The sequence below is a fragment of the Acipenser ruthenus genome, chromosome 55 (genome assembly GCF_902713425.1).
Source record: "Acipenser ruthenus chromosome 55, fAciRut3.2 maternal haplotype, whole genome shotgun sequence".
NCBI classification, from domain to species: domain Eukaryota; kingdom Metazoa; phylum Chordata; class Actinopteri; order Acipenseriformes; family Acipenseridae; genus Acipenser; species Acipenser ruthenus.
The window spans coordinates 2,480,969-2,535,418 of record NC_081243.1 but is presented as its reverse complement, the minus strand read 5'-3'; the positions used below and the strand labels follow the sequence as shown (position 1 = coordinate 2,535,418).

General features: G+C 38.9%; 1 protein-coding gene and 1 long non-coding RNA gene across 7 annotated transcripts; one reads left to right on the top strand and one right to left on the bottom strand.

Annotated features, from left to right (window-relative positions):
* The first annotated feature begins 6,171 nt into the window (after positions 1-6,171).
* LOC117401669 (UDP-glucuronosyltransferase 2A1-like) lies at positions 6,172-35,963 on the top strand. Of its 5 annotated transcripts, XM_059017221.1 has the most exons (7): positions 6,172-6,370; positions 11,799-13,278; positions 14,817-14,889; positions 15,173-15,435; positions 24,572-24,609; positions 25,201-25,297; positions 32,468-35,963. In XM_059017221.1, exons 1-4 carry the CDS (start codon positions 6,358-6,360, stop codon positions 15,227-15,229), a joined length of 1,623 nt encoding a protein of 540 aa, XP_058873204.1. In that variant the 5' UTR covers positions 6,172-6,357; the 3' UTR covers positions 15,230-15,435; positions 24,572-24,609; positions 25,201-25,297; positions 32,468-35,963. The 5 variants fall into 5 exon arrangements, with proteins under 5 accessions (XP_058873204.1, XP_033858354.1, XP_033858347.3 ...); XM_034002456.3 differs by lacking the exons at positions 6,172-6,370; positions 11,799-13,278; positions 14,817-14,889 and having other exon boundaries at positions 15,242-15,435; XM_034002455.3 differs by lacking the exons at positions 6,172-6,370; positions 11,799-13,278; positions 14,817-14,889; positions 15,173-15,435 and adding an exon at positions 21,190-21,269.
* Positions 19,952-26,092, bottom strand: LOC131723422 (uncharacterized). 2 transcript variants are annotated; one of them, XR_009320275.1, is made up of 3 exons: positions 25,606-26,092; positions 21,761-21,799; positions 19,952-20,190 (listed from the first exon to the last, which is right to left on the bottom strand). It is a non-coding gene; the product is annotated as an uncharacterized LOC131723422 (long non-coding RNA). The 2 variants fall into 2 exon arrangements; XR_009320274.1 differs by lacking the exon at positions 19,952-20,190 and adding an exon at positions 21,165-21,248 and having other exon boundaries at positions 25,606-26,035.
* Positions 35,964-54,450: the final 18,487 nt, after the last annotated feature.

Below are 54,450 nucleotides of genomic sequence, written 5' to 3'. Positions count from 1 at the left end.
ATAACCTCCCCCTCCCATTCACGAGTCCACTCTGATTTATTTTTCTCATCAGTGTGTGTCTCTTGGAGCACGGCCACACTAACATTTTTGTTTGAACTATTCAAAAAGAGCTGCTCTCTTCTCTACGTCTCTGCCCCCATTTATATTTAAAGATCCTATATTTAGATTCTGCATGTAGAATTATAAAAGGAGACAGAGACTCTTTTGTACAGATAATGGTGAAAACATACACAGAAAAGAAAAAAGCTTTTGTAAAATTAACCATTATAAGAACATAGGAACATAAGAAAGTTTACAAACGAGAGGAGGCCATTCAGCTCATCTTGCTCATTTGGTTGTTAGTAGCTTCTTGATCCCAGAATCTCATTAAGCAGCTTCTTGAAGGATCCCAGGGTGCCAGCTTCAACAACATTACTGGGGAGTTGGTTCCAGACTCCCACTATTCTCTGTGTAAAAAAGTGCCTCCTATTTTCTGTTCTGAATGTCCCTTTATCTAATCTCCATTTGTGACCCCTGGTCTTTGTTTCTTTTTTCAGGTCAAAAAAGTCCCCTGGGTAGACATTGTCTACACCTTTTAGAATTTTGAATGCTTGAATCAGATCACCGCATAGTCTTCATAGACTGAATAGATTCAATTCTTTTAACCTGTCTGCATACAACATGCCTTTTAAACCCGGGAAAATTCTGGTTGCTCTTCTTTGCACTCTTTCTAGAGCAGCAATATCCTTTTTGTAACAAGGTGACCTGAACTGAACACAATATTCTAGGTGAGGTTTTACTAATGCATTGTAAAGTTTTAACATTACTGTCCTTGATTTAAATTCATCACAATATATCCGAGCATCTTGTTGGCCTTTTTTATAGCTTCCCCACATTGTCTAGATGAAGACATTTCTGAGTCAACATTAACTCCTAGGTCTTTTTCATAGTTCCCTTCTTCAATTTCAGTATCTCCCATATGATATTTATAATGCACATTTTTATTGCCTGCGTGCAATACTTTGCACTTTTCTCTATTAAATGTCATTTGCCATGTGTCTGCCCAGTTCTGAATGCTGTCTAGATCATTTTGAATGACCTTTGCTGCTGCAACAGTGTTTGCCACTCCTCCTATTTTTGTGTCATCTTCAAATTTAACAAGTTTGCTTACTATACCAGAATCTAAATCATTAATGTAGATTAGGAATAGCAGAGGACCTAATACTGATCCCTGTGGTACACCACTGGTTACCTCGCTCCATTTTGAGGTTTCTCCTCTAATCAGTAATTTCTGTTTTCTACATGTTAACCACTCCCTAATCCATGTGCATGCATGTTTTTAAGAGTGACCCGCACTTTGTTTATTACATTTAATTGATCTCTTTCTTGTTTTTCCATCCCCAGTGCTACTGCATTACATCTCACTTGAATTTAGGAACAATTTTAAATCGGGAAAATGGTCAATCACTCTTATCCCTTTTTTTCCTTTTAACTACTTGTAGAAACGCTCGATTTATTTCAGCACTGTACCCCCCTCTCGCTTGCTGACTAGCTGACAAATCAGAGCTGGCTGAAGAGTCACTATCATTATCCTCATCTTCACTAAAATTACCAATAGCACTATCTGAACGCAGTCAGTTCTCACAGACAACTCGCTGTCTGATTCATCAGTACCTTGGACCTCAGCTTCAGAAACTAAGCTCTGCTTTGCTGTATTAGTGTTGCTGGTTCCTGCCTTTCTTTTCCCCTTGAGCATTTTAAACTGAGAAAATGCCAATTCTTTCTCCTCACCCGCTTCCATCTCTTTCTCTAACGCTGAGACAGTGGCTCTGACTCCTACCAGCCCCCCTGCAGATGTCTCTCCAGCTCCGTTCAAATTTGCTGCTTCTCTCGCCGCTGTATCTATTTCAGACAGTCTCTGTACCTCACTTTCCTTATCTACCGCAACATTGGACTCAACCAACCCCGACTGAATTTCTCCAGTCTCTCTCAACCCTACTTTGTCTGCCACACTGCTAGTGGAGGGATTCCTTCCCCTTCGCTTTCATTATCTGCTACAGTCTGCTCACTATATGCCCCTGATGCCCACATTTAAAACATTTCATGAGTTCAGATGAAGCAAAGACTACTTCCGTCGACAAGAACCCTAAAAGCTACATTTAACTCTCCGTTTGGATCATTAAGAAACATATATAACTGCCTCCTGAACAAATTGACATGTTTTAAATCGAGGAATTTACCTGCCCAGAGGAATCATTGTGATTCTTGACATTATCTGTCCATGACAACTCTTGAGCTCATTTTTTGACGGTTCTTGAACCACAGCTTCCTCGTTATCCACACCAGCAGACTCTGCAGGTTCGGACACAATCTGGTCAGTCTCTTTAATCACTGGCCCATCAGCAGAGCTGTGAGTCGAAGGGCCAGCTTCTTGACTCACCGGCTCAACAGCGCTGCCGCTGGGTTCTGGGATTTCTTCCCCCTTGCTATCTTTATCCTCTGCAGCCCACTTGCAGTTATTAGGTTTGTGTCCTTCACGCCCGCATTTAAAACATTTCAGTACATCAGTTGAAGCAAAAACGATATAATCAATCCGAAACTTGAAAGCTATATTAAGTTCTGCATTTGGATTGTTGAGAAGCATATATAACTGTCTCCTGAAGGAGACTTACACCCCACGAGAATCATAGAAATATCAGACATAATTTGTCCATGACAACTCAGCTCTTTTACTAAAAGTTCATTTTTTATAAAAGGGGGTACATTAGAAATGATTAATTTTAGCGGGTACATCAAGAGGGGCAATTTTATAAACTATTTATCCACTACTGAGAAAAACAACAACAGCTTTATATTCATATGTGAAGCTGACTAATATATTTCAAATCCAACTATTTTTCCCAGTTCAACAACACATTTTTCAACTGGAACTATAATGTCAACTAAGATTTTTATTCCATGTTTACGCGTCCGATTTTCAAAAGTGAAGCGGGATCCCCTAGGGACTTCTCCAGTCTTGGCCATACTGGCTGCACCGGCTGACAAAGTCAGCACTCAGCTAACAAAAAACACCTCTTCGTTAACGCCACGTCGTCAACTTTCCGGGATCCGGTAAGGTCTCTCTCAAACAGTGATACCTGGGGGAGTGATAATAGCATGCTCAACAAGGTTAGTTCTGCCTGGCACATCAGAAAAAAAACATCCCTGAACTCTCCAATTAACTCGCACAATCTTTTTTACCTGAACTGTTCCCCAAGTGGAATTCTCTGAGCACTAGGGGCCTCTATACAGTGTCCAAAATCATCCTCTATTTCAGCTGGGGCTATAAATAAGGCCTCTATTGCCTGCCAGGGCTTCAATAAATTGACATGGTAAATTTCACGCACATTGGAGCGATCGGGCTGCCGAGTTTCATAATTTACCTTCCCTTTAGCCCGAATCATCTCATACAGCCCCTGCCATTTAATACACAGTTTCAATTCTGATAGGGGAATTAGCAGCAGTTCCTCCTTGTCTCCTTGTCTCCTGGTCTCCTGGTCGTAAGGTCAGAATGTGTGCATTTTGATTGTACTGCTGCTGTTGCCAGTGTAGTGAATTAGGTCTATCTCAATGCGCCCTGTTTAAGAACGTTCAAATGTTAATAACTGAGACACACCATAATAGTTCAGTGGGATCATGTAGAACTCGGATTACCTTAGACAATAACCGACATTCACACAATGTATCAGAAATATAAAACAATAGTTTATTTAAGAATAAAAAGGGTGCACAACTAATCTAATATTACAGAAAGGAAAGGCTATTGGTTAGAGATATGCATCAAGTGTACATTTCATTGATTCCATAGTCAAACGATTACAACGACCATAACATCATTAGCATACATGGTTAATATACTAATATTAAGTATGGCTTATCACACAAAGTGTCTACTTTGCATTAGTATTTCCAGTACCCGTTTCTCAGTTGATTATATATTCAAATTAACTCCGAAATGGGGCAATGATCAAATTCTCTGCATTTACGAGGCAACTCCTATGAGTTGCACATTTCAACAAACAAAATACATTTCTTACACACTCTAAACAGGAAGTTATATTCTATTCCTAGACAGAGACCAGAATTATCCCGGGTTTAAAAGGCATGTCCTATGCAGACAGACTAAAAGAAATTAATCTATTCAGTCTTGAACAAGAAGACTACGCGGCGATCTGATTCAAGCATTCAAAATTCTAAAAGGGATTGATAATGTCAACCCAAGGGACTTTTTCGACCTGAAGAAAGAAACAAGGACCAGGGGTCACAAATGGAGATAGATAAAGGAGAATTCAGAACAGAAAATAGGAGGCACTTTTTTACACAGAGAATCGTGGGAGTCTGGAACCAACTCTCCAGTAATGTTGTTGAAGCTGACACCCTGGGATCCTTCAAGAAGCTGCTTGATGAGATTCTGGGATCAATAAGTTACTAACAACCAAACAAGCAAGATGGACCAAATGGCCTCCTCTCATTTGTAAACTTTCTTATGGTCTTCTTATGTTCTTATATTAACCCTTTCAGGACCATGCATTTTTCAGTAGGATGCTCCCCCAGGACCAGGCGCTTTTTGGCTGTAGTTGACTCTCCTATAACAACTCACAATTTATTTATTTTTACAGTAGAATCTTGCAAATGGTGTCCTTAATTTCAGAACACTCTGGGGAACATTATAAAGTATTTCAGAAAACATACAAACTTTTCGCTTTATTTTCGGCACAATATTATTATTATTTATTATTTTTTTATGTTAAGTCATGTATTCTGCTTAGCGATACATGTATAACAACACATTATTCTATGACCTGAGGGACATTACAATACTTCCTGAAAGTTTTGTTGAAAAATATTGATGCTTGGGCAAATTACAAGACATTATTTCCCTTTAGTGATTGCAGTGACATAATACACATTTATTCTCAGGGTCTTTATAAGCAATAATGGACACTACTCTCGATTTATTTACTCAAAATACATATTTATAAATAAAATAATAGTTACTCATTTAATTATTATCAGTAATAAGGAAAAAAAACTTACATTCTTATATCCACTCGTTTCTTGATATTTATAAATGTTGTAAAAACATATATATTAAAACACATGAGACAGAATAAATGTTCTGATATAATTATAAGTCGAATACATCAGATTTACAGGGTTTCCCCTTTTTCATTCGCTCTGAACAAGTTCCTGTGATTTTTTGTTTCTGCTTTTGTCTTTTCCTGGCTGTTGTAAACTGTCTCCGCCCTTTAGACACCAAATGCCCCTCTCGGTGACATCACACGAAACAAAAACTATCAGGAAGTGAACGCCAGTCCCTCCCCTAGCCATTGATGCGTGTTTCAAGCCTGTAATAAAAAGTATGGTGGCCCTGTAAGTCTAAAAACAAAGTGCTTTTTTTATTGTGTTTACACGATCGCAATCCTAGAAGCCCACTTCAGTATGATCGTGTTAACACTTTCCCGGTCCTTAAAGGGTTAAAACACATGAGACAAAATACATGTTCTAATATAACTACCAGTCAAATACCTCAGATTTTCCTGTTTTTGTCTTAGCTGTAAACAAGTTACTGTGTCGTGGTTTTGTTTCTTGCTGAAAATGTCTCCACTCTTTAAAAATTAAATGGCTGTGTCAGTGATGTCACATGAAAAAAAAAAAAAACAGGCAGTGAAATTCAATCCCTACCCTATCCAATGATATGTGTTAACAAGCTGTACTGTAAAGTATGGTGGCCCAGTCAGTCAAAGAATCAAAGTGTGTTTTTTATCATGTTTACCTGATCACAGGCCCAGAATGACACGTCCTTGGTCCTCAAAGTAAATAAATCAATGCTTCTTTAGTGTATTTTGTGAAAAAACTAAGTGTGGGCTCCCATGGGAACATAAAAGTGGCAACATTTTTTTTTAAATGTATCGCACCTCATAATGCTAAACATGCAGAACACTGACATTGTTTAATAAGAATGCGGCAATAGACAAAATAATTTCTGCAAATGACCCTGTGGTTGTTCTACAAAAGGGTGAAACAACTTTCATTGTAAATGTTGCATTTTTGGCTGTTTTGTAGTGAAAATCCCAATCTTACAGAGCCGTATGCTTTGCTCCTGTGAGAACCACAGTATTTATACCATAATCAGATTGGGTCACTTGACAGAGAATTGCTCAATGTTGCACATGGAGACGATGTGACAAGAAATCCTGCTTATAATCATTAAATCCAAACCCCTCTTTGCTCTCCTGAAACCCAACACAGTTACATCACATTTTCACAAACTGTGTACTTTGTACTTTGACACTGACAAAGAGCGGCTGTGTAGAGTTTACCTACAGAGAGCAAACAATGCATATTCAAGGTAAGGTTTCTACTTTGCATGTTGATGTACCCAACTAAACAAACCATTCAGCACATGAATTTAGCAGAGGAACATTACATGCTTTTTTTAACACCGCGTGGAAGTTTAGAACCTAGTAATCGGGGAATCAGTATTCAGAAAAGGGGATCTAGGATTTTTTAAAAACAGATTAATAGATTTTCAGTATCAGGAAATTATGATTATACTGTATGAGTCGGGATTATAAATGTACATGAGTTCTTTACCAATTTGTTTTCTTTTTCCCCTTAGACAGATAAGCAGAGTGCGTTCAACTGAACCGTAATGAGTGTAATAGCAGTGCATTTCAAATCTTTTCTGTGAAGAAGGCATTGCTCACAATGCTGCATATCCCATTCTTTTACACTGTTACAACACTTTTTTCCTGAACACACATGGTAGCAGCATGGTTCTAATGCTATGCGCTTCATTCATGACAAGTAAGCAACTGATTAACTTGTAAGATGTTCAGTATCAGAAGTTCCTGGAATTTGTTAGCGACAGCCCGTTAATGAACAACCCATACATGTTTTGTGAGACTGCACGTCTGTGACTATTGATTGTACTTCTGAAATATACTTGTGTGTATTATAATTAGTGCTGAATCTTTTTCACAGTAAAAAATGATTATTTCACCACATTTCATGGTCTAAAAATAAGTATTTCAAGATATTTCACAGAAAAAATAGCGTTGTCACATTCAAAATTGATAATTCTCTAGAGTTATTATACAGACAATTTCTTAAATATTTAAATGCTTACCTAAAAAACATTAAATACTAAATTGTAGAATATTTAAGTTTTGTTTATGTCCAGCATAAATTATATTTACTGTCATCAAATATTTCAACTTTCCTCTTCTCTCATAATCTCAGAAGTTTCTTCTGCTTCTGTCATACATTTTTTTTTTACATAAAGCGAAAAACAAGGAAACAAATAATAGACAAATGCATCTGCTAAACAATTACATTTATAATATTGCAAGAAGGGATGCAAGGGTGTTTATTCTCAGCCCTCATGGTACTTGTTTCACTGTCCAGTATTTTGATAGAGTAATTCCATGCCACTTTAGGCAAATCTCTTTTTTATTTATGTAGTTAGTTTTCGATTTCAGGTTTTCCATCGTTTCATTCCGAGTAGTGATCTGAGCATCTTCAAAAAGAGATAATCTTGTTATCAGTTATTGAAAGGCACTGAGCCTGCAATTCTGCATTTACTCCAGATATTTGAAGTCCTTCCATTATCCAATGGGACAGGTACAAATGTGCAACAGAAAATGTTAGGAATTCCTTACAATAATCATCTGTGCACTACAATGGTTAACCCCAATGAGGTGCCAACCATGTAAGGCAATTATATATTAAAACAAAAGAAAGTTTGTTTGGGCTTACGCTCCCTTCTTAAATTGATCCACAAGCCTTGATTTATAGATTGAAGTCCAGAAGACCAATTGGTCGCACACTCAAAATCAGGACAAGATTTACTGTAGTCTTTTAAAAAAGATTTTCTTCATTTTATTAGTTAAAACATGTTTTTTACTAAACCAAGCAAACAAACAAAAGGGTAGTGGTACTATGCGTTTCAACACAACAGGTTTTCGTCAGGTTCACAATAATTTCAATTACAGCTGTAGTCACTTATATACACACACACATACTAATTCAATTAGATAATTCAATTATAATCATGTCATTTAGTAATTTACAGACATGTCTACATTGTGCAATTTCTGTTAGTTCTTAACAATTGAGACTTTCAGCTGTAATCACTTATACATACATGATCAATAACATTTTTTAACTGTAAAATGATTTGGCACTTTACATAATTATCCACATTGTATAATTGACATACTAAAAACAACATTATGGTTAATCTACTTCTAATTAAGAATGCAAAACTATAATACAAATTTCTACTTCAGTAAATAGAGGGTACAACTTATTCAGAGATATTGGCTCAAATCCAATGTTTCATTTATTCCATAAGGTTCCATAGTTTTTAGTGTAAAAATCCAAAATTATTCTCTTCCTAATAACAATTGTTTAATTACATTACCACCTCTAATATGAGCTGAAACTTTTTCAATTGCTACAAACTTTAAACTTGAAGCAGAGCCATGATTCATGGTTTTGTAATGTCTCGCTATGGAATAATATATACTTTCTTTTTTTCATTTTTATGTTATGATCCCTAGCCAAAATACGACCCCATTGGGATCGGGTCAGCCCCATCGCCTTGAGGAACGGTGTGGCAAAGTGGTTTGCAATGCGCAGGTGTAGAGGTGATATGATTACGAAACAGAAGACAGACAACAAAGTTCACTGTCCAAACAAATGTTTATTTTTATAATTCCGGTCTGGCGAATGCAAAGAATAATCCCAGGCAATACACAGCAATGTTCAAACACAGTATAATACACACAAAGACACACACACACGATCACAAGTCCAGAGTGAGTGCTAACGTGCAAGTGGTGAAATACAATTTATTTGTGTACAGTTGTGAGGTGTTGTCCGGGTTGGTGCTGGCCTTAAGCGACAGCTCCCAGTACGTGTTACCCGTCTAATAAACAAACAAGTATATAATTAGACACGACAAAACAAACAAACACTCACGGTACAATTGTAGTTCTCCTTTCAGTGGTTCTCTCTTAACCATAACAAAAGGAACAGATCACTTAGCCATGTCCCCTTTTGTACCGTCAGTGACGCCACCTTGGTTAGTGAGTGCCGCCGTTTATCCTCCAATCCGCGGTTGCCACATCGCTTCCCTTCTGGGGCGATGACTTGGTGTACCATAGCTCCGCCCCCTTTCTAGATGGCCGACTTCCACCTTTTCCTTGAATGAACTGTCAGACCATCCAGTCAGGGACACTCTGTTCCCTTTACACAGCGCCATCACAAGTTGGGAGGGAGATTATTAACCAAGATTCTTTCTCTGTCACAACCGGTTATTGACATTTTTAGAAAGCTGAAATCTTATTCGTCTTGCGCAGACAATTTACTTTACCCACGCCGACCTGAAGAAGAACAAATAGCAGAGCAAGATCTGAACACCCCTTCGTGTCAAAGTGAGGCTATTTTGAATTATTTTCCAGGGTAGCCCCAAATGTTTCAAACTATACTTTGGAAATACAAATTTAAAAGGTAATATATAAATAAATAAACACATTGCAGACATATGCTTTTAAATAAAATCATCAAACCATCCGATTTATTTATATATTTCAGTATTTAACAAACCATTCTGTTGTAAAGCCACCTGTCCAAGTTTACTACTTTATTCTACACTGTACAGAAAGCATGTTTTCCTTGTTGAAGTTTTAATTTCTACTTTTCAATGGTAAGCCCAACATATACTGTATATCTGAAGTGCAGAGCAATGTTTACACTGTATCATTGTTGAACATCAATCTCTGCCCCTAAATAACATTTTAGTTCCATAGTATATTTATAAACCTTATAGTCTCCTCCAGAATGGTTTGTTAAATTGACTTGTCTGTGTGAGTATGCTATATTACAGGGGGAAATTACGAAACTTAAAAAATGGATTATTAGACAAGATAACAAAGGAAAGCAAATTCCATGTTAGACAGGGAAGCATACATATGGATAAGTAGCTGGCTGAGTAAGAAGCCAACTTCAGCTTTTTCCAAAGTAGCTTATAGATTGACACATTTTGGGCTACACTGGAGAATAAAGCCTGGGACACACATGAGAGGCGCGGCACCGCTAGCTGGGAGCTGTGAGGGGCGATGCTGCAAAATTGGTGGACACACAACAGCGTATGCGGTGGCAGTTTCCAAAATAAATCATGCCCCTACCAATACAGCCAAATGCCACAAATTATGGACTGGCATTCAAGTGATGATGAGACAGAAGAAGATGAATTTTAAACTAATTTATATGCCATGTAACAGTATAATTTCAGTATGCAGGTCATTTATTAAAGAAAATCTTGTTATTTACGGACCAGGAAAGAAACCACTCCTCCTATTTTTGTGTCGTCTGCAAATTTAACAAGTTTGCTTATTCTATCAGAATCTAAATCATTAATGTAGATTAGGAATAGCAGAGAACCTAATACTGATCCCTGTGGTACACCACTGGTTACCTCGCTCCATTTTGAGGTTTCTCCTCTAATCAATACTTTCTGTTTTCTATATGTTAACCACGCCCTAATCCATGTGCATGCATTTCCTTGAATCCCTACTGCGTTCACTTTGAGAATGAATCTTTTCTGCGGGACTTTGTCAAAAGCTTTCTGGAAATCTAAATAAACCATGTCGTATGCTGTCGATGTTGCATGCTTAGAAAAATCAAGCAGGTTAGTTAGACACAATCTCCCTTTCCTAAAACCATGCTGACTGTCTCCCAGGATACTGTTACCATATAGGTAATTTTCCATTTTGGATCTTATTATAGTTTCCATAAGTTTACATATAATAGAAGTCAGGCTTATTGGTCTGTAGTTGCCTGCTTCGGTTTTGTCTCCTTTTTTGTGGATCGGTATTACGTTTGCAATTGTCCAGTCTGTCGGTACAAACCCTGTGTCAAGAGACTGTTGCGTGGTCTTGGTTAGCGGTTTGTAAATAACTTCTTTCATTTCTTTGAGTACTATTGGGAGGATCTCATCTGGCCCAGGGGATTTGCCATTTGTATCTCTTAGACATTTAACCTCCTCTTTGAATGTTCTCTTGCTGTTATAGAATTGGAAAAACATTTTGGAATTTGTTTAATTGGTTTTCTCTCCCTCTTGGCCTTTTTAACTTCCTTTTTGACTTGCGTTTGCAGTTCCAAGTATTCTTTCTGTGTACTTTGTTTTTGGTCCCTTTTTAAACGCTCATGTATTAAAATCGCCAAAAAAAGACGTGACTACCTGAGTACACAAACAGCAACATGACTGACTGCTGAGAAAAAATGAACCAAAACATTACTGCCTCATCTCGAATCATCCATGACATACAGGCAGCCATTTTGAAAGAAGGGTCATTAACTTCATTAACTTCCAGCTTTTCTAACAAACAGAACCAGCTTGGACACGCTGATCAGACCCACGTATTTTTCAACATGCCAAGCAATACCACAGTTTACAAATTGGGAGTAAAACAGGTGTGAGTAATTATGACTGGAAATGAGAAGCAGCACATAACTGTTTTGCTGTGTGTGACAGCAGACGTTTCCTTATATGAGTAAATGCATCTTTATTTGATTTTTGATTTTTTCCTCAAGATGAGGGTGGGAAATTTGGGCTGCGTCTTAAATTCAAAGGAATCCGGTATTTATATTCACTTCAAATGTTATTTACAGTACTTGTTTCCTAAATGTGATCATTGTTAGCCAACTATATAATGATTTTAGCAGTATTAAGTAACGTTTTAACTAACCACATGTTTAATTTATTTCAGAAACTATGGTGGGACGATTTCCATGGAAAATCTGCTCAGCTCTGATCTTAGCTCTTCTCACAATTAACATGCCCTGTTGCAATAGCGGCAAGATCCTGGTATTCCCAATAGATGGCAGCCATTGGGTGAATATGAACTTCATAGTTCGGGAGCTGCATGCAAAGGGGCACAACATCACGGTGGTGCGTTCGATGAGCAGTTGGTACATCAAGGAAAAGGCAGCTCACTACACCTCGATCTCCATCCCTCTTCCTGAAGGGATTAACATAGAGAGTGAAGAGTTCATGGCCTCATTCCTGAGGAGGATGCTGGAAATCAGAAGAGGGGAGGGCTCCCCATTAGCTTTCATCATCCTGCACAGGGAGCTCTTTTCCATGCTTTCGGAAGCTCACAGGGCTGTGTGCCAGATGGTGGTCACCATGTTTGAAGACCAACAGCTAATGAAGAACCTCCAGGATACCCACTTTGATTTGGTCCTCACAGATCCTGGTTTTGCAGGTGGAGTTTTGGTGGCTCGCTACCTCCAACTCCCTATGGTCTTCAATGTCCGTTGGATCATTACTGGGGAAGGTCATTTTGCCATTGCCCCCTCCCCAATTTCATACATCCCAACATTGGGATCCAGAGTGCCGGATAAGATGGATCTTGTTCAAAAGGCCAAGAACATGCTCCATTATGGTCTTGGCCTCTATATAGACAGATTTGTTTCAAGCCCACATTATAATGCCTTGTGTGCTCGCTACTTTGGCCCAGACGTTGACATCTACAGTCTTATCCAGTCTGCAGATCTCTGGCTCATGAGGGTAGACTTTGTTTTTGAATTTCCGCGCCCCACCATGCCCAACATTGTCTATATGGGAGGCTTCCAATGCCAGCCTGCCACGTCCCTGCCCCCCGAGCTGGAGGAGTTTGTGGAGAGCTCTGGGGAGCATGGCATCATCATTATGTCCTTGGGTACTCTGGTCAATGGTCTTCCCACTGAATTAACTGATAAAATTGCTACTGCTTTTGCCCAGCTCCCTCAGAAGGTCATCTGGAGGCACATAGGGAACAGGCCTTCAAACCTTGGCAACAACACCCTCCTAGTTAAATGGATGCCCCAAAATGATCTCCTGGGACACCCCAAGACCAGAGCCTTTGTGGCTCATGGGGGCACCAACGGGGTGTATGAGGCCATTTACCACGGTGTGCCGATAGTGGGCCTACCGCTAATCTTTGACCAGTTTGACAATCTTATCCGGCTGCAGGTGCGAGGCGCAGCCAAAGTTTTGGAAGTCACCACCCTTGACAGTGGGGATCTCCTCCATGCCCTGCAGGAGGTTCTCAGGGATCCGTTCTACAGGAGGAACATGCAGAGGCTCTCAAGACTGCACCGGGACCAACCCATCAAGCCGATGGACAATGCCCTTTTCTGGATTGAGTATGTCATGAGAAACAAGGGTGCAGCTCACCTACGCACAGAGTCCTACAAGATGCCCTGGTATGTCTACCACTGTTTGGACGTTATAGCAGTCTTGCTGGCTGCTGTGGTAGCCTGTCTGCTTGCTATCATAGCAGTGTGCAGACTGGTGTGTTGCACGCTTTGTATTAAAAGGAAAACCAAGTGTCAATAAGCACACATGTCAACATTAGTAACTAGTAGCATTTCTTGACCAAGGAGAAAACACTACTTGAACAGTATCTAAAAGTAGTTGTTTCCCATGTAAACGTATCTGAAATAACAAGCATATGTTTATTATGGCTGATATACAGTACACTTATTATTCATTGTACTGAGGTGATCAAGAGGACATTGAAATGTATCACATTAAGTGGGAAAAACCAGAGACTCTTGTTTCAGAATTACTAGGCTTCATGATGTAACCAAGTATACTGTAAATTATACAATTATTGTGGAAATAAAAATACATCTTCAAATATAATTGCCTCTTTGTAAACAGAAGCTCCTTTCTTGGCTCCACAGACAGCAATTGTATTTCTTAAGTGCATGCACACCTTGGTAAGGAACCCCTGTTTCTGCATTATGAATATATTATTTATTTCTTAGCAGACACCTTTATCCAGGGCGACTTACAATTGTTACAAGATATCACATTATACAGATCACATTATTTTTACATACAATTACCCATTTATACAGTTGTTTTTTTACTGGAGCAATCTAGGTAAAGTACCTTGCTCAAGGGTACAGCAGCAGTGTCCCCCACCTGGGATTGAACCCACAACCCTCCGGTCAAGAGTCCTGAGCCCTAACCACTACTCCACACTGCTGCCCTATAATAGCTTTCAACCTTATAATAATAATAATACTAATAGCCGTATATAATAATAGCCTTCAACCTTATAATAGTACTACTAAATAAAATGCTTTCCTGCTAGATGCTTTGCTGTAACAGTGCCACCCATCATCCATTTGAATGGCATCAACAAGGAATTTTGTCCCTGGCATTCCGTGGGGCCCAACTGGCTGATTTTTTATTTATTTATTTACAGATGAGAGGAAAGATTAGCACTGGAGTGTTCTAATAATTGTGCACACTACTGTATAAAACAATTACAACTGAATCATTTCGATAGTTATTTTAAGTTTCAGAGGGGTTTTAAATTAATAATTGAATTACATAGTGGTACCACAGCAAGAAAGTTATTGTTATGATTATGAGAAAGCTTGCAGGGTTTCAGGCAGGAAACCTATAGTACAAATGTCTGGTACATTCATTGGTTAATCTACAAGCTTATTACCAGCAAGTTCCAATTAACCTAGAAGTGTGTGTTTTTGTGTGTGTGTGTACATACATACATACATCACAAACTCTTGCTGTGCTTTCGAATTTAACGTTTGCCATTTGTTTGGTTGCGTACCTCCCACCGGTCATATCAACGTTGTCCATTACCTTCGCATTATAGATTCAACTCTCCAAGCGTAAACCGGACCAGAATTCAGGAGGAAACGTCCTTACAGGAATTGTCCACAAAACCACACCCATATTACAAATGCTGCATTGTTTCATTTTACAGCAATCGCTTCATTCCAGTCACTCCACGCCGAACATTTCTCGTTCCAGTAATCCTCATCTCAAAAATTCACAAGGTAGGAACGTATAACATAGTAATGTTATTTAATAAATATGCAAAAGCTGGTTTCTTGCTAAATGTTAACCAAATGTCGACTGAAAATGTAATTGCATATCATGTCCATTTATATTATGTTTTGTTACCCTTAAAAACATATAATAATCTACCATTGCTTACATGTTTTTAATTGAAAATACAGTTAAGGGAAATATATAGGACAATATAGGATGACACTACGGGCAATGAAAATGAAGGAAAGGGAATGCTGAATGTAGTGTGAATTTTTAAATCAATTCCAGGATGACCAGCACATTTGCAGTGAGCGGGGAGCGATGCTGAGAAGAGTTGTTCCTTGAACCTGCAGAATCAAGAAATGCAGCGGGTGGCTCACATGAATATCAGGTCTCAAAAGGGAGGAATCTGAGTTGGCAGGAGGTTGGCTTTGGGAGCCAATGCTCTGAATCTCTCCATTTGGAAACGAGAAAGAGAACTGGCGATTACATTCAGGTGGCCGAGAATGTGTTGATCTCTGAGAATAAACTGATGAGTAACAGATAACCAGGTAATCCTTCTGAATATTAAGAACATAAGAAATTTTACAAATGAGAGGAGGACATTCGGCCCATCTTGCTCATTTGATGGTTAGTAGCTTATTGATCCCAGAATCTCATCAAGCAGCTTCTTGAAGGATGCCAGGGTGTCAGCTTCAACAACATTACTGGGGAGTTGGTTCCAGACCCTCCACAATTCACTGTGTAAAAAAGTGCCTCCTGTTTTCTGTTCTGAATGCCCCTTTATCTAATCTCTATTTGTGACCCCTGGTCCTTGTTTCTTTTTTCAGATCGAAAGTCTCCTGGGTCGACATTGTCAATATCTTTTAGAATTTTGAATTCTTTTATCGGATCACCGCATAGTCTTCTTTGTTCAAGACTGAATAGATTCAATTCTTTTAGCCTATCTGCATACGACATGCCTTTTAAACCCGGGATAATTCTGGTTGCTCTTCTTTGCACTCTTTCTAGAGCAGCAATATCCTTTTTGTAACGAGGTGACCAGAACTGAACACAGTATTCTAGGTGAGGTCTTACTAATGCATTGTAAAGTTTTAAAATGACTTACCTTGATTTAAATTCAACACTTTTCACAATATATCCGAGCATCTTGTTGGCCTTTTTTATAGCTTCCCCACATTGTCTAGATGAAGACATTTCTCAGTCAACATAAACTCCTAGGTCTTTTTCATGGATTCCTTCTTCAATTTCAGTATCTCCCATATGATATTTATAATGCACATTTTTATTGCCTGCGTGCAGTACCTTACACTTTTCTCTATTAAATGTCATTTGCCATGTGTCTGACCAGTTCTGAATGCTGTCCAGATCATTTTGAATGACCTTTGCTGCTGCAACAGTGTTTGCCACTCCTCCTATTTTTGTGTCATCTGCAAATTGAACAAGTTTGCTTACTATACCAGAATCTAAATCATTAATGTAGATTAGGAATAGCAGAGGACCTAATACTGATCCCTATGGTACACCACTGGTTACCTCGCTCCATTTTGAGGTTTCTCCTCTAACCAGTACTTTCTGTTTTCTACATGTTAACCACTCCCTGATCCATGTACATGCATTTCCTTGAATCCCAACTGCGTTCAGTTTGAGAATTCATCTTTTATGAGGGACTTTGTCAAAAGCTTTCTGGAAATCTAAATAAACCTGTGCACGATGAGAAACATGATTCTCCATTACAGCCATTATCCAGTAAAAATGACACTGGCAAATTGTATTAACCTGGCCATATCAAAGATACAGACCACACACCTTTCCACTGGTGTCCCAGTCTGCCTCCTGGTTACTTGATTTAAAACCCTGGTTCTTTCATAATACTCCCCTTACCATCTTTGAAACATCACAGAAATCCTGCCAATCTTATCCATTAGGGGTGTGCTGGCACTGATACTGGTATTAACTTTCACAAGTATTCATTGACAGGTATTAAATAAATCCATTCATTAATGTGTTGATTTCAAAACAAGAAATGCTGTCCGTCCCTCACCTTTACAACAGTGTACCAATCCACTGCAATTACCTTCTGCGCGTGTTCTAAAAGCTGACTCCTCTCATCCGGGGCGCTTACATTTTTACTGATGTACCGCCATGCAAAGGCCGGAAACTGATCATTCATTTAATGGAAGATTTATTTAATACCTGCTGATGAATACTTAAAGGCAATTATGACTATCAGCACACTCCTACATCACCACATGCTGAACAATTCAGTTTGTCATTTGAAATCTGTTTAAACAAGAGTCCAACAACCTGACTCACACAAATACTGCCCTTCCTTGTTATGTAATGTAGCTTTCTTTCAGTTTCATTTTTGTGAAAATGAAACTTTAAACTTTTAACAAATTGTTGCAACCAAAAAGACTTTCTAGTCCAATAGCAAATGTGACCTGCATTAGTTAATTGTAAAAGGTGCTTGCACACACACTCTCCTTTTACTGCTTTCACACATAAACTGATAATTAATGAACTGATAAATAATGAACTGATAATTAATGAATGATTTATTTATCACCTGCTGTATGTGTAGAGGGACCCGAGAAGGTAAATATGGACGAAAGGAAGGAAGTGAGTGGGGACTGGGTAACTGTCAGAAAAAGAACGAAGAGGAGGACGACACCGAGCAGTCAGCATAGAGAGGAGATTGATCTAGCTAATAGATTCCAAGCACTGAGCAATGACGACCTAGTGCTGGATGAACACAGGGGTGAAGTGGTGTTAGTAGGTGATTCAATTATACTCTGTGTCGACAGTGATTTTACCTGTAAAGATCCCATAATAGGGTTGTTACCTGCCTCCCTGGAGCAAAAGTAAAGGATACTGAATCACGAGTGTACGGATTATTAAATCACAAAAGAGAGTCTGTGGTCATTGTACATGCTGGTACAAATGACATAAGGAACAGAAAATCTGAGATTCTGAAAGAGGATTTTAAATCATTAACAAGACAGCTGAAAAAGTTAGGGTGCAGAATTATTCTCTCAGGTCTACTACCTGTTGTTGGTGGTAGGGATGAAGTATACAGTAAAATTAAGGTGTTAAATACTTGGCTGGCTGGTTGGTGTGTGCAAGAAGGGCTGGGATTTATAAACAACTGGGATTGCTTTTGGAAAATAAATAGATAGTAGAGGAAAGATGGACTGCATCTAAATAGGTCCGGAGCAGGCAGGGTAGCTGATAACATCGAACATCACCTTGCAGGGTATTTAAATTAGGAACTGGGGAGGGGAGGGAATCTAAAGAGGCATGTCAAATTCATGTTAAAGTATCCTGCCATTCCTGTAGCACAGAGGTGTGTGTTACAGTAACCTTCATCAAATTCCTATTACCCCTGCTCAATCACATGCTCTTGATTGGACCAATGTATGCCTGGGTTTATTTAATGCCAGGTACCTGTCTAAAGTCTCTGTTAATTAATGATTTTATTCAGGATTACAACATTGATATTCTCTCTTTAACTGAAACATGGCTTGTTCCAAATGACAGTGTTCCCCTGATTGAGGCTTCTCCACCTAACTATTCTTTTTTCCAGATAGCTCACTCTACTGGGCGGGGAGGTGGACTTGCTACTGTTTTACATAGTGAACAGGAAATTCAAACAGGTTATTCATCTTTTGAAGTTTTAACCTTGACATTAACAGTCCATTACCTGTTCATATTGTAATTTTTTTATCAACCACCTAAGTCAAACCCACTATTTCTGACTTAATTTGGGGATCTGCTATCCATATTGACAGTCAAATATAATAGGATTCTTTTATTGGGTGATTTTTATCTTCATGTTGACATTGATTCTGACTCCTTGAAATTTTTGAGACTACTAGATTCCTTAGATTACATCCTGCATGTCAAAGGTCCTACGCTTAACCGTGGCCATAATTTAGATCTGGTAATTTCTTGTGGTTTAGCTGTTAAGAACATCATAACCCTAGATCTTACTATTTCTGATCATCTTGCCATTCTTTTTGAGGTGAATCTGCCAGTATCTACAAAGAATGTGGACAGTACATATAAATCCCGGGTGATTAATTCTTCAATTGAGGTTAAGCTTTCTGATGTCTTGAGCTCATTAACGCTGAGTCCTCATCAGTAGATGAGCTGGTTAATACCTACGACACCTCCTTGACTGGTATCTTAGATACTGTAGCGCCAATCAAAACTTAGAGAGTGTCTTTTAAAAAAAGCTCACCGTGATTTAATGATATAACACGTAAGATGAAATATGAAGGTCATAAATGAGAACGGAGATGGCAGGAATCTAAACTGCACATTCATTACATCACATGGAAGAGCCACCTGGTTAAATATAGGAAGGCTCTGGTGTTGGCTAGATCACATTATTCTAATTTAATTGAAACAAATAAAAATAATCCTAGATTTCTTTTAGCTACCCTAGATAAATTAAATAATCCTTCCTCTAATAGCCCCACTTTTGATATTGGCTCCTCTCACAACTGTAATGACTTTTTACATTTCTTTAAAAATAAAATACTAGATATCAGAAAAAAGATTCCACAGACACCTTTTATTAAGGAGGACTCCAGCACAATTTTACCACCTATTAAGGCTACTATGGGGGCTTTTTCTTTGATTACCTTACAGGAACTGACAGAGCTGGTTCAACATATGAGAGCTACTACAGCTGCAGAAAAAGCTACAGTCTGCTCCTGGGTCTCTCCTAATGCTGCACCACAGCAGCTGTGGCTGGGCATGTTCAGGGACATTGTCAGGTTGGAATACACTACAGCTCACATTAACAAAGCTAGTGCTTCCACACTCCATGTGTGGGGTCTGACCTTCTCTGCACTTTTCAACATCTCAATGGCATCATTTTAGTATGGTACTTTTGTTTACTTTTTTATAATTATGTATGTGTATATATATGGATATATTTTTTCTTTATGATTATTTTAATCATTACTCTGAGACACCAATGTTTATAGTTAATTTCATTTTATGTTATGTTTTGTTTTGCTTTCTTTGTAACTGTACGAATTCTCTCAAGATCTTTTGTATAAGCTGTTTTGATGGAAAATAAAAACAATCGATCACAAAAAGAAAAAGTGAACATATTACCCCTGTTTTAGCCTCTTTACACTGGTTCCCTGTGCAGTATAGAATTGATTTTAAGGTTTTGCTGTTAACTTACAAGGCCCTGAATGGATTAGCACCTAGTTATTTGCAGGAGTTACTGACCCCGTATCTTCCGAATCGCACTCTGCGATCACAGGATGTGGGGCTGCTGGTTGTTCCTAGGATCAACAAAAGCAACACTGGAAGTAAGGCTTTCTCTTGTAGAGCTCCCAAAATATGGAATGCTGTGCCTTCATTTATCAGGGAAGCTGTGAATGTTACAGTTTTCAAGTCAAAACTAAACACTGTTATAAAATGGCTTTCTTATCTTAGTGGGTTTTAATGTAACTTTAAAATTGCTGCTTTTGTATTATTATGTGTATACTGTATTTAAATGACATTATATACAAAAGTATTGTGGTTTGTTCTTTTTTGTATAAAAAGTGCTATATAAATGCAATTAAACTTGAGGAACAGATTATTAAAACTGGTTATTAATTAATTAAAGGCAAAAAAAATTACCACCTGCAGAACAATTGAGTTTGTTGTCATTTGAGATCTTTTTAAACTAAACAAGTCCAACAACCCGACTCGCAGGAATGCTGCCCCTCCTTCTTATGTAATGTAGCTTTCTTTCAGTTTCATTTTTGTGAAAATGAAACTTTAACACTTAACAAATTGTTGCAACCAAAAAGACTTTCTAGTCCAATAACAAACGTGACCTGCACTATTTAATTGTAAAAGGTGCTTTCACACACAATCCCTTTTTACTCCTAAATCATCAGTAAAAAAGTGCTTCTCAGCACTGTATCAGTGCATTAAAGGGGAAGTCCCAATCACATTGTATTGATCTGAGTGCATTAAAGGGGAAGTCTCCTTCACATTGTTTTGCTCTAACCGGAATTATGCCCCCCTGATTGACTTAAACTGGTACACAAAAATAAAGATCCCAAGCAGTATAGTTGATTTTTATTTTGTATTATCATGTACAGTACAGTGCAATGATACATTGTGAACCACTGCAGCTGATACATAACCAGTTTTAATAATCTGTTCCTCAAGTTCAGGAGGAACTAGTTTATTTACATTTCAAACTGATTAAGGGTGTTTCCATTAATGTACAGGTTCATAATGTTCATGATCCATTATTAATGATCTGTCAGTCACCCCGATGAGGGGCGGAGTCTTCAGCAAGGTTCTATAAACACCTTGTTTCCACAGTTGTTGTTTAGAAAGGCTTGGAGAGACAGCACAGAAGGTAAGGTGATGAGTTTTATATGTATTCCTAAAGTGCTTTGTTTTCATTGTTTATTTGCACAAATGAATGTAATATTATCTATAAAGATCTGGGTGCAGCACAGAAACCAGGGTCGGAGGACACAGTTGGAAATTAAGTGGAGGCAGACTTAGGACAGAGGCAAATAGACACTATAGATATATTAAATACTGATAAATAAAACAGTGACATATCAAAACTATCAATGTCTGATGCCAATGTACATGTGTTGAAAGAGTCATGTGGTGAAACATGTATCAGAATTAACAGGTTCCACTGAACATAAGAAGATTCATGACAATAACGTTGTTAAAAATTGTTTAGGTGTGATGGAGCAGCGTCCCTCACATGATTACATCCCTCTCATAGTTCACATACAGTGTTGACTTTTGATCTGACTGTGATTTGAAATATAAACACTGTTAACATTTGCATTGTAAAAAAAGAAAGAAAAAAGAAGAAATGTAAGTTACCTGTTGTCTGTGAAAGGGGTCTGCCTTGTTGGGTAAAACCTGTAAAGGAAAGAAAGGATTCATTATTTGCTGTATAAGGGTGTGAGTTTAGACGTGCTCTCACAACAGGAAGGGCGCATTTTTGTTAAGAAAATAAGAACATAAGAAAGTTTACAAACGAGAGGAGGCCATTCAGCCCATCTTGCTCATTTGGTTGTTAGTAGCTTATTGAGCAGCTTCTTGAAGGATCCCAGGGTGTCAGCTTCAACATTACTGGGCAGTCGGTTCCAGACCCTCACAATTCTCTGTGTAGAAAAGTGCCTCCTATTTTCTGTTCTGAATGCCCCTTTATCTAATCTCCATTTGTGACCCCTGGTCCTTGTTTCTTTTTTCAGGTCGAAAAAGTCTCCTGGGTCGACATTGTCAATACCTTTTAGAATTTTGAATGTTTGAATCAGATCGCCGCGTAGTCTTCTTTGTTCAAGACTGAATAGATTCAATTCTTTTAGCCTGTCTGCATACGACATGCCTTTTAAACCCGGGATAATTCTGGTTGCTCTTCTTTGCACTCTTTCTAGAGCAGCAATATCCTTTTTGTAATGAGGTGACCAGAACTGAACACAATATTCTAGATGAGGTCTTACTTATGCATTGTAAAGTTTTAACATTACTCCCCTTGATTTAAATTCAACACTTTTCACAATATATCCGAGCATCTTGTTGGCCTTTTTCATAGCTTCCCCACATTGTCTAGATGAAGACATTTCTGCGTCAACATAAACTGCTAGGTCTTTTTCATAGATTCCTTCTTCAATTTCAGTATCTCCCATATGATATTTATAATGCACATTTTTATTGCCTGCGTGCAGTACCTTACACTTTTCTCTATTAAATGTCATTTGCTATGTGTCTGCCCAGTTCTGAATGCTGTCTAGATCATTTTGAATGACCTTTGCTGCTGCAACAGTGTTTGCCACTCCTATTTTTGTGTCGTCTGCAAATTTAACAAGACTGTGTTGATTGTGTTCAGTATAATGTGTTCAGTAGACTGTGTTGATTGTGTTCAGTATAATGTGTTCCAGTAGACTGTGTTGATTGTGTTCAGTATAATGTGTTCAGTAGACTGTGTTGATTGTGTTCAGTATAATGTCTTCCATTAGAGTGTCTTGATCTTGTTCAGTATAATGTGTTCCAGTAGACTGTGTTGATTGTGTTCAGTATAATGTGTTCCAGTAGACTGTGTTGATTGTGTTCAGTATAATGTCTTCCATTAGAGTGTCTTGATCTTGTTCAGTATAATGTGTTCCAGTAGACTGTGTGGATTGTGTTCAGTATAATGTCTTCCATTAGAGTGTCTTGATCTTGTTCAGTATAATGTGTTCCAGTAGACTGTGTTGATCTTGTTCAGTATAATGTGTTCAGTAGACTGTGTTGATTGTGTTCAGTATAATGTGTTCCAGTAGACTGTGTTGATTGTGTTCAGAATAATGTGTTCAGTAGACTGTGTTGATTGTGTTCAGTATAATGTGTTCAGTAGACTGTGTTGATTGTGTTCAGTATAATGTGTTCCAGTAGACTGTGTTGATCTTGTTCAGTATAATGTGTTCAGTAGACTGTGTTGATTGTGTTCAGTATAATGTGTTCCAGTAGACTGTGTTGATTGTGTTCAGAATAATGTGTTCAGTAGACTGTGTTGATTGTGTTCAGTATAATGTGTTCAGTAGACTGTGTTGATTGTGTTCAATATAATGTGTTCCAGTAGACTGTGTTGATTGTGTTCAGTATAATGTGTTCCAGTAGACTGTGTTGATTGTGTTCAATATAATGTGTTCAGTAGACTGTGTTGATTGTGTTCAGTATAATGTGTTCCAGTAGACTGTGTTGATTGTGTTCAATATAATGTGTTCAGTAGACTGTGTTGATTGTGTTCAGTATAATATGTTCCAGTAGACTGTGTAGATTGTGTTCAGTATAATGTGTTCCAGTAGACTGTGTTGATTGTGTTCAGTAGACTGTGTTGATTGTGTTCAGTATAATATGTTCCAGTAGACTGTGTTGATTGTGTTCAGTATAATATGTTCCAGTAGACTGTGTTGATTGTGTTCAGTATAATGTGTTCCAGTAGACTGTGTTGATTGTGTTCAGTATAATGTGTTCCAGTAGACTGTGTTGGTCTTGTTCAGTATAATGTGTTCAGTAGACTGTGTTGATTGTGTTCAGTATAATGTGTTCAGTAGACTGTGTTGATTGTGTTCAGTAGACTGTGTTGATTGTGTTCAGTATAATATGTTCCAGTAGACTGTGTTGATTGTGTTCAGTAGACTGTGTTGATTGTGTTCAGTATAATATGTTCCAGTAGACTGTGTTGATTGTGTTCAGTATAATGTGTTCCAGTAGACTGTGTTGATTGTGTTCAGTATAATGTGTTCCAGTAGACTGTGTTGGTCTTGTTCAGTATAATGTGTTCAGTAGACTGTGTTGATTGTGTTCAGTATAATGTGTTCCAGTAGACTGTGTTGATTGTGTTCAGTATAATGTGTTCCAGTAGACTGTGTTGATTGTGTTCAGTATAATGTGTTCAGTAGACTGTGTTGATTGTCCTGTTTATATAGTGTTAGTGTAAATATACTTACAGTACCAGTACAAAATATTATTGTACATTCAACAGTATAATGTGTTCCAGTAGACTGTGTTGATTGTCTTGTTTATATAGTGTTAGTGTAAATATACTTACAGTACCAGTACAAAATAATATTGTACAATGAACATTAATGCAGCTGTTTCTTTTGTGCACTAATCACAGTTCTTTGTTTCTCTTTTATTGTTTTTCAGTGTTCCGGCTGTGGCTACTGACAGTGATCAACATGAAGGTAAGTAACCCTTAGCTTTTATTTGAATGTCTTTTCCTTACAGCCATGGAAGGATGATAATTCGATTACCAGTTACGCTTTACCCAACTGGACTGACGTTCACCGTCACACAAGGAAACATTTCACTAAACAATGGAGCAGTGAGCATTCCTGTTCAATCACATTTTCACTGCTCCCCTGATCAGCTGCTGTTGAAAGCTGTTAATGTGTTTTATTAAGCTTGTTTTAAATTAAGTTTGTTTTAAATAAATTTTGCGACCACATTAGCTTGAGTGACATTTCCAAAATAATATTGAAAAAGTCTACTGGAAGCCATAACAGTATTGCATGTTAGATTTTTAAATGTTGCATTTTTTCAGTTTTTGGAACACTACAAAGCAGTATGTAATTCTATGTGTTAACATAACATTATTCAGCAGGTTTCATTCAACTAATTCATTCTATAAGGTGATGCACACAGATCCCACATTGTGAATCTATCATTTCTTGTCCTGTAACTGAATTTCAATAAATGTGTAAAAAGCATGAAATACTTACTTATGCCACACTAAAGTAAAAAGTGTAATTGTTATTTGTATTTTTATTTTTCAGCTTTAACGGAATGAAAGGTGCAAGCTTACCCCCACCCTCAATCACATCACCATCACAGGAACCCGGAGATATTTATCACGCAGCAAAACAGTCACTGGTAGTGTTCACAGCTATAAATGTTTATTTTGCACTGGATTGCAAATGATTAACACAGACTACCAGGTTGTATCATCAATAACTGACATTCAACAATCAAAGTCATGACTAACCTAATAATCCTCTCTCTCACCTATTTTATAATCCCCAACCCTGCCTACTCCTAACAGGATTCATTATTTTATAAAGATTTGCACCTGGAATCATTTTATACAAAAATAAACTATTACTTAACATTTATACTTTTACAATAAAACATTCATATATTTTACGTTAAACATAAGAACATAAGAACATAAGAAAGTTTACCAATGAGAGGAGGCCATTCGGACCATCTTGCTCGTTTGGTTGTTAGTAGCTTATTGATTCCAGAATCTCATCCAGCAGCTTCTTGAAGGATCCCAGGGTGTCAGCTTCAACAACATTACTAGGGAGTTGGTTCCAGACCTTCACAATTCTCTGTGTAAAAAAGTTATTTTCTATTTTCTGTTCTGAATGCCCCTTTATCTAATTTCCATTTGTGACCCCTGGTCCTTGTTTCTTTTTTCAGGTCAAAAAAGTCCCCTGGGTCGACATTGTCGATACCTTTTAGAATTCTGAATGCTTGAATCAGATCACCGCGTAGTCTTCTTTGTTCAAGACTGAATAGATTCAATTCTTTTAGCCTGTATGCATACGTCATGCCTTTTAAATCCGGGATAATTCTGGTTGCTCTTTCTAGAGCAGCAATATCCTTTTTGTAACGAGGTGACCAGAACTGAACACAATATTCTAGATGAGGTCTTAATAATGCATTATAAAGTTAACATTGCTTCCTTGATTTAAATTCAACATTTTTCATATCTGAGCATCTTGTTGCCTTTTTTATAGCTTCCCCACATTGTCTAGATGAAGACATTTCTGAGTCAACATAAACTCTTAGGTCTTTTTCATATATTCCTTTTATACAATTTCAGTATCTCCCATATGATATTTATAATGCACATTTTTATTGCCTGCATGGCAATAATGTTTCTTGTTTCTGTACATGTTTCTTCTCATTTATATGTATTTGTTTAACCTGCATGAATAGCGTCTTTGTCTACAAACACGATCGTTAAACTATTATATTGCTTACTTATTGTTATCATTGTCTTTATTACTCTTTAGTCCTTAACTATTACCAGTAAAGACTGAATTAGCATGACCCCCTCCATTGGAAGATTACCGAACATATGGCTATAACAAAACCCTTGTTCCACATGTATAACTACAGCAACTTAATTAATGGAAGTGCCCTAATCTAATTACAACAATACACCGTCATATATAAAACTCACTTGATCAACGTCACACACAATACATAATAAACCCATGACTCTATCGCCAGTAGAATAATAATCACAATAACAGGCAGTTCAATATTACAGTGAGGGTCTCACCCTCACATCAGCTAATAACAATTGGGAGTAAAAATATGCACTACCTACCCTGGATTTGTCTTGGTCAGCTTCGCCATGTGATACTCTGAAGGTTCTTCAATGTGTCAGTACTGTCCAGGTCCCCTGGCTTTGTCTTGGTCAGTGATACTCTGAAGGTTCTTCAATGTGTCAGTAGTGTCCAGGTCCCCTGGCTTTGTCTTGGTCAGTGATACTCTGAAGGTTCTTCAATGTGTCAGTATTGTCCAGGTCCCCTGGCTTTGTCTCGGTCAGTGATACTCTGAAGGTTCTTCAATGTGTCAGTATTGTCCAGGTCCCCTGGCTTTGTCTCGGTCAGTGATACTCTGAAGGTTCTTCAGTGTGTCAGTATTGTCCAGGTCCCCTAGCTTTGTCTTGGTCAGTGATACTCTGAAGGTTCTTCAATGTGTCAGTATTGTTCAGGTCCCCTGGCTTTGTCTTGGTCAGTGATACTCTGAAGGTTCTTCAATGTGTCAGTATTGTTCAGGTTCCCTTGCTTTGTCTTGGTCAGTGATACTCTGAAGGTTCTTCAATGTGTCAGTATTGTCCAGGTCCCCTGGCTTTGTCTTGGCCAGTGATACTCTGAAGGTTCTTCAATGTGTCAGTATTGTCCAGGTCCCCTGGCTTTGTCTTGGCCAGCTCCCGCATGTGATACTCTGAAGGCTGGAGCTGTGTGTGTTTCATAAAGCACTTCACAAGTGCCATCGCTTGCGCTCACTCTTTCGCGATCTGCGATGAGTGAAATCACTAACTCGGTAATACATTTTAAGGCACAGTGACCGATTAGGTAAATACACAATAGCAGGGTTGCAAAAGAAAGCAATTTTTTATGAATAAAAAAAAGATACAATTATTGAAACGGGGCTGGTTGACACAAATCCGTTCTATTTGGCAAGTTTTCTGGAACTTCTTTATAGTGACGAAGACAAAAAAAATTGCAAATGATCACTTCTGCAGTAAACACTGTTGGGAGGAGCAAAGAACCGTAGCTGAAATAAAAAGGAAATTGATAGATCTAGTGAACAGAACGAAATTAAAAGAAGGGAGACGAAAACGCTTTAAAGTTGATCGAGGAAAAATAAAATATCTCACTGTGTATAAGAGATTTGGAGCTGTGAAAAGTGACACGCTGTACTTTAAAGTTCTATACATACATAAAGGAAAGCTTTCTTCAGCTGTGTAGAAAAAAAATCAACGCTGTGTAGCAAACGTATTTAAAGAAAAAGTGTACTGATCTGTGTTTACTGAAAATGGTCTTTTGGACAAAACGTATGTAGCCAGCTGAGCACACCCGCTACCTGGACACTTTTATTAGTCTTCATGGGCATGCCTGATAATCAAGCTGCGTTTAGCCTCACTATTTAAATGTGTGGGGCAGGTAATAACATGCAGGTGGCTGCTGCAACAAAGCTTCCTTATTTGGGTTTCTTTTAGATTTTATCTATTGTGAAGGAGGCGCTTGTCACTATTTTTGTCACCTCAATATTTGGTCCATTTTATATATTATTTGTTTATTTAGCAGACGCCTTTATCCAGGGCGACTTACAGAGACTAGGGTGTGTGAACTATCCTCTGCAGAGTCACTTACAACTACGTGTCACCCGAAAGACGGAGCACAAGGTTAAGTGACTTGCTCAGGGTCACACAATGATGCAGTGGCTGAGGTGGGATTTGAACCGGGGACCTCCCGATTACAAGCCCTTTTCTTAACCACTGGACCACACAACCTCATCTATGTATTTATTTGTATCACGTTTGTGTTGTTTAGCTTATTTCTTGTACACATTTAATTTTGTATTATTATTATTATTATTATTCACGTAATTGCTACACGGCATTGTCGACCAGTTTAAAGCAATGCAATCTTCCGAATAATGCTATTATCATACTGAATAAATCTGGACTTTTGGTTTATGATTGTATTTAATAAATAAACCATGTTTGTTCCCTTTCAATTAGAAGATGGCCATCAATGCCATTACGTATGGGATATGCCTGCCCATTAGGTAGGTATCACTGAGATCTCTATACCAGAGCTGCCGATAGGCCCCTTCCTGGGATGATGCACTTGGTCCCGCCCACCGGGAATAAAACTGTCATCCCGAGGAAGCCATTTATCTTTTTCTCTCTCAAGTCGGTACGGTAAGACCTCTGTGTTGAGCTGAGTGTGTTGATAGAAAAGAGCTTATCGAGTTGAATCGAGTTGATTGTATTTCCCTTGCATTCATGCTGAAAGGTGGATCGCCACTTTCCCAGAATCAATGACTTTGAAAAAGACAGAGCATTTTGCCTTTCTGTCTTTCAGCGGCCTCCTTGCTTGCGTGGTAGGCCGCTCTTTGTATCTGTCTGTCGTGTGTGAGCAACTGCCTGTGCAGTCATCCGCAAGTGGTTGTCTATTCTTCCTGAGAGTACACCGTTCCTCCACGGGGCTAGGCCTTGTCGCATCCCCGCTGTCGAGTAGACCTCGCCAGCTGCATAGGCCCGCCCACCTCAGTGAGTCGGGCCTTATAAAGAAACTGTGTGCTCTCCCCTATACTATCTATTCTACCATGATGACCAGGTGTGTGTGACCTTGCGGTTAGGGTAGGCACAATTTCATAGCGCCCACCCACCCCCGTGCTTTGGTACCGTGGTGCACGCATAGCTGTTGATACTTGGGTATCTCAGTGCGCAAAGTCATAAATGCATACAGTGCATGGTGCCCAGTGCTACAGCGTCAGTGCACAGTCACAGTGCTGCACGGTACACGGTGCACATAGTGCTCTTGGTACTCAGTGCACATGGTGCTCTGTATGCACGATGCATGGTGCACACTGCAACAGCGCTAGTGCACGAACGCACAGTTCTACACAGTACTTGCTTGGTACGCACGGTGCATGTGGTGCACACGGTGCTTGGTGCCCACTGCTACAGTGCTAGTGCACGAACGCACAGTGTTATATGGTGCACACAGTGCACGGTACACATGGTGCACAGTGCACACGGTGCTTGGCCACTGCCACAGAGCTAGCACAAGAGCGCACGGTGCTGCATGGTACTCTGTGCACGTAGTGCTATGGTACTCGTTGCGCACGGTGCTCAGTATGCATGGTACACGCGGTGCACACAGTGCTTGGTGCCACTGCTACACTATTGCATGGGCATACAGTGCTGCATGGTACGCGGTGCCCACAGTACACACGGTGTTCGGTACTCTCTGCTTGAGCGCAGTGCAAGCGGTGATCAGTGCACAGCCCATGCACAACACAAGACCCATGTCAGGCAAGTGAGAGTTCCACGACCTGCAACGCAAATATCCCGAAGGAGGATAAACATACCCTCTGTGCGCGGTGCTAGGGCATCCAGCATGCCACCTTGGCCCTTGAGAGGCACGTGGCCTGCAGCATCTGTGTGGTTTTTCAGCCCCGGGTGAAAGAAGCTAGTCGGCGGCTTTTGGAGCCCCAGAGCCCCTCCTCCATGACCTGTACAAGGACCCCCCTGCTGGACATCCCCGATGCGCAGGCCTCATGTAGTCGTTCCCCATGTCTGCAGAGACATTGTGGACCTCAAAGCCCAGATGGCGCAGATCCTAGAGCTCTTGGCCAAACAGGCACCTGTGGCTTCGACCGCAGTCCCAGCTCCGTTGCAGCCCCAATTGCCATACTCCCCCTCCCCCAGGGGAGTTCAGAGTAGATGGGAAGAGGCTTCCCAGCAGGCACAAGAGGACATGCTTCTATAGCGGCCTCTGGGGAAGGGGCATCCTTCTCCTCTGATGCGAATGGGAGTAGTGTTAAACCGCCAAGTGGTGACGACAGATACCTCCAACTTGGGTTGGGGGGTGGTCTGGGAAGGCAGAGGAGTACGCGGATCCTGGCCGGACCGCTGGACATCCCTGCACATAAACATGCTGGAGTTGCCAGCAGTCTCCCTTACTCTCCACCACTTTCTCCCAGCTGTCACCTCCGCTAAGCGGATCAGTGAGCTGCAGGCGCTGTCTGCATGCGTATTTGGGAGGATGGAGGGGCCTCATATTGTCTGATATTTGTACTGCGGCTAGCTGGGCTACGCCACATACCTTCTCCAGGTTCTACCACCTTAATGTGGTAGACCCTGCCCTGCCTTCAATAGGCATGAGGGTCCTTCAGGTTGTAAGTTCAGATCGCTAACCCCTGGGTTAAATAGTGCTAGTGCATCCCTCATAAGCTGCCGTTCCTTCTCCCTCGCGACGGCTTTAATATACATTATCCCATATGTAATGTCATTGGTGGTCGTCTTCGAATTGAAAGGGAACGTTAGGTTACTTACCGTAACCCTGGTTCCCTGAAAGAGAAGGGGCCGAGTGTATCATCCCAGGAAGGGGCCTATCGGCAGCTCTGGTATAGAGAGCTCAGCGATACCTACCCAATGGGCAGGCATATCCAATACTTAATGTCATTGGTGGTCGACTTCTCTTTCAGGGAACCAGGGTTACGGTAAGTTTTTACAACTTGACCTTGCATCGGTTAGTGTTATTTTTCACCCACATAACTTTGGGTCACATGTCATAAAATACATCTTTTTGTTTTGTAATTATTTAAACCTTTGGTAAAAAAAAAAAGTATACTGTGTGTGGTGTGTGGCGGTGGGGTCAGTGGGGGGGTTATAAAATACAGAGACAAGTTCATATTGTCATCAGAGTGTTTTACCTGAGAAAACCGTTCAATACAGCGTACAGTTCCACAGCGAGCTAGTAGTATGAGCGCCATGGTATGTCCTGAAACAGGATCTGTGATGGAAATTGCTACTTTCAACTGCTGTCTGGCAGTTGCAGGTTTCTAGTGAAAATCTGCAATGTCGCAGCCCTGCAAAAGTTTTATGAAACACAAATTGCAACCTGTGAGGGGTCTGTGACAGCGATTTCTTGCAAATCGCTTTTATGAAACGGGCCCCTGGTCTTACACCTGATTTATCCTGGAAGCTCAAGGCTGAGGTATTTCCAGCAGTGCATGTGAAGTGACTGTAGAACTGTTTTGTGATTCTGACGATGTCCTCTGGTATAGCTCAGCTGCCTCTCTGGATAACAGAGAAACAGATACACAAGCCACACTGCCATTTTGTGCATTGTTCTATAAGGGTTGATAGAGCAATACACAGAATGGGAGGGTATACAAATCTAAGGAGGATATGATGCGGTTGTACAATGCACTGGTGTTCAATTCTGGTAAGAAGAAAATGGGGATCTCATTTGTTCTTGTTTCAATTGTACTGTAATTGTTCTATGAGTTCCTCAATAAAAACAAATTATTTATAACCTCAAGTCGTCATGGCGACCAGGGGCCTATTTCTTTCCAAACTATACTGTTACACATTTCTCAACTCCCTTTTTACATTTCCAGGTGCTAGACCATCATAACAAAGTTTAACCTTTTAAATACTCTTACGGTCATATATAGCCTAGAGCAATGGGGGAAGGAGGGGCTTGATTGAAATCTTAAAAGTAGTTGACAAAGTGAACACTAGCCAATACCATTAGGTGCAGCAAAGAAACCAGGACCAGAGGACACAGTTAGAAATTCAGTGGAGACACAGGGTAGTAGACAGAGTGGAGATGATATGGGATGTGTTTCCTAGTCATGTCGTTGATGCTGTCTTATTGGGGTCCTTTAGGAGCCATCTTAATAGTTTTGAGATTAATCAGCAACCACTGATGGATAGAACAGCCTCCTCTTGTTTGTAAATGTTCTTATATTCTTACATTTAGTTTTTGTTTTTTGCAGAACACATTGGTGTAACACAACAAGACATCTCTTAACTTGCTTCAGAAGACTACAGACTGGTTGTGATTGTTCTAGGTTGATGAGGTGAAAAAAGAGCTTCTTGGAGAAATTGTTCCTGAAAAAAATGCCTTGAGAGATCCTGCCGCCCAGAATTTCACTTTTTATATGAACAAAGAGGACTGTACGCAATAATCCAGCCAAATATATGCAGAATGAGATGGCAGGTAAACAGACATCATACAAATATTTGTCCTCTATTACTCTAGGTCATTTTTTACCTGATAAAATGAAAGGTGATTCCATGACTTATCTTGACATTTTACATGAAAATGAATGCATTAACACAGAAAAAGATACCACAGCCTGTAAAGCAGAAGAAGAGTACTTTTACAGAGGAGGAAAAGTCACATGGTTAAACTTTTACCTTTCTGAGATGCAAGAATCCCTACAGTTTATCAAAAGGGATAAGTATGAAGAGCTGAATAACTTAATTCAAAAACAAAGCTGGCTTTCCAAAAGCTTAGTGTGTGTGAATTTATTTCATTATCCAGGCTGTGGTGGAACTACTTTAGCCAAGCATGTTTTGTGGGATTTGAGGAAAACATTCAAGTGTGCCGTGCTTAACAATAACTTTGCTAAGGCAGCTGCCATTGCTGGTCAAGTGCTAGACTTGTTCGTAAATGGAGGAAGGAAACAGACTGTACTCCTTTTAGTTGATGATTTGGAAGCATCTGAAAATATTATAGAACTGCAAAAGAACATCCTGGATGAAATTGAAAAAAGAAACATTCATCATAACAGCCCAGTGGTTATAATTTTGAGCTGCATAAGATCTGAGAATCCTGCAGAAAGCATGACTACAAGCTTCACAGACAGCCTGTGCATAACCAACAAACTGTCAGAGACAGAACAATCATCATTTGAGAAAAAACTAGAGGAGATACAAAAATCTCATGAAAATCACAAAACCTTCTATGGATTTCTGATCATGAAAAATGATTTTAAGAAAAGCTATGTTGAAGATGTCGTCCAAGAAATGTTCAAGGACAGACAAGAACACAGTAAAGAAGCACAGCTAATTTCCTTTCTAGCCTTGTTGAATTCTTATGTTTCCAATTCTTCATTGTTAGGGTCTGTTTGTGAGCGTTTTTTACAATCTAAAGATCCAGTGCATGGCAGTAAACCTGTGGAAGAACAGATGGAGTCTTTTTCTGGTCTTTTAATTCGTTTTAAAAATTCAGTGAAGACTGAGAGAGTACGCATGGCTCATAAAATGATTGCCACTCAGTGTTGTGAAGAGCTGGAAGCAAAAGAAGTAAGCAGGAGCAAGATCACAGAAGACTTGCTCTCATCTTTCTCTGTGACGGAAATGGATGATGATCCTTTGCTTATGCGTGACATACAAGATTTGCTGGTCACAAGGCAAAAGAGCACCAAGTTTTCTCAATTGATTGAAGACATACGTGAGGGTGAGAGAAGCAATGACAAATGTATTGCAGTTTTGACCACAGCGGCCAAGTTGTTTGTAAAGAGTGCAGTTATTCCTCAAGCTCTGGCAAGATTTTATTATATCAGAGAGGAAAACTATTCAAAGGCAAGCGAATGGGCAAAATGTGCTAAAGAGCGAGATGAAAACAATTCATTTATTGCTGACACTTTGGGACAGATTTACAAACATGAAATGCGCTCTAAAGTGAAAGAAAAACGTCCTGATCAGTTGGATATATTTCTCAGTGTGGTGGAAGATTCCATTGATGCATTTCAGGAGGAACAAGTTTTAGCTAATAAAGAAGGTCCAGTTGACTTAGAAAATCAGTGGACTAGAAAAAGGCCCTCGATTTATAATACCAATGGGCTCTTTGGCGAGTTACAAGTCGCTAGCCATGTCTTTGACACTCTTTCCAATTTGGACCCACTTAAAGAGGAAATGGAGAAATTCTTAAAACATGAATTGCAAATTGACAGCATCTGTAAAAATGACAGTAACAAACAGTTCCTTCAGATACTCAAGAAGAAGCCTTTTCTTACTACACTAAAAGACCGTGTTAAAATGGTCTTTGATTTTTATGAGTCTTATCTCACTTACTCCAAACCAAGTCAGATGAAAGAAGAGAGTGAATATATTCACAAAGAAGTGGCTGACTGTTTTCTGAAGTATACAAGTTCTGAATGTAACAGTCATGTAGAAACCGAAGCTGTCGATCAGAACAGGAAATACCTAGAGGCCCAAAGAGCTGCAAGTTTTCCGGGACTCCTTCACTGCCTCTCTGAGAGAGATGCTGACACAATGGAGAAAATTAAACAGAGTTGGCAATGCATTTATAATTCAAGCACAAAAACAAAAGAAGATGACTTAAACTTTATCTTGGCTAACATTGTCCTGAACTGCATCAACCCCGGGTCTGTGAATATTACAGATCACACAGAACTGGAATTTATCCTGAAAAATGTACTGTCAGATAAAGAGAAAGACAAATCCCAAACCTCAGCAGAGATGTATTTCCTAGCTTTGCTGCTGTTGTGGCCCAAAGAAGGGACCAAGTCTTACGTGGACAAAATCTGGGAATGCTTTCAGAACCAGTATGAACTTCATCTTCGTTCAAGATTTATTGTACCTCATTTCTTCCTTGGACAGTCCTCAGGACTGAGCAGAGTTGTTCACAAATCCCAAATCGATACCTGCTTGTTCACAAATCCCAAATCGATACCTGGTGATCTTTCTGAGAAGATAAACACACTTTGGCACAATGGAGAATTATGGAAAAATGATGAGGTCAAAAAACTACTGTGTCGTGTAGAAGGCAGAACCGAGGGTCATGAGGTGTTTGCTCAGCACGGCAAAGTAAAAATCAGAGTGCAGCCTGACAAAAGAGCAGACGTAAAAAATGGCCACAAAGTCTCTTTTTACCTTGGGTTCAGCATTAAAGGGCCCATGGCATATGATATTCAGTACTCTGGGAGAAGCGCTGTAAAGAGAACATGAAATTGTTCATAACAGAAAAGGCTTCTGTGGTTTGCTGCACACAGTGCCAGCATCAGGGGGAGTGCAAGGTACCCAAATATAATGTGTGTTCATATAATGTTGTTTTTGCTTATGAGTTATATTGACTGCATTTGTGTTATGGGCAAAGTCTTGAGATGCAGATGTTTTATTTCGTAGACACTTTTAAATACTTACTTTTATAAAACATTAATTTAAAAATCCTATTGATTTTTTTTGCTCATTTTAGTGACTAAACATAATACATATATAAGTGTGAGCTCTTCCCAATTCTAATGGGATTAGAACAATCAAAACACAAATTTGCAAATTGTGAGAGCTTTGACAATAGGTCAATTTTATAGGTCATGTGACAATAGGTCAGTTTTAAAGGTCATGTGATTGCTCAGCTGGCTCATGTTAAACTAGCTTTTTATTATTTCACATTATTTACAAAGAAATGTATTATTATTGCTATTATAAATGTACTTTTATAAATTTCAGTTTAGATTATATATATATATATATATATATATATATATATATATATATATATATATATATATATATATATAATTGGCAGAGCAAGATCTCTGCATGTAAATAAAGTGTGGGTGTTGTATGTGTTTTGGTGGTGGTTGGCATGAGAGAATGTGGCTGTTCCCAATCGAGATAGTTGGTGTCAATTGGGAACAACCACAGACTATAAAAAGAGAGCTTGCAGCTCCATTGAGGGAGATCACCAGGGAGCTGGATTGTCAAGTGAAGTCAAGTCAAGTGCTGTGTAAAGGAAGAAGTACTGTCTAAGGAAAAGGGTATTGTGTTAAAGTTACACTTGTGTGTTTAAATAATGTGTTTGGCTGGTAAACGGCTTAGCCGTCCAGTGAGTAGTCAGGGATGGTGCAAAGTATAGTTGGGCTCTACGTATGAGCTAGGTTTTGTTTTGTTTGTTTATTTTGTCTGAAAATATAAAAAGTGCTTCAAACTGCAAGTTCATTGTCTGGGTACAGACAGGCTATATATATATATATATATATATATATATATATATATATATATATATATATATATATATATATATATATATATAATATATATATATATATATATATATATAGACAGTATATATATATATACACCAATGTTCATGTATTGCAGGCACTTTTTGTATTAATAGTTACTGCATCCATAAATACATGCTTTTTTCGCTTATGAGTTGTAATGAATGCATTTGTGCTATGGGCTAAGTCTTTAGATGCAGACATATGTTTTTTTCATAGAAACGTTTTCACTCTAACTTTTGTACTTGGTAATATTAATTAAAAATGCAATTAATGCCTATGATTTATGTTTGTGAATCTAATAATCACTGGAATCTATTAACATTAAGCATTGAGTAAATTGATTTATGTTTCAATATTAACTAAATCAAGTTATTAATTACATTGATTTATTTAAATGTTTAGATATCCTGTTACTTGTTACTGGATTGATTAAACTGTCTTGTTCACAGTCGTCATAAAATAAGTTACAATATGTTTGTTGGAAAATAAAAATCTATTATTATTTTTTTTGAGTAACTGAAATTGTGGTGCTGATGTATTCATTTTGTGTGTGTGGGGGGGCGGGGGGGGTCTACTTCACAGACTTGCACCCAAGCCCAGTAAATCCTAGTGGCTTCACAGATGATGCATAATGTGTATTGCCTTGGCTTCTCCAACAGTGCTGTAGTGCTGTTCACATTCCTCTTTGTCAACAGATGCTGGATTGATATTGTAAAAATAATTGCTGTAAACTTTATATTCTATGTACAATCAAAGAGCATGTGTACTGAAGTTTCATCTGTGTGATGAAACAGTTGGTCACTTTTGTATTCCTGCTAAGTGGGGAATAGGCATTTCCAATTTAATTGAAGGATGCCATCCATCAACATGTCTGTGAAGATACATCCTTCACTGCTTTCAGTTTTACCGAAAGTGTTTCTGGTATTGTGACTCCGCCCCCTTCCTGGATGGCCGGCTTCCGACTGACCCTGGAATTAACTGCCAGACCATCCAGTCCAGGGCACACTGTTCCTGTTACACAGTGCCCTCACAGGTCAGGAGGGAGATTGTTGACTAGGATTCATTCGCTCTCTGTCGCATGGTAATATTCATTATCCTATACAAAAGGGCTACTGTCACAAAGACGGCCGGAGTGGGTGGAGTCAGACCAGAAGCAGGAAATAAACAGACAGAGAGGTGTGGTTTGGTGAAGCTGAGCGAATGCTTTCGCTCAGCATTTAATAAACAGAACAGAAAATAAAAGGTTTGAACACAAAACAGGACACAGCACTTCACGCCAAAATAAAGAGACAAACAAAACGGACTATACAGAAAAAGTGCACGGACAGACACACAGACAAACACGGTGAGTTTTAAATAAACAAGTATCGTGCTGGTCCTACCAGCACGTAATAGCAATTGATATTTCAACTAACTTTTATTTCTCCTTCTCTCTCACCCGTTCTCCACTCTCGAACACCCAACCCCGAGTGAAAGAACTGTGCATCTATATATACTGTTGTGCTGGGATTCAATTACTAATTAATTATTCACTTGAATCCCAACACGTGAATTAATTCTGTGCAACCCCGTGCTCACATACTATTACTTTTTACTTGCACGTGATGTGATAGTGCAATCCCGTGCCTAAATGTAATTATACAATTTTAACTCACACGTGAAACACAGACCCATTTATATCCCATGTACCAATGACTATACACCAACATTTACACACGCACGCAACATACAACACAGAAATGCACACAGGGGCGGGGCACATTGCCACAGCTACTTATTGTTTTGTAGCCTGTATTGCAAAGTGAGCCTGTTGTTTTTTTTTTATTATTTATTTCTTAGCAGACGCCCTTATCCAGGGCAACTTACAATTGTTACAAGATATCACATTATTTTTACATACAATTACCCATTTATACAGTTGGGTTTTTACTGGAGCAATCTAGGTAAAGTACCTTGCTCAAGGGTACAGCAGCAGTGTCCCCTACCTGGGACTGAACCCACAACGCTCCGGTCAAGAGTCCAGAGCCCTAACCACTACTCTACACTGCTGCCCAAATACAATATTTTGTACAAACTATTTGGTTAGGACTTCATTCATTCATTCTGGATTGAGTTATGATGGAGCAATTGAGATACAGCTCTCCTTGCATCTTCCAAGGCCATTTTCCACTATTTTGTTAATCTCTTGCACAGTGATTATTATTGTGCTCATGGTGTAATACAATTTATTAGTGATACAGTGGAGCAGTGTTGTTCAGTTTTAGTGCTGGCCTATAGCGACCGCTCCGGATCGTGTTAGCCATTTAATAATAACAAACATAACTCTATCATTCTCCACGGCTTGAGTTTACACAATGGGCTATACAGCGTGGTAGCTTTCTCTAGTGGTCTGGATATATTTTAACGTTGTAACACATTAACTATCTCTACTTACTTTACTATGAAATAGCTGCTTAGTCAGCTGACTCCTCCCTAAATGCCTCCTGCTTTAGTGCAGGAAATACTGGTACATTTACCTACTTGTTAAAGACGAGTATGCTGAAAGGACAGAAAGCATTTTTGGTGATTCAAATTCGGACCCACACTTTTTTTTAGAATACTGTGCCTATTTCTCTGTGCACCTCCGGCGTAAATGTACACATATATATATATATATATATATATATATATATATATATATATATATATATATATATATATATATGACACTCTACCAGACAATGCACAGCCCTCAGTAATGCAAAGCACTGAACAGACACATGTTAATACAGTCATGGAGGACAAATGGATTGTGCCGCTGTAGATCAATTGAGCGTTAATTCCACTCAAAATGGACACTGGCGCAAAAGCAAACTTAATTAGTGTGAGTGACATCAGTGCAATGAAAGAAAAGCCAGTCATTCACAAAAAGTCAGTCTTACTGAAAGCATACAATGGACAGAACATTGACAGCAAAGGTACATGCAGACTAAAAGTGAGGGTTAAAGGCAAAGCACACCACCTCATGTTTGTTGTGGTTCCTGATGGACATGATTCACTATTAGGTGACAAAGCTTGTGAGGACTTGAATCTAGTTCAACGAATCTACCAAATCAACTCATCCAATGTAGCAGTAAACACACACAGTGACACTGTAGATGACATCATGCAGAGGTTCCCAGACATCTTCAAAGGATTTGGAGTTTTACCATTCACATACAAGATCCAGCTCAAAAGTGATGCACAGCCGGTGGTTCATGCTCCATGGAGAGTTCCAGCACCCCTGCGTGATTGCCTAAAGAAAGCACTGGACAGGATGACCAAGCTTGGAGTTATCAGGAAGGTTGAGGAACCCACCGATTGGGTCAACTCTATGGTATGTGTTAAAAAGAAAAATGGTGAACTGAGAGTGTGCATGGATCCTAAGGATTTAAATGCAAACATAAAAAGAGAACACTATCAGATCCCTAAAAGTAAAGAAATCAAGTGAGATGTCAGGTGCAAAAGTCTTTACAAAGCTAGATGCCTCACAGGGTTTTTGGCAATTGAATTGGATGGGGACAGCACAAAATACTGTACTTTCAACACACCTTTCGGCAGATACTCTTTCCTGAGGTTACCTTTTGGTATTGTGTCAGCCTCTGAAATCTTTCATCGTGTGATGGAACACATCATTGAAGGCTTGGAAGGAGTGAGGGTGTATGTCGATGATGTCATAGTGTGGGGGTCCACGCTACAAGAGCATAATGAAAGACTAACAAAAGTATGGCAGAGCATCCAGAGGAATGGACTGAAACTGAACAAAGCCAATTGTTAGTTTGGCATAAAGGAAATCACATTCCTGGGAGATCGGTTGTCTGGAAAAGGAATAAAACCAGATGAAACCAAAGTACAAGCAATTCTCAACATGCCCAGACCCACCGAAAGAAAGTTGTACTACGCGTAATGGGTATGATAAACTTCACTGGCAAATTCATTCCGAATCTATCTTCAAAGACAGCATGCCTCAGAGAATTGTTACATCTAAAAATGAGTTTCAATGGTCTGCTAAACATGAGAAGGAATGGCAGCAGTTAAAAATAACATTGACAACAGAACCAGTACTTACTTTTTTCGATGCAGGCTGAAGAGTAAAAATATCCGAAGATGCATCTAAAGATGGTTTAGGTGCAGTATTGCTTCAAGCTACTGAAGATGATGACTGGAGGCCAGTAGCATTCGCCTCAAGGTCCATGACAGAGTCAGAATGTCGCTACGCCCAGATAGAAAAATAATGTCTAGGCCTAGTGTTTGGATGTGAAAAGTTCCACTGCTATGTGTATGGCTTACCAGCTTTCACAGCGCAGACAGATCACAAACCGCTAATTGCAATAATAAAGAAAAACTTGAATGAAATGTCTCCGCGAATTCAGCGCTTGATGATGAAACTGCAACGTTATGACTTTGATCTAATCTACACGCCTGGCAAGTACATAGTGCTAGCAGATACCCTGTCTCAAGCACCCATAGCACAGTAGGTGATTTCGACTGAAAAAGATGTGGATGTTCATGTGAATATGGTGGCTGCTGGACTACCTGTGTCAGACCTGAAATCAAAGCAGATTGCAGAAGAGACAGCAAAAGACACAATGCTGCAGACAGCAATTGCAAATCTTGATCAAGGCTGGTCCAAAGGCTCATGTGCACAGTACTACCAGATCAAGTCAGAGCTGAGTGTTGTAAATGGACTACTGCTCAGAAAAGACAGAATAGTCATACCACAGAATAGTGATACCACAGAATAGTGATACCACAGAATAGTCATACCACAGAATATGCGTCAAAACATGCTCAAGAGAATTCACAAAGGACATCTCGGAATTGAAAAACCCAAGAGAAGAGATAGAGATGCAATCTACTGGCCTGGAATGAGTCTGGACATCGAAAGGATGATAGGGAAATGTGAGTCTAAAATATCACAACAAGCAAGCAAGAGCACCCATGATGGTTGCTGACCTTCCAACAGTTTCATTTGAATGGCAAAAATTATGTGCTAGTGATTACTTTTCCAACTATCCTGAGATGGCATTACTCTCCAGCACATCAGCAAACTGTGTGATTACACACATCAAGTCCATATTTGCAAGACATGGAATACCTCAAGTTGTGGTAAGCGACAATGGTCCATCATACAACTGTAAGGAATTCAAACAATTTGCTGAACATTATGACTTTCAGCATATCACATCAAGCCCACTGCATGCTCAGTCAAAGTGGAAGTTGAAGTGGAAACAGAAACAAAATTATAATAAAGCAACAAAAAGCTTGAAACCACTGTCAAGATATGATGTAGTGAGAATTGAAGATCAGAATGCATGGAACAGAAAAGCAACAGTCCTGCAGGAAATAAGCCCAAGGTCATACACTGTAAGGACTGAAGATGGACAAATCCTCAGAAGAAATCGCTGCAACCTTCTGAGAACTCAAGAAACATTTCAAGGACAAGAACATGAACAACCAGATGACAACCACCCTACAGCTGAGTCCTCACCTGTGCTCACAGAAGATTCTTCTTCATCAAACAAACAGACTGACACCTATTTTGAGAAGATCCTCATGTACAATTAAAAAACCTGAAAGACTGAATCTTTAATTTAAAAGTATTTGGCACAAATGTCATGCAAGTAAAATGTTGCTTTGGGTTAAAAGCATTGAACACAAATGTAATTGATTTAAGATGAATGCATTAAGTTGTGTTACTATTATTCTCTTTGTTAAGAATTTAATAAGTTGTTTAAACCTCAAAGAAAATGGGATGTAATTATATGGAATTACATATCATGACCACAAGGTGTCAGTACTAAGTTAAGAGGTAGTTTTCCAGGACACAGGAAGTTTTGAAAAGAACTTAAGAAAGCATGTCAATAAAGGACTAGCACAAGCTAGCTGTTCATTAATAACAACTAGATTTCATTATTGAAACATTAGTGAACATAACAGAAAGGTCAAATCACACAGGCAACATCGTGTTTAGGATGTCCAGATAGCAAGAGTGAAGAATCAGGACACTTTCAGTTGGTGAGGGAGGAAAGAAACCCTGTGAACTACAGTACTTCACAAGTGACACAAACTTTGTACCTTTCTTCTGTAGATAGGCTTTTTTTATTCCTTCGCCTTCCTGTGTGCATTGCACTTAGGCAAAAGGAGGCTGTGTGGTCCAGTGGTTAAAGAAAAGGGCTTGTAACCAGGAGGTCCCTGGTTCAAATCCCAACTCAGCCACTGACTCATTGTGTGACCCTGAGCAAATCACTTAACCTCCTTATTATTTATTTCTTAGCAGACATCCTTATCCAGGTCGACTTATAATTGTTACCAGATATCACATTATTTTTACATACAATTACCCATTTATACAGTTGGGTTTTTACTGGAGCAATTTAGGTAAAGTACCTTGCTCAAGGGTACAACAGCAGTGTCCCCGATCGGGGATTGAACCCACGACCCACCGGTCAAGAGTCCAGAGCCCTAACCACTACTCCACACTGCTGCCCTTATGCTCCGTCTTTTGGGTGAGACATAATTGTAAGTGACTCTGCAGCTGATGCATAGTTCACACACCCTAGTCTCTCAGTCGCTTTGGATAAAGGCGTCTGCTAAATAAACAAATAATAATTAGACGTAAAATACCAAAAATGGACAACAAAGCAAAACAAGCAAAGTATATTTCGGCTGAGGATCGCGTCAAGACATTTCGCAAATAAACTGTACATGCAGATGGAGGTAATTGTTTTGCACATCTTGTAATGTGACTTAAAGAAAATACGATCGATCGCTATAACTTCAGAATTACACATTAAACAAAAGGCTACTACAGAGGCTGCTGAACAGAACATAAAACAAACAAAGCTCTCAGAGAACAAACTGGAAAGTCAGCCCTGACAAAAAGGTATTCCTGTGTTGGTTGTACCCAAGTTAAATCAGCACTACAGGTACACTACAGGGATTCAAGGAAATGCATGCACATGGATCAGGGAGTGGTTAACATGTAGAAAACAGAAAGTACTGATTAGAGGAGAAACCTCAAAATGGAGTGAGGTAACCAGTGGTGTACCACAGGGATCAGTATTAGGTCCTCTGCTATTCCTAATCTGCATTACTGATTTATATTCTGGTATAGTAATCAAACTTGTTAAATTTGCAGACGACACAAAAATAGGAGGAGTGGCAAACACTGTTGCAGCAGCAAAGGTAATTTAAAATGATCTAGACAGCATTCAGTACTGGGAAGACACATGGCAAATGACATTTAATTGATAAAGTGTAAAGTACTGCACCCAGGCAATAAAAATGTGCATTATAAATATCAATTGAAGAAGGGATCTATGAATAAGATCTTGGAGTTTATGTTGACTCAGAAATGCCTTCATCTAGACAATGTAGTGAAGCTATAAAAAAAGGCCAACAAGATGCTTAGATATATTGTGAGAAGTGTTGAATTTAAATCAAGGGAAGTAATGTTAAAAATGTACAATGCATTAGTAAGTAGTAATAATAATAATAATAATAATAATAATAATAATAATAATAATAATAATAATAATAATAATACTTTATTTATAGAGCGACTTTCATACCACAAGGTTCAAGGCACTGCACAAAAAACAAAAAAGAAGTTAACAGAACACAAAGATTAAAATCAAAGTTAATAAAACGGCATAAATTAATGAATAAGTTAAACAGGTTTAAAAAAAAACATCATATATTGCAAAAAGAGAAAAAAGACACAGTTTAAAACAACTAAAAACAACAATATATAAAATCAAAAAGCTAAATTATAAAAATAGGTCTTAAGCCTAGATTTAAAAGTAGCTACTGTAGGTGAACCTCTGACATGGTCGGGGAGAGAGTTCCACAGCTGTGGAGCACGAACACAAAAAGCAACCTCTCCTTTCCTCCTGAGCCTCACCCTCGGAATACAGAGGAGGCCACTATTAGTCGACCTCAATGCACGCCGAGGCTGATAAAGAGACAACAACTCTGAGAGGTAATCTGGTGCCATTCCATTTAGTGCTTTAAATGTAAGCAATATAGGACACAAGGACACTTCTATGTTGCAGATGGGTGAGAATGAAGGATTTATCAATTTATCTATTGTTGAGAAAAGCACCCTGGAGTTATTTTTATTTTCCTCAATCAATTTGGAGAAATATGCACATCTTGCAGATCTTATAGCTTCATTGTACCTCGATAAATAATCTTTCATAATATCAAAATAGATATGTAATTTTGTAGCCCTCCATTTTCGTTCCATCTTACAACAGTCTCTTTTTATTTGACTGATAGTATTGTTAATCCAGGGAGCATTATGTTTAAGTGGAACTAATCTAGTCTTGACTGGAGCAACTGTATGAAGAGTAGTAGTGCAAAGGTGGTTAAATCTGTCAACTAGTAATTCAGTAGACAGAGACTGCAAAGGAAGTGATGGAGCTGAACTTATTATTAGTAAGACCTCATCTAGAATATTGTGTTCTGTTCTGGTCACCTCATTACAAAAAGGATATTGCTGCTCTAGAAAGAGTACAAAGAATAGCAACCAGAATTATCCCTGGTTTTAAAGGCATGTCGTATGTAACCAGGCTAAAATAATTGAATCTATTCAGTCTTGAAACAAAGAAGACTACGTGGCGATCTGATTCAAGCATTCAAAATCCTAAAAGGTATTGACAATGTCGACCCAGGGGACTTTTTTGACCTGAAAAAAGAAACAAGGACCAGGGGTCACAAATGGAGATTAGATAAAGGGGCATTCAGAACAGAAAATAGGAGGCACTTTTTTACACAGAGAATTGTGAGGGTATGGAACCAACTCCCCAGTAATGTTGTTGAAGCTGACACCCTGGAATCCTTCAAGAAGCTGCTTGATGAGATTCTGGGATCAATAAGCTACTAACAACCAAACAACCAAGATGGGCTGAATGGTCTCCTCTTGTTTGTAAACTTTCTTATGTTCTTATGTCTGTGAAAGATATATTGCAATACAGCGCAAATAAAATCAACACAAATTCATAACGAAACAGAACACCACAACTCAACAAATAACAACCCCAGTCCGTCATTTTTGTAATTTGTCTAGAACACACGTATAATACCAGCTGCCAGAATACATCTGCATATAGCAAAGGGATGGAAATAAGACACTCATTGCATAGCAGTTAGAGACATCTGCTGTTTTACTAGCTGCAGGCTGTGTAAAAATAATTATGTACTGATAATGGCCTGGGTATCATGGTTTTGATATTTGACAAAATATTGAAAGTATGTAAAACACATTTTACAGTTAGAACAAAATGGTACTAATATACCAGTTATGTAAAACATTTTGTTTTGGACATTTACAAGTCAAGTTATATTTAAATTCCTGTAGTACAAAGTGAAATTAAAATGACAGTTTAGTCTGTAGCACAAAGTAGCAAAATAGGTAAGCCTAGAATATAACCAATCTTTTATTTGATATCTATATTATATATGATCCGTTAACAATTGTTGCTTCTAATTGTTTTCTGACATTATTGTAGCAGCAGTCCCGTTTTCAGCAAACTCAGCTTTTTGTAGTTTTTTCTGAATCAAATTACTGTAAAACACTGAATGTTTTCTTGGATGAAGTAAACTAAATAATAGGGTGTATTCCTATTTTATTTATTTATTTTTTCTTACTTTTTTGTGGTTGGTATTAGAGTCCTGCACAGGTCCGATTTTTATGACCCGCTACTCGCTGCAACACCGTCTTCTTACCCACGACCCGACCTGAACTGCTTTAATAAGATCTGCAGCCCGACCCAAAACCGCAAGTGTTTGTCCTTTACCTACTGCCTGCGTCAACTGACTCTCTCACGCTCTCACATTCACACACATATATCTCTACCATTCTCCACAGATTAAGTTTACACTATAGGCTATACAGCGTGGTAGCTTTCTCTAGTGGTCTGGATATATTTTAAATCTGTAACATATTAACTATTTCTACCGCAAACTGCGAAAAGGTTCACATTCCGACCCGAACCCGACCCGCTTTTGCGATGCAGGTATGTCATGTGTAAGAACACATTTAAAAGGTCTAAGAGTCCTCTAAGCTAATTCTTAGAAGTAAAAACAAACTGAAGTGCTTCATTTTCCATTTCTGCTCAAATACTTCTCGGGTCAAGTGGAACTTCAGCGTCGCTGTGCGTTTATAGTGCACCGATGGACGATGGCAGTGTGTTGATCAGGCGATAATCGAGCCGGCTGTCACTGGGTTTTTAGTCGAGCGACAGTCAAGCGATGGAGTGTAAACCGGCCTTTAGGGTTAATTTACAAAGTAAAAGAAATAATTACGTACCCGAGGGGAAGTGTGTAGGTATAGAGGGAACTCTGGCCACCGCAGTGTATAGAAATAGCTGAGCATAGGACGGAGATCCCGAGCTGACCGGCTTAGCGGCAGTGGTGGCACTGCATAAGCAGCACCTCTATTTTGCAGTTTTATTACTGTGTTTTATTTTCCCTTTTCATTTCTCCTTTTGTTTTCATTATAATTTTGAGCACCTGTGAGTGCTCAAGTGTTATTATTGTTTACCAGTACTGGTATTCATGTGGTCCTCTGTACCGTTGTCGGTACCCAGGCCACGGACAACAGTGCCCTCTGCGGGCTAAAAGCAAAATAATAAAACTGGGCACCAGTACGGTGTTTCCAAATAAAACTTCTGTCTCCCGTGTGTATCAGTAAATTGCCCACCACCCTTCCACAATGAGATTTTGGAATTAATAAGCTGCTAACAACCTAACGTTGGTAACCTTTCTTATGTTCTTATGTTCTTATGACGGTGTTACAAGGAAAAATAAAAAGATCCAGTCACAAGCTTTTAATGAGCTATCATAAAAATAATAACAGGCTTTATATCAGTAGAACATCAAAGGGATCCAAGACTTGCATGTTTATCAGATATTAACTACTATATGGTGGGGACACTGCTGCTGTACCCTTGAGCAAGGTACTTTACCTACATTGCTCCAGTAAAAACCCAACTATAAAAATGGGTATTGTATGTAAAAATAATGTGATATCTGCTCACAATTGTAAGTCGCCCTGGATAAGGACGTCTGCTAAGAAATAAATAATAATAATAATGTGCTGGGTTAAAAGGCCTGCACATAAATAGGTCTGGCATGAAAGGTTTTCCAAACAAAATAAAACATGGATTGCTTCTTGAAAACTGGCTCCAAAATTTCAAGGAAAAATATATTTTTATTATTATTAGTTTGTTTAGCAGACACCTTTATCCAAGGTGACTTACAGAGACTAGGGTGTGTAAACAATGCCCCAGCTGCAGATTCACTTACAACAACATCTCACCCAAAAGACGGAGCACAAGGCGGTTAAGTGTCTTGCTTAGGGTCACACAGTGAGTCAAGGAGTGAGCCAGGATTTGAACCAGAGACCTCCTGGTTACAAGTGTTTTTCTTTAACACAGAGCTTTCTAGGTGCCTCCTTTTAGGTCTATGTGACAGGGTCTTGCTCGTGTCACGTGCGTGGGTAAACGCTGTTTAAGCAATTCAGAGAGACATTGGAGATGGAGTTGAAACATCGGCACAGGCGCACAGGATTTATTAACAAAACAGAAAGTAAATAAAGATGGTCATGTGACGTTACCAGCCATGGTAACACACAGAGGACACATACAGCAAGCTGTACAAAAATACAAAATAAAACACAGTACAAAAACTACAAATAAAAGGTGCCACAGAGGGCGAGTGCTGGCCTTATAAAACAAGGCGTCCCGCTCCAGGAACCTGCTATGCTACGTAACCCTCGCTATACATCACATGGGATCACTATCCCCTAAACTAACCTACTGATGAGCCGGTATTCATACAACGACTCCTGCTGCTTCATACGGCCTTGGCTGGGCATTGCCTTCACAAGCACCGCTTGCAGTCTCAGGGTTGCGTAGCTGTCGTTCCTGCAGAGAGGACCCTCTCCTCCCGAGTATATGCCGCTCCCCTCAGCATGGCGCTGCAGTCGCCCCGAGCGATATCCACCGAATGTTTTTAAACTGACGGACACTCGGTCAAGACCCACTCACCTGCTGATTGAGGTCCAGCACAGCCAATCACTTGCTGCCCTTCCACTCAACCAAGCCTAGCAGGCAGAAAGTCTCAATCGAGCGCTCATCTGTAAATAATAATTCGATCATACAAATCAACTCAAACGATACACAATAAACCCATTTCCCCATACAAATCATACCAACACTAATTTACACACATGCAGGGCAGTCTAGCATAAACTTTTTTTTAGTTACAAGGAAACTCAGCAGTTCCATGGAAATTCTCTACAGTCTTAGTTTGGCTGACTGCCATCGCTTATTTGTTTAGAACATAAGAACATAAGAAAGTTTACAAATGGGCGGAGGACATTACCTCCCTTGTTTTTAATTCAACACTTCTCACAATATATCCAAGCATCTTGTTGGCCTTTTTATAGCTTCACCACATTGTCTAGATGAAGGCATTTCTGAGTCAACATAAACTCCTAGGTCTTTTTCATAGATTCCTTCTTCAATTTCAGTATCTCCCATATGATATTTATAATGCACATTTTTATGAAAGGAGTTTAGTTGCTAATTTAAGTTTAAGTTTAAGTTTACTTTGTTTTACCTTGCTTTCCATTTCAGAAAAAGCAATGGCAGTCAGCCAAACTAATGGACTGTAGAGAATTTGCTTAGATTACATTACAGATCCTCTTCCATGGAACTGCTGATAGATCATTTTGAATGACTTTCCTGCTGCAACAGTGTTTGCCACTCCTCCAATAATTGTGTCATCTGTTAATTTAAGTTTGCTTACTGTACCAGAACCTAAGTCATTAATGTAGATTAGGAAGATCAGAGGACCTGATACTGATCCCCCAGTATCCACAGTTTTGGTCTTGTCTTTTAATTTCCTTCCTATCTCTCTGAATTTGTTTTGCAGGGATCTTGGTCTGTCTCTTCCAATGTTGTTTGTACCGATGTGGACGACTACTACCGGGATGTCTCCTGTTCGTTCTAGGAGCCTGTCCACGTTCTCAATGATGTGCTTGACAGAGGCTCCTGGAAGGCAGCACACTGTTGTAGTGAGAGGGTCCAAACTGCAAACTGAACTTGCTGTGTTTCTCAATATGGAGTCCCCAACAACCATGACCTCCATTCTTTCTGCTACCTGGCCAGCACTGTTTATAGGGTCCTGGATGTTGTTCCTTTCATTCTCTTGATGTTGGTTTTGGTCATCGAAATTTTGAAGTGGCTCTTTTTTTCCTTGCTTCTGCATATCTGAACCCAGCTGTTTCCACCCTCTTCCATCTCCCTGGTGGCTTTCAGTCTGGTAGGGTTGCAGACTTCCATGAATTGTGGGTATGTCAGCTCCTCAAGCTCCTGTTGCTGTCTCATTTCCTCCAGCTCCATTTCTAGCACACTAACTAGTTTAAGCAATTCCTGGATTTTGCAGCACTTTACACACACTTGGTTGAGCTCTGTTGGGTTTTCTCGGATTGAAGACCCCTTTTTTTTTGGAAGTTTAGTTTAGTTTCTGCAGCCGTCAACCTGCTTTCAAACTGCTTCTAACTGTGATGTACTTGTCAACTCGTACTTCTTCAACGCTGTCGCCTCACACGCTGTCGCAGTAAACACTGGCTGCCTTTTGTTTGTTATCTGTTTGCTGCTGGCTCCGCCATAAGCTACTAACAACCAAATGAGCAAGATGGGCTGAATGGCCTCCTCTCATTTGTAAACTTTCTTAAGTTCTTATGACAGTGTCACAATGAAAAATAAAAAGATCCAGTCACAAGCTTTTCATGAGCTATCATAAAAATAACAATAGGCTTTATATCAATAGACATCAAAGGGATCCAAGACTTGGACGTTTATCAGATATTAACTACTGTATGTTTATTCCAGTTTGGAGTGGTAGTTTGATGGTTTCTAATAAGTATATGAATGCTAGATCCCATTGATCTCATTGATGAATATGTGCATTGCACTGATTTAATGTTATGTGCTTGGTTAAAAGGCCTGCACATAAATAGGTCTGGCATGAAAGGTTTTCCAAACAAAACAGAAATAAAACATGCATCGCTTCTTGAAAACTGGCTCCAAAATTTCAAGGAAAAATATTTTTTATTATTTTTAGTTTATTTAGCAGACACCTTTTATCCAAGGTGACTTACAGAGACTAGGGTGTGTAAACAATGCCTCAGCTGCAGAGTCACTTACAACAACATCTCACCCAAAAGACGGAGCACAAGGCGGTTAAGTGACTTGCTTAGGGTCACACAATGAGTCAAGGAGTGAGCCAGGATTTGAACCAGAGACCTCATGGTCTTTAACACAGAGGTTTCTAGGTGCCTCCTTTTAGGTCTTCCATAAACTTTTTTTTCTGGTACTCTGTTATAAGGAAACTCAGCAGTTCCATGGAAATTCTCTACACTCCTTTAGTCTGGCTGACTGCCTTTTTGTTTAATTTGTTTTATTTCTGTTTCCATTTCAGAAACAGCAATGGCAGTCAGCCAAACTAAAGGACTGTAGAGAATTTGCATAGATTACATTACAGATTAACTTCCATGGAACTGCTGATAGATCATTTTGAATGACCTTTCCTGCTGCAATAGTGTTTGCCACTCCTCCTATTCTTGTGTTGTCTGCTAATTTAAGTTTGCTTACTATACCAGAATCTAAGTCATTAATGTAGATTAGGAAGATCAGAGGACCTGATACTGATCCCTGTGGCACTCCACTGGTTACCTCGCTCCATTTTGAGGGTTCTCCTCTAATCAGTATCACTCCCTAATCCATGTGCATGCATTTCCTTGAATCCCTAATGCATTCAGGATTTTGTCAAAAGCTTTCTGGAAATCTAAATAAATCATGTCATATGCTTTGCAATTATCCATTGTTGATGCTGTATCCTCAAAAAAATCAAGCAGGTTAGTTAGGCACGATCTCCTTCACAGGATACTGTAACATATAGGTAATTTTCCATTTTTGATCTTATTATAGTTTCTATCAGTTTACATATAAATAATAGAACTCAGACTTATTGGTCTGTTACCTGGTTCGCTTTTCTCTCCCTTTTTGTGGATTGGTATTACGTTTGTTATTCTTCAGTCTGTCGGTACAACACCTGTCTCAAGAGACTGTTGCATGATCTTAGTAAGCGGTTTGTAAATAACTTCTTTCATTTCTTTGAGTACTATTGGGAGGATCTGTTTATTTTAAGAGCTCCTAGTCCCTTTAACACTTCTGCCTCTGTTATGCTAAAGTTATTTAAAACTGGATAGGAACAGGTTAACATGTGGGGCATGTTGCCCGTGTCCTCCTTTGTCAAAACTTGTGAAAAGTAATAATTTAATATATTTGCAATTTTTTTCTTTTCCTCTATGATGTTGCAATTTGCATCTCTTAGACATTTTACTCCCTCTATGAATTCGATTGGGTGAACAGAGTGTGATCGGGTTCATCCTCTATGGGAAGGACAGTGTGTGTGAATTGTGAATGCAGCAGTTTTGAAATCGATGTAAGATTATCCCAGTAATCAGTTGCAAAACAAATACATTTTTAATACAACATTTCGTCCACTACACGTCTGTCTTAAAATATTTAAGTATGTTTGAGTGGTTTTATATTTACAGAGCTCTAAAGTCACTACATATCACAAGACAATAAAAATTGTAATAATAATTTCTGAACATATTATATAAAGCTGATAAAACATAATTCTTTGGCTTGTATAATTCACCTAGATTACATTCAGTACAAAAAACAACTTACAATTGTTACATGATATCACTTTATTTTTACATACAATTACATTATTTTTTACACATTTTTACATACGATTACCTATTTATACTGCTAGATCTACTTATTTCTCCAATCTTATTGAGAATGGCCATGACAATCCTAGGCTTCTATTTTCTAAAATAAGCAGAATGCTAGAGCCAAGCAGCTCCTCTGCATTACCTGCCTCTCAAGGTCTTTGCAATAATTTCTTGGAATTTTTTATTGCCAAGATTGACAATATCAGACGCCAATTCCATGACCTTGCTCCACCTACCTCACTTTACCGGTACTCCACTGGCTAGTTTCACTCCTGTTACTGTCACTGGGCTTACCAAATTGGTTCTTAAAATGAAGCCAACTAGTTGCCTGCTAGACCCAATTCCTACATTCCTCATTCGTTCCTGTTTCCAGACTCTCGGTCAGTTTGTGACTATAATCATTAACGAGTCCTTCAGTTCTGGAATTGTACCCTCTGCATTTAAAACTGCTGCTCTCATACCAGTATTGAAAAATCTTCCCACTGATAACCTGGGCAGCTATAGGCCTATTTCAAACCTCCCTTTCCTATCTAAAGTTCTGGAACGTGTTGTAGCACAACAAATAAATAATCATCTTCTGGTAAATAAACTTTATAAACCATTACAGTCAGGCTTTCGACAGTTGCACAGCATTGAAACAGCTCTAGTCAAGGTTGTCAACGATTTGCTCGGCATACCTGGTACTTCCCTTGGTTGGTTTAACTCGTATCTCCTGGAGAGAAAGCATTTTGTCTCTTTGGGTGGTTTTAGATCTACTACTGGGTTGGTTTCTTCCGGTGTTCCTCAAGGCTCCATACTGGGACCAATCCTATTAAGCATAGATATGCTTCCAATAGGTCAAATCTTTAGAAATCACAGTGTAAATTTCCATATTTATACTGATGATACTCAGATTTATCTGTGAACCACACCTGATATTGACTTGACTGTTTCTGTGCTCACCAATTGTTTTGCTCACATCAAACTCTGGATGCAACAGAATTTTCTGCAGCTAAACAGTGACAAGACTGAAGTGATGCTATGAGGAACCCCGCATCAACTGCGGAAATCCAGCTTTCAAAACATGACCATTGACGGGGTGCTAACAGAGTTTTGTTCTAAAATGAGAAACTTTGGGGTCATTTTTGACCCTAGTTTAACCTTTGAACCGCATGTTCGGAATATTACCAAGTTGTCCTTTTTCCATCTAAAGAACATTGCTCGGTTGCGCCCTGTCTTGTCGCTGTCTGCTGCAGAAAAGCTTGTACATGCGTTTGTATCCTCCAGGCTTGACTATTGTAATGCCTTACTACTGGGGTGTCAAAGAATAACCTTCAAAAGCTCCAGAATATTCAGAATTCTGCAGCTAGGGTGCTGACGAGGTCTCGCTCTGGTGGTCACATAACCCCCATACTGAAATCGTTACACTGGTTACCGGTCAAATACCGCGTTGACTACAAAGTACTGCTGTTGACATTTAAAGCCAATAGTGGTATCTCTCCCTCTTACATTTCTGAGTTAGTTACCACCTACACTCCTAGTCGTGCTTTGCGGTCCTCCGATGCCGGCCTTATGGTTGTCCCCCTGACTAAACTGCGTACAGTGGGTGACAGGGCTTTTTCCTCCTATGCTCCTAGGCTGTGGAACACACTTCCTTCTGAGATCCGTGATTCTGAGTCTCTGCCTATTTTTAATCCTGCCTCAAAACTCATTTATTTAAATTGGCATTCTTATGGCTTTTTTTGTCATTGTATTTTTAATTCTAACTGTAATATATTGTGTGTGTTTGTTTTATTTTTTTTGTTTTTCTCTTTTGTTAAGCGCTTTGCGATATTTATTTATGAAAGGCGCTATATAAAATAAAGTTGTTTATTATTATTATTATTATTATTATTATTATTATTATTATTATTATTATTATTATTATTATTATTAATATTAGAGATTAACCCCAATTAACTTGGGAACTGTAAGGGAAAGATGGTGAATTTGCAGAGATTATTTCACTTGACAATTTTAAGATGATGTCAAGGACTCTTTCTGAGAGTTAGCCAAATGTGTTGGTAAGTTTTAGATAACATGGTATATCATCAATTCTGCGTGGTACTAATGAAAA

Excerpts from the sequence above, each read along its gene's own strand:
- LOC117401669 (XM_034002456.3), top strand. The coding sequence starts at position 32,673 with ATGCAGAATGAGATGGCAGGTAAACAGACATCATACAAATATTTGTCC.